Source organism: Monodelphis domestica, chromosome 1, assembly GCF_027887165.1.
Source record: "Monodelphis domestica isolate mMonDom1 chromosome 1, mMonDom1.pri, whole genome shotgun sequence".
In the NCBI taxonomy this organism is placed as follows: Eukaryota; Metazoa; Chordata; class Mammalia; order Didelphimorphia; family Didelphidae; genus Monodelphis; species Monodelphis domestica.
This window is the reverse complement of record NC_077227.1, coordinates 313,154,161-313,226,249: the sequence shown is the minus strand read 5'-3', so window position 1 is coordinate 313,226,249 and position 72,089 is coordinate 313,154,161. Positions and strand designations below refer to the sequence as shown.

Here is a 72,089-nt window from a genome sequence, read left to right as displayed (position 1 = left end):
GGCATCACACAGACTTCTGCTATGCACAGGGTTTGCATTTATTTAATAGGTTCAGTGAGTATATACATTTCTGGCACACAATCATTTCTATAGAACCTAACAACAGACACAAGGTCTAAGGAAATAGTCAATGAAACATTGTCGTTATAACAGAAATAAATGAATGACATAAACAGGGTGATCTGGAGGTTAGTTCCTCCTGACCTACTGGACGACCAGCTAGGAGAATCATTGTTGCTTTTGATCAGCTTTCATAATCAATCACATTTACTTAGGAGATGGGTAACAAAGCATTTCATAGCTAGGTATGGGGTAACTTAAAGCAGACCAGAATTGGAATTTTCCTCAATTTCCAAGTTGCATTTTTCTTGTGTTTGAGTCAAGCATCTGGCAAACTTGCCTGGTTATGGTAAACATAATGAATCAATGAAGGGTCTGTATGGGTGATGATCTATGGATTTTAATTCTGTGAATGTCATCTTTTTAGGGTAATAATCTGGGGGTATTGAAATGGGGCATATGTGTGTTAACCCATTTGCTCTTATATTATATTTCTACTGTACTGGGAAGAGAACAATAATCATAACAATTCCATTAGTAAGGGAATTTAGAAGGAGAAGTCACATAGAAGGGTGTTTAGTGGGTGCCTCATCTTTTCTGAAGGCTGTTTTGCAGTCTCCATTTCCCCAGAATGTGACTCTGTCAGACAGTGGGTGTAAGATGGCTTCCCACACACTGTATTCTCAAGTAAGAAAAAAATCAACGTTTTATTGATGATTTTTAAAAAATGAGTTACTATTATACCATCTAACAAACTGCAATCTGACTTATTTACCTTATTTTATTGAAATTACATCCTTCAGTACTTCAATAGCCTCATCTTTTCTAAGACACTATTGTTGAATATCCTCCTTCTTGACATTCTATCTTCCCTCAACTTTCCTGAAACTGTCCTCCAGGTTCCATTGTATCTTTGACCTTCTCTACATTCTTTTCTTCTTGGTCCTGAAATAGTCATGTTGTGCCTGCCTTTCCCAAATTGATCCTACTTACAATTAATTGACTTTGTCTTGAAATTCAGCTGGCCTATAATGAGTTTAGCAACCCATTTCTTTTCCAATCACTATCTATTCTTTTGTTAAGGAAATCTGTTACTTTTAAAGGAACTAGGTGGACACCAGGGAGTTTGGCCTAGTATCTTTATATCATCAAGGATGTTTAGTTTTTATTTAAAGAAGTGTACTCTGACCTTGCAGATGTAGATGGCCTCAAACAATAGACATTTTTCAGCCATAGGATGAGAGAGGGTTGTTGCTATAGCATCATCCCTAATTTCCATTCAATTTTATTTTCTCCTACCTAGAATGATAGCTTTCCCATTTTCTGTACTACCTAAAACTGTAAAAGAAAGCTGCCTCCCTCATTTAGGACCTTAGTTTTGTTGGTGAAGCTGAGATAATATTTATTGATAAAGTCATGTTTTACAGATAGATTGTGCTTTTAACTTTGTGTATCAACCTAACTTATTTTTTAACTGTAAAGTTCCTAATTATAATATTCTCCAAGGTGTAGTCCTTGGCTTTTTGGGGTTTTTTTTTTGTGTGTGTTTCTGTTTATTTTGTGCATATAACACACACACACTTATATAGATACTTTTTCTATATTACATATAATCATACACAGACACTTTTCCTTTGGTGAACTGATTCTGGCTTATGCCATCAAATGTTACTTTAATGTTAATGACTCAAATTTATATTTTTAACCCCTCTATCTTTATCAAATTCTAAGATTAGGTACCCCAGTCTTCAATTACCTGTCCATCTCCATATGGATGGATGTTCCACAAGTACCTTGAATGCAATATTTCCCAAATGGAATTCATTATCAACTTTTCTTTCCAATCTCTCTTCAAATGAGTCCAAATTATTCATTCATATTGCTAGTACCTCTCAATCAACAAAACTTAAAACTTTGAGTAAATCATTGACTCTTCTATTTCTTAAATACCTTATCAAATATCATGTCCTGCATCTGCATAATTTTAAAAATCTTTATCTTTAACATCCAGTAAGTCATTAATAAATATTTTTTGAATTGAATAGAATTCCTATAGGACTGTTAATTTTTTTTTTTTTTAACATCACTCATAGTTAAACTTAAAGGGTTTAAGTGAAATAGCGTTTCAAAGCTCTACCTTCTCCACAAGAAGTGACTAAATTTTAGATCAACTCCTTAAAAAATTTTCAGTTGACTTTCTAGGTACTATAAATTTTACTTACTTGGCATGTCATTGTCTTTTTCTTGAAGGTTTTCATTGGTCTCTTCCAGTTGAGGAAGATTTCTCTCTTCTAGGATTGTGACATCTATTAAGACAAAGTGTCTATAATGTTCATATTTCTTATGTCTGTTTTCCTTCCCAGAAATTGATTTCTGGTGTGCCACTTTGGTTTTTATCATTTCTGTGTTTGCATCATTTGTAACACATTGGAACTGATGAAGATGCTATTCTATTAAAAAAACAACAACAATCCTCCTAATTCCTGGATAAACACAGAAAAAAATTACTGAGATCTAAGTTTTATGTTCTATAATCTTATGGTATTTGAAAACTTAATTATACCCAATTTTTAAAACCTTCTCAAATTATAACATGTAGTTTGTTTTTCCTTGTTTATAATTCCTTTTATGTTAGTATCACTGATAAAAAAAATTGGTGAAAAAATAGAAAAAAATAGAAATCAGATCAATATTGGGGATAGGTTTGAATTGATGAAGCTTTAAAAAATTTTTTTAAGCTTGAGAAAATTGAAAAGGAAAAAAGTAGCTGAAAATTGGTGAGAAAGGCACAGTTGGCCACAAAGTTTTGGGTGATTATGGTTCAGGAAATGCTAAATGGGTTCACTGACAATTAAAAAAACAGTGGCAAAAAGAGTCTGTTTCCACATGTGGCATTTACATCCATTTAATGGTTTGGTTACACACTCTTCCAGATTAAATAGCTCTATTGCTCCTTCACCCTTCCCTTATATGACAGAATTGAAACATTCAAGCTTATTAATTTTAAGAGGTTTCTGACCAGGTAATTGAAGGCAAGGAGGGCCAAAACTTTTGCTTCTCTGGTTATAGACCTTGGGCTTCTGAGTTCAGTATCAAATGACTGGGAGAGGGATGGGGAGAGGAATTAAGTTGAATACTAAGAGAATTGTCATTGAAACTGTGATGAAACCAGTGTCAGAAAACAACTGAGCATCAGTTATATATACTGGGGACATGAAAGTTTTAACAAACTGTCTTTAAGGAAATTATACTCCATTTGGGAGAAAAAATGAATGTAAGCTTCATATTGTGGTGGCCCTAGAAAGCCTCATTCTTCCTTCCCATCAAGGAGATCCTATTTCACTCTGCATGACATATCCAGAGCTGACCTTCTGACATACTCGTTATAAGATGCAGAGTGAAAAACTTGGCAACTCACTGTCGCCTTTAAATGTTTTAAAACTATAATTCCTTATGATCCTGGGCAAGTCACTTAATTCCAAAAGCCTAGCCTTATAACTGATACTTAATGTTATTTCTAAGACAAAAGGTAAGAGTTTTAAAAACATAATTTCCAATTTTTATTTTTTTTGTTGGAGATAGCTTTAGCTAACCAACACTTTATACTACATATCACAGAATTTTCTCTATTAATAGAATCATCCATCTGCCTAAAAGGAGGCCTTGGGTTCAGCGTTAGCAATGCCTGGGATCTAATTCATTCCAGATCAGATGCTTAGTTTCTGTATGAAGATAGCTAAACTACTTTGCCCCAAAGGCTCAGCTTCCTTAACTGTGAAATGGAGATACCACCATCTGGTAGTTCTGATCTCCAAGAATTGTTGGGGACATTGAAATGAAATTACAGAATGAGTCTGAAATAGTTTCAGAGACTATTATAGTCCAACCACTGTCCCATTATATACTTAAGATAGCATTAAATACTAGTGATTTGTAGAGCAATTTCAGATTTACAAAATACTTTCTTCAACTATCCCAAGAACTAGGCACAGACTTATAAAAGAAGGTTTGAGAGGTGAAATAACAAGCTAGCTGCTAGACAAGAAAAATGCAACCGAACTTAGAAAAGCTTTTTAGAAATCCTCTTCTCAGTCAAGTTCAGTTCAAAAGAGCATTTCAGAAACATATGGGACTGACTATACAAGCTCTGTGATCATAATAAGTAGCAGATCTAAGGCACTTTCTAGTCACCTACATCATCTCTAAAAGAAAGACTCATCATTCCTTGCAAAGACATGAAAGGAAACCTTTTGAAAGAGAAAAAGCAGGGGGAAAAAGAGGAGGAAGAAATTAGAAAATTACTACCTTAAGTACCTGAAAGAAAAAGCTCCAAAAAACTTTCTTGAAAAGAAAAAAATCTTCCTTTCCCCTGTTGCTATCTCTTCAACTTAACAAATGCCCAAGAAATCCAGAACCTGCAAATCACCTACCCTAGGGTTCTCCCTGCTCTTATCTAACTGGGAAGGATGCTTTTAAAGGTTAGGAGTACAGATTACATAATAGAAACTTGTTTTCATCTTGTTTTCCACCTACCTTGCCATATAGCCCACCTTGGACCAGGATTAAGTTCCAGCAGGAAATATCTTGGGATCTTCTCCCTCTAAACATTAAGACCAACCAACAAACTTAACAACCAACAACAAAACCCCTCCTTCTCCTTTATTAATATAACCTGGTTGCAAGCAAGGGAGTTTGGGGAAAGAGAAAAGTAGTGTGAGAGTTGAGGCCCTACACCTGCAAAACTCTAGAGTGCAGCTGCACCAGATTAAAATATATTTGGGAAATGTTTAACAAAATAAATACAACACACAAATAAACATCATTCACCATGGAGAATGTCAATCCACAGGAAACCATTACTATTATATTTGCCATCACTGGTGGGAGTGATTGAACTTGCAGGGGATGTTTGTAAAGATTAAAATTTAGGAGAGACTGGGGAGACTGAGGCAGGTAGAAATTAGTTTCTCTCTGCAAGGAATATTATATTTTTTAGAGGTTTATTAAAGGTTAAAGTTCCACTTCAGAGTACACGCAGCTCTCCACCTAGCAGGCAAGATGTGAGTGGTTGTGAATAGACTGTCTGCCTAGACACGTGCTTTTCTTACTTGTGTTTTCTTTATATTTTAATATTCAATAAACTTCATAAAATATAATACTCCTTGCAGAGAGAACTAATTTCTACCTGCCCCAGTAGTTCCTAAATTTTAATCTTTACACCTTTGGGATTGTTCTGGAGCTTTGCATTATTACTATTAGAAAAGTCTGTTACATTTCATTGGGCCACAGTGTTTCAGTTTCTGTGTACAATGTTCTCCTGGTTCTGCTCATTTCACTCTGCATCAATTCCTAGAGGTCTTTCCAGTTTATATAAAAATCCTCCAATTCATCATTCCTTAAAACACAATAGTATTCCATCACCATCAGATACCATAAGTTATTCAGCCATTCCTCAATTGAGAGACACCCCCTCATTTTCTAATTTTTTGCCATTATAAAAAGTGCCTATAAATATTTTTGCACAAACATTTCCCCTTATTATCTATTTGGGGTACAAACCCAGCAGGTTTATTGCTAGATCAAAGGGCAGGCATTCTTTTTGAGCATAGTTCCAAATTCCCTTCCAGAAGGGTTGGATCAATTCACAACTCCACCAGCAATGCATTAGCATCCCAATTTTGCTACATCCCCTCCAACATTTACCATTTTCCTTTACTGCCACTTTGACCAATCTGCTAGGTGTGAGGTTGTGCCTCAGAGTTGTTTTGATTTGTATTTCTCTAATCAAGTGAGATTTTTCATGTCCTAGACAGTTGTGAGATGATACAATCCACCTAGGAATTCACCAGGGCCAGTAAAGCACAACCCCCATGGGCTTCTAAAAAACAAAGTTTATTTTGTATGGGGAATAAAGGAAACTGGTAGGTATGACCCTAACACTTTTACAACCAACTCCACCCAACTTCTAAGTCTCCTGCTTAAGAAGAGCTTTCTGTTTCTTCTCTGGGCTCTGCTTACAGCTACCTGCTCTACCTAAAACTCTTCCCCATGCTATCTGACTCTATCTTGATCTTCCTGCTAGTGATTAGCAAAAGAAATGGAAAGCCTAGGATTGGCTGTACTAAAAAAAACAAATTAACAGATGAAAATCTTTGGATTATCTTAGCCCAAGAGGATTTCTGGCAGATGGCCAATTGGGAGATGATCTTTGGACACAGGGAAAATAGTTTCCTCCAAATAAATTCTCTACCAAGAAGTCCAAAATTTCTCCATGAAATTTTGACTCTCTTGGGAAAATCAGGGCAAAACCATTTGGTTTCGTGGAAATTCAGGCAGAGCAAATTCAACCTTCTTCCAGCTCAGAGAAAATCCAAGAAGTAAGTTTAGTTATTTTCAGTTCAAAATCCTACAGTTCCTTTCTCCTTTCCAGAATCCTCTCCCAGGACTTATATCAAAATTCCCTTCTTTTAACGAATCTTTGAAGCCAGTCTATCCCTAACTTATACTCCTACAGATTTAGAACACTTTTTCATGTGATTGTTGATAGTTTTGATTCTTCATTTGAAAACTGCCTATTATTCCTGTTTACCTTTTTATGGTTCTCTTGAATTTCATATTTGTTATCAAATATTCCATTTAGTTCTGGTCTTTTCTTTAGGAATGCTTGGAAATCTTCTATTTTGTTAAATGTCCATACTCTCCCCTGAAAGTATATAGTCAGTTTTGATGGGTAGGTGATTCTTGGTTGTAGACTCAATTCTCTTGCCTTCCTGGATATCAAATTCCAAGCCTTCTTGTCCTTTAGGTCCTTTAGGCTGCCAAATCCCGTGTAATTCTGATTCAGGATCCTTGATATCAGAATTGTCTCATTCTGGCTGCTAGCAATATTTTCTCCTTGGCCTGGAAGCTCTTGATTTGGGGCATTTAATATAGGGGGTGATCTAGGGATTCTTTCAACATTTATTTTGCCTTCTTGTTTAAGAAAAGCAGGGCAGTTTTCTTGTATAATTTCTTGTAATATAATGTCAAGGTTTTTATTTTGTTCCAGGCTTTCTGTTAAACCAAGAATTCTCAAATTGTCTCTCCTGGATCTGTATTCCAGGTCAGTTGTCTTTTCAATGAGATATTTCATGTTTCCTTCTATTTTTTCCTTCTTCTGATTTTGCTTGATTATTGCTGTCTCATGAGATCATTAGCTTCTACTTGTCCAATTCTAGTCTTTAAAGACTGATTTTCAGTTATGATCTTTTGATTTTCCTTTTCAGTTTGGTCTATCCTGTTTTTCATGGCTTCTAGCAGGTCAATTCTGGTCTCCAATTTGAATATTACTTCATTTGAGTTCTGTGCCTCTTTTTCCATATGGGCAATTTTGCGTTTTAATCTGTTATTTTTTATTAATCTCATTTCTTTTTTCCACTGTTCTTCCCATTTTTTTCTATCATTCTTACTTCATTCTTGAACTCCCTTTTGAGTTCCTCAACAGCTTGCGACCAATTTCCATTTTGGGGGAAAAGTTTGGATGTATTTGCTTGTTTATCACTCTCCTCTATTGCTTCTATATTTTCTCCTTTTTTTTCCATAGAAATTATCCAGGGTCAGGAGGTATTTTTGCTGCTGCTTATTCTTTTTGACATCAGTAGATTGGGGTTCCTGCATGTTGTTTGCTATCTTAGCTTCTGACTTGCAGGGCTTTGCCTTGGTGGTATATTCCTTTCCCATTCAGAAGCCTGAGTGAGGGCAGATAATATGATGTTCTCTGTGTAGTGTGCTTTAAAGAAATTTGCCCTGAGGCTATCTTTCTAGTCCCTGCTGCCTAGGCTTAATCCAGCCTTATTTCTACTCATACTTTGCACTCTGCTGCCTAAGGTCCACACTCTTTAGTCTCAGATCTCAAGTCTAGGTGCCAAGGTTTTGCACTGCCCTCAGGGGTAAGTCTATGGTGTTTTCAGCCAGCCCCTGAGAATTGAGAAATTGCCCAACCCTTGCTGTGATTCTGGCTCTGATGGTATATGGTATGGGGGAGGTGTGATCAACTTATACTTTTATAAGTGCAGTTTTGCCCCCTTATAGCATGGGAATCTCCAAACACTGCCTACCTTTGAGGCTGCATCCCATGGGAGAGGCCCTTTGCTTGTCTGATTTTGATTTCTGTCCTTTTTTATTTAGTCAATTTAGAACATTATTCCTTGGTTACAAGAATCATATTCTATCCCTCCCTCCCCTACACCCACACTTCCCATAGCCACAATTCCACTGGGTATTATATGTGTCCTTGATAAGAACCTATTTCCACGTTGTTGATGTTTGCACTAGGATGTTGTGAATCTTAAAAATTCTCAGACCCTACTTCAGAACAGTTGGTTAAGACCATTCCCCATTTTAAACAATGAAGGGCCTTAGTCAGGAACGTGAGAACTCTACTCCACCCATACTTAAGCATACTTTAGGGGAAGATAAAGTTGTAAACTCTTTACTGAACAATGAAAAAAGTACTTAACTCATACTTATAGTGAAGCAAAAGTTTATTTTTTTATTTTATTTTTAGGAAGTTGCTAAGTACCAATGAAGGTCAGGCAACTTGCAAACTTATAAGGGACAAGACTTAACAAAAGAGGTGTGAGGTTTTAGTCTACTCAGGCATGAACTTACTCAGAAGTTTTAGTCTTCCCAGAGAAGTTGAGAACTAAAGAAGGTGTGAATTAAGAATGGTCTGTCCTTTGGAAAATGTCTACTGTGATTGGTAGATGTGAGAACTTAGGGGAGGTGACATAGGAGAAAATTCCTTTTAAAAGGAGAATCAGAAGGCCTCTGAGAGGAAATTCAGCCTTGGAAGCTGAAATGGAGCTCAGGAGCTGAACTGGTGGGTCTCTCTGAACACTAGAATCTTGCTTGGGACAAATCTTGTGGTGAGTTAATTAAAGACTGACTGATCTCTCCTTAGGGCTTGGGCCTAGGCTGTCCTGGGCTGGCCTAGCCTTTTTCTCATTGTTTCCTCTTATTCTCTCTCTTTCATTAATTCCTTATTTGTATTAATTAATATAGCAGTCCACCCCTATCTAGGGACAAGGGAAACAGAATGTACAGAGTGGCTTAGAAGAGAGCATGCTCAGTCTTGTGCATGGCTGGGAAAGCCTCTGACCCTTGACCCCAGCTTCCCCCAGGTTAGGCAGGAAAAAAGGTTTCTTTGTGCTCACCTGGCTAAGTGAAACCACACCTATACCTTGTCGTAATTTACTATTACCCAATGGCAATATACTATGTAAGTCATCAATATGTATTGTGCATACAAGCATATCAAAGACATTAAAAGCAAGGGCCACAGCAAGCTCTACCCTCTTCCTCTCTTGGATCTTAGCTCTCACTGATGTCTGTCCTTGCTGGAGCTTGGCCTCTGGCCAAGCTCTATCTTTAATTCCTTTCCTTATCTACCTCTCCCACCTGGGATCTGGCTTTTGGCCAGGCACTCTCTTTTCTCTATCATGTCTCCGACCTGTGTGGTATTAATTGTGGAACTCAGGATGGATCATGCCTCTGCAACATCCTAAGATTGGGGTTCTGCTGTGGCCCCATTATAATCAATAAGGCCTGGTTTCTGACTCATTTCTGCCACCTCATATCTATAACTTGGCTCCACCACGCTCCTCGGGATATCCGAAACTTCTATCCTTTTTCTATCTTTCTACCTTGTGGCTTCTCACTGGCCGAGAAAACCACAATTAAAATCTCTATAAAACCCAGCTGACCTGGAAATATTTAATATTTGGGAATTTTCCCCTGGTGACCACTTTATATTTGATTTAACTCATGACAATGTCTTGAAACTATATTTCCAGTCACAATTTAAGGCAACCACTCTTTTATCTGTAACAGTTTATGCCAAATACTACTTTAATTGTTACAATGTTCATTTAGAGTCTATATCCCAAATCATATCCCCCTTGTCCCATGTAGTCAAGCAGTTGTTTTTCTTCGGTATTCTTACTCCTACAGATTTTCCTCTGAATGTGGATAGTGTTCTTCCTCATAGATCCGTCTCAGTTGTTCAGGATCACTGGATTGCAACTAATGGAGAAGTCCATTACATTTGATTGTACCACAGAGTGTCAGTCTCTGTGTACAATGTTCGCCTGGTTCTGCTCTTTTCACTCTGCATCAATTCCTGGAGGTCATTCCAGTTCACATGGAATTCCTCCAGTTTATTATTTTATTGAGCACAATAGTACTCCATCACCAACATATACTACAATTTGTTCAGCCATTCCTCAATTGAAGGGCATTCCCTCATTTTCCAACTTTTTGCTACCACAAACAACGCAGCTATGAATATTCTTGTACAAGGTTTTTCCCTATGATCGCTTTGGGGTACAAACCCAGCAGTGCTATGGCTAGATCAAAGGGCAGTCTTTTAGCGCCCTTTGGGCATAGTTCCAAATTGCCTTCCAGAAAGGTTGGATCAATTCACAACTCCACCAGCAATGCATTACTGTCCCAATTTTGCCACACCCCCTCCAGCATTCATTACTTTCAATTGCTGTCATGTTAGCCAATCTGCTAGGTATGAGGTAGTACCTCAAAGTTGTTTTGATTTGCATCTTTCTGATTATAAGAGATTTAGAACACTTTTTCATGTGCTTATTAATAGTTTTGGTTTTGTAAACTGAAAATTGCCTATTCATGTCCCTTCCCCATTTATCAATTGGAAAATGGCTTGATTTTTTGTACAATTGATTTAGCTCTTTATAAATTTGAGTAATTAGACCTTTGTCAGAGGTTTTTGTTATGAAGATTGTTTCCCAATTTGTTATTTCACTTCTAATTTTGGTTGCATTGGTTTTGTTTGTACAAAACCTTTTTAATTTGATATAATCAAAATTATTTATATTACATTTGGTGATTTTTTTCTAGCTCTTGATTGTTTTAAAAATCTCTCCTTTCCCAAAGATCTGACATGTATACTATTCTGTGTTCACCTAATTTACTTATAATTTCCTTATGTTCAAGTCATTCACCTATTCTGAGTTTATCTTGGTGTAGGGTGTGAGATATTGATTCATATCTAATCTCTCCTATACTTTCTTTCAATTTTCCCAGCAGTTTTTATCAAATTGTGGATTTTGGTCCCCAGAATTGGGATCTTTGGGCTTATCATAGACTGTCTTACTGAGGTCACTTACCCCATGTCTATTTCACTGATCCCCCTTTCTGTCTCTTAGCCAGGACCATATTGCTTTGACAAACACTGCTTTACAGTATAGTTTAAGATCTGGTACTGCTGGCCCCCTTCCTTCACATTTTTTTTTCATAATTTCCCTGGATATCCTTGATCTTTTCTTCTTCCAAATGAACTCTGTTATGTTTTTTTTTTTCTAATTCAGTAAAAAAAGTTTTTTGGCAGTTTGATGGGTATGGCACTAAATAAGTAAATAAGTTTGGTAGGATGATAAATTTTATTATGTTATCTCATCCCACCCATGAGCAGTTAATGTTTTTCCAGTTGTTTAGATCTAGTTTTAATTGCATGGAGAGTGTTTTGTAGTTGTGTTCATACAGTTCCTGTGTTTGTTTCAGCAGATAGATTCACAAGTATTTTATAGTGTGATTTCAAATGGAATTTCTCTTTCTAATTCTTGCTGCTGCGATGTGTTGGAGATATATACAAATGCTGATGACTTATGTGGGTTTATTTTATATTCTGCAACATTGCTAAAGTTGTTGATTATTTCACCTAGCTTTTTAGTTGATTCTCTAGTATTCTTTAAGTAGACCATCATATCATCTGCAAAGAGTGATAGCTTGGTTTCCTCATTGCACAATTTTAATACCTTCAATTTTTTTTTCTTCTCTAATTGCTACTGCCAGTATTTCTAGTACAATGTTAAATAATAGCAGTAATAATGAGCATCCTTGTTTCACTCCTGATCTTATTGGGAAGGCTTCTTGTTTATTGCCATTGAAGATGATGTTTGCTGATGGTTATAGATAACTACTGTTTATTATTTTTAGGAATGACCCTTCTATTCCTATACTTTCTCATGTTTTCAATAGGAATGAGTGTTGTATTTTGTCAAAGGCTTTTTCTGCATCTATTGAGATAATCTGATTTTTGTTGGTTTCTTTGTTGATATGGTCAATTATGTGGATGGTTTTCATAATATTGAACCATCCTTGCATTCCTGGTATGAATCCTACTGGTCATAGTGAATAACCCTTGTGATGACTTGCTTGAGGCTTTTTGCTAGTATTCTAGTTAAGATTTTTCATCTATGTTCATTAAAGAGATTGGTCTATAGTTTTCTTCCTCTGTTCTTGACCTGCCTGGCTTTGGAATCAGTGCCATATTCGTGTCATAACAGGAATTTTGTAGAACTCATTCTTTGCTTATTATGTCAAATAGTTTGTATAATATTGGGATTAGTTGTTCTTTGAATGTTTGATAGAATTCACTTGTGAATCCATCAGGGCCTGGGGATTTTTTCTTAGGGAGTTCTTTGATGGTTTGTTCAATTTCTTTTTCTGAATTCTATTTCTTCTTCCTTTAATCTAGGCAATTTATATTTTCCTAAATATTCATCCATATCACCTAGATTGCCATATTTGTTGCCATATAATCGGGTAAAATAGTTTTTAATGAGTGCCTTAATTTCCTCTTCATTGGAGGTGAGGTCTCCCTTTTCATCTTTGATACTGTAAATTTGGTTTTCTTCTTTCCTTTTTTAAAAAATTTGATTGACCACTACTTTGTCTATTTTTTTTCAAAATACCACCTTCTAGTCTTATTTATTAGTTCAATAGTTCTTTCACTTTTAATTTTATTAATTTCTCCCTTAATTTTTTGGATCACTAGTTTAGTTTTCTTCTGGGGGGTTTTGATTTGTTCACTTTCAAAGTTTTTAATTTGTATGTCCAATTCATTGACCTCTGCCCTCCCTAATTTGTTAATATATGAACGCAGGGATATAAATTTCCCCCTGAGTACTGCTTTGGCTGTGTGATATTGAAATCACTTTAAAACACTGATATATATTAATTAAAGGTCTCCAAGGAATTTGCCTATGAAATTCTTAAAATGAAACACTCAAGTCAGAATGGAGTTTATGGTGGTTTAATCACAATGTGAGTATGAAAGGGAGAGGGAGAGAAGGAGATAGGAGGAAAAGGGAAAAAGGTTAACTCAACCTTCTGGCAGAGCCAGAGGGAGTTTAGGCCCGAAGGTCAAGGTAGAAAAGAGAACCAGTCCATGACTCACGTGACCGATCTGAAGGAAAGCTGTCTGCGGGCCTCCTCCCTGCTCATTCTCCTAGCATGAACTGTACTCTAGCCCTCCTCACAGGAAGTCCCAAGAACCCCAGAGACTGTCCTCTACCTCACTTCCTGCATCTCACATGTGCCAATGGTGGCTCTAGTTTGACCTAGGACCTCCCAGAGGTCTGTCCTTTTTTGCACATGTCTGTTGAGGGCCATATTCTCAAATAATTAAATCTTGAGTTTTGCTTCAGACCTTCCTAATCTTGTTACCCTGAGTAGGGTGGAGATTGTTGTTTCCAAGACCTGATTCTGTTATTGTTATTGATCAGGAAATAGCTAAATCCCATCTTCTAAAGAATGGTCTGAATAGGGTGGAGTAGTTTTGAAATTCACAGCTGCATCTCATAGATTTTGAAAGCTTGTCTCATCATTGTCATTTTCTTCAATGAAATTATTGTTTTTATGATTTGTTTTCTAACTAACAGATTTTGGAGAATTAAATTATTTAATTATCAATTAATTTTTGATTTGCCTCTCCATGTACCCTTACTGATCATTAATTTTATTGCATTATGATCTGAAAAGGTTGAATTTATTATTTCTGCTTTTCTGCATTTGTTTGCCATGTTTTTATGCCCTAGTACATGGTCAATCTTTGTGAATGTACCATGTGCTGCTGAAAAGGTGTATTCCTTTTTGTCCCTATTTATTTTTCTCCATATATATATTAACTCTAATTTTTCTAAGATTTCATTCACATATCTTACCTATTTTTTATTTTTTTATTTGATTTATTTAAATTTGATAGTGGTGAATTCAGATCCCCCACTAGTATAGTTTCACTATCTATTTCCTCCTTCAACTCCACTAGTTTCTCTTTTAGAAATTTGGATGTCCTACCATTTGGTGCATACATGTTGATTATTGATATTTCCTCATTGTCTATACTGCCTTTTATCAGGATGTAGTTACCTTCCCTATCCCTTTTAATCAGATGTATTTTTACTTTGGCTTTGTCAAATATCATGATTAAAACTCTTGCCTTCTTTCTATCAGTTGATGCCCAATAGGTTTTGCTGCAACCTTCAATTCTAACCTTGTGAGTGTCTACCCACCTCAAGTGTGTTTCTTGTAGACAACATATGGTAGGATTTTTATTTCTCCTATTTGTTTTCATTTTATGGATGAGTTCATCCCATTCATGTTCAAAGTTATTATTGCCACTTGTGTATTCCCTAGAATTTTGATATCCTCTCCTAGTTGTCTTTTTTCTTTTGCTATATCCTTTTAAACCAGTGGTTTGCTTTTAATTAGTCCCCCCTAAACCCCTCCCTTATTAAGCTTCCCTTTATGCCCCCTCCCTTTTTGTTCTCTTCTTAATTTTTCAGGGTCTATTAAGTTCCCTCTTCCCCTCTCTTTCCCTCCCTTTTTATACTCTTTTCCCCCGTACCACATTTAGTTTTCACTTCTTACTTTCCCTGTAGGGTAAGATAGAATCCAATACCCCAATTGATCTAGATGCTCTTCCCTCTCAGAATTGATTTCACTGAGAGTAAGATTTAAGTATTACCTATTAGTACTCTCTTCCTCTCCTTCTTATAAGAATGTTTTTTCCCTCCCCTTCCCATGTGTATCCTTGTGTGATCAAGAGTATCCAATTTATTTTATTTCTTCAAGTATCTCTTGGTTCCATCTTCTATTCCCACTTCCTTTTTTCTTTCTTTTTTTTTTGCATATCATCTTATAACACTTATTACCACAACCTCTTCCTGTGGATGATTCCTCTAATTACTATAATAGTGAATATATTTTTTGAGAGTTACAAATAACATTTTACCCATATACTAATATAAGTAATTTGATCTTATTGAAGCCCTTAAAGATGAAAGTTTGAATAAAAAACATTTTTCTCCTTTTCCCTCTCCTTATTTACCTTTTTATGTTTCTCTTAATCTTTGTGTTTGGATATCAAATTTCCATTTAGTTCTGGTCTTTTCTTTACAAATACTTGGAAATCTTCTATTTTGTTGAATGCCCATTCTTTCCCCTGGAAGTACATAGTCAGTTTTGATGGTTAGGTGATTCTTGGTTGAAGATCAAATTCTCTTGCTTTTCTGAATATCATATTTCAAGCCTTGTGGTCCTTTAGTGTGGGAGCTGCCAGATCTTGTGTAATCCTGATTGGTGCTCCTTGATATCTGAATTGTCTCTTTTTCGCTTCTTGTAAAATGTTCTCCTTAGCTTGGAAGCTCTTGAATTTGGCAATTATATTCCTGGGAGTTTTTCTTTTGAGGATTTAATGTTGAGGGTGTTCTATGAACTCTTTCAATGTCTATTTTGCCCCATTCTTCAAGAACATCAGGGCAGTTTTCTTGGATAATTGCTTGTAGTATGATGTCAAGATTTCTGTTCATTTTTGGATAGTCAGGTAAACCAATGATTCTCAAATTGTCTCTTTGTGGTCTGTTTTCCTGATTCATCATCTTGTCAGTGAGATATTTTCTGTTTTCTTCTATTTTGTCAGTCTTTTGACTTTGCTTTATTAATTCTTGCTGTTTTGCATGATCATTAATGTCCAATTCCCTAATTCTGGTCTTTAAGGACAGGTTTTCCTTTTTTATTTGGTCTATCCTGCTTTTAGTGGTTTCCAAATGTTTCTCCAATTGGGAGTTCTTGTCCATTAAACTGTTATTTTCCTTTTGAATTATTTCCCACTTTTCTTGCTAGAAAGCTTCCATGTTTTTGATAAGCTCCAATTTAAATTCTTCAAGAGCTTGTGGACAATTTCCATTTTTAGGGAAGATTTTGGTGCATTTATTTGTGTTTCCTCTTCTATTTCCTCTGTAGTCTGGATCTTTTCTCCATAAAAATTATCCAGGGTCAACCCCTTCTTCTTGTTTTTCTTGGTGTTGGGAAGTTGTTATTCCTGGGCACTGTTTGCCATTACTTTGGTGGTTTTTTCTTCCCTTTCCAGTTAGAAATCTGAGTGAGATGGGCAGGCTCTCTGTGTATGGAGCTAAGGAGCAAGGATTTTGGCTGAGTTCAACTCTCGAGTCTATGTACCTTCCACTGTTTGCTGCCCCCTCTCTGTGCTATCTCCATGCTGGTGCCCATGGTCTGTACTCCTCAGCCTGCTGGGCCTCAGGTCTAGCTGCTCTCAGAGGTAGGTCCTCGGTGATCTCCGTCAGCTGCCAAGGACCCAAAGGTGCCCTTCACTCACTCCATCGGTGCTGCTCGCTCACTCACTGATTCTAGCCCACACTGGCGCTGACTCTGGCTCCATAGGTCAGGTGGGGGAAGGTGGATCAGCTCGTGTTTTGGTGGAGGCTCTTTCACCCCTTATGGTGTGAAGATGCCCAAATCCCATATACCTTCAATGCTGCACCCTATTGTAGAGTCCCTTCGTACATATGAATTTGTTTTTTTGTTTGTTTTTTTTTTTTTTTGAGGTAGTCTGTATCGGTAGGTGGTGAGGAGAGGAAGAATCCTGTGTCTGGACTGCCACCATGTTTACCCAGAAGTTCTGATTTCTGACCTTTTGAGATACTTTGTAATGATCGGTTTGAAGGAGATACAGAAGGCTTCTGCTGGTACGTCACCATCTTAGTTCCGCCCCCAATCTGGACCACTCTTTTGATCCTCATCCCACCTTCCTACTTGTGCTTTTGGACTTTGCCATCATTCCCTGGAACCTCATCTTCCTGCAAAATAATATCAGCTCAATATACCTCATCTGTGCCCTATGCCTTTGAGGCTCCTCTGACTGGAGACAGGAGAACTCACCCATGAATTTCCATTGAGGGCCAAATGTGTTGTTCATTCAGCTGTGCCTGACTTTTATTCATTCCATAGCTCTGGAGGACTGTTCAAGTCCATGTTCATGGTCTTCAAGATACTATCTATCCATCTTAACCTTTGCTATTCCCTTCCCTTTTTACCTTCAATCTTTCCCAACATTAGGGTCTTTTCCAATGAGTCTTGTTTTCTCATTATGTGCCTAAAGTATTTAAGCTTCTTCTTTCCAATGACCTTCCAATGAATTGTCTGGCCAGTTATCTCTACATTTTTCACCTTGTCTTTTGCCCTTCCCTTTGCAGCTTCCTTTTCTCTGCCCATCTTTATAAGATTGTAAGCTCCTGTCTTTCTTTTTCTTACTTGTGTTCCTAGTGCTTAGCAAAATGCCTGGCACTGAATAGGCCTTAATATTTGTTTACTGACTGACTGATTTTGAGCAATGTTGGTTTAGGTTATGGCCATTCATTTGTGGACCTATATTAAACACATACATTTCCTATACAAAGTACTCTGTACTTTGGACATGAGCCAGTTTTGTGGTCTATCATAAATTCAGTCTATAGCTAGAGATCTAAAGTTAGAAGGGAAATGGAGGACCCTGTTGTTCAGATGGTACAGATGAAGAACCTGAGACCCAGAGAAATGAAATGACTTACCTCACATGGGTAGCATGAGGCAAAGGTTGTATTTGAACTTAGGTCCTATTTCTCCAAATCCATTTCTCTTTCCACTGTATCACACCAATTATTATTAAGTTCTTTAGCAATTTAGGTTCTTCATAAATATTGTGTCTTTACCCCCATTATTGACAGCCATAGGACATTAAGGGGAGAATATTGATATTCAAAGGATGGGTGTGTCAAGGATATCGTAGGTCCATGAAAAACACTTTCCAAATGAAATCTAGCCCACTCTCCTCCTGTTTGATTCTGGGCTAATTTACTTTGTATTTGCAGTGCTGGTCCAAGGTAAATGTACTGATAGGCTGGCCCATGAAATCAAAATCATATAATTTCAGAATAGGCATAAATCTGAGAGACTATCTGATTCCTTTAAATAGAAGGGCCATCTAGATGGAAGACATCCAGACAGTTGTGACTTACAGCACACATGCATAAAAGGGACCCTTGATCTGGATGCACTCAGACTGTATTCTTCCTAAGAGGCCTAATCCCTAACCAATGGAGGAGAGGTAGCCACATTTATCTCACTCTCTGGCTCATTGCTTCCATTCATGTCTTTGGGGAAATAGCTAAAACAAAACTCAGATATAGTTTATATTTATAATCTCTCCCAAAAGCAGGTAATAGGTATTTCAGACATTGACTGTCCTTCATACTGTGAATCTTAAAATTTCTCAGACTTGTGAATCTTAAAAATTCTCAGACTCTACCTTAGAACATTTTTGGTTAAGGTTGCTATCCCCTTATTTTTCAATGAAGGTACTTGATCAGGAATGTATTGAGAACTTTACATTACTCCACCCATACTTAGGCATACCTTAAGGGGAAGAAGATAAAGTTGTAAATTCCTTCCTGAACAATGAAAAAGTACTTAACTCATACTTTTAGAGAGGCAAAAAGCCCTTAAGCTAGGTCTATTTTTAGATCTAATACAAGAAGGTGCTAAGTACCTATGAAGGTCAAACTAATCACTAAAAGTTCAGGCAACTTGGAAACTTGCAAAGGGCAAGCTTAACAAAAGAGGGGTGAAGTTTTAGTCTATCCAGAGAAGTTGAGAACTAAAGAAGATGTGAATTAAGAATGGTCAGTCCTTTGGGAAACATCTACTGTGATTGGTAGACGTAAAAACTTAGGGGAGGTAACATAGGAGAAAATTCTCTTTAAAAGGAAGTCAGAAGGCCTCTGAAAATTAATTCAGCTTTGGAGCTGAATTGGAGGTCAGGAGTAAGTTTTGGTAGCTGAGTTGGAGCTCAGACTAGTTGGAGTAGCTGGGTCTCTCTGAACACTAGAATTTTGCTTGGGACAAATCTTGTGGTGAGTGGATTAAAGACTGACTGGTCTCTCTCTTAAGGCTCAGGCCTAGGCCATGTTGGCCCAGGCCCTTCATACTATACTTCTCTTATTCTCTCTCCTTTTTTCTTAATTCCTTCATTTGTATTAATTCAAATCTCCATAAGCCCTGATTACTTGGGTATTTTATATTTTGGGAATTTTCCCATGGCGACCACTTTATTTTTTTAATATAAAATCAAGACACTAAAATTATCTTTACAGTTTTAGCAATTCAAAGTCTTGGAACCATATTTTTGTGGTCACAGTTTAAGGCAACCACTCTTTTGTCTGTAACAATACCTTGAACCCTATAAGGCATTGGGCAGTGACTCATTATAGAACTTAGTTTAAATGCTAAATCTGTGTGCATTAACAAGAAATGTAAAACCATAAGCTATTAAACTCATCATTTTCTCCCAAGAGTTAAGGAAAACTTAGTAGGTTTGCTACCTAGATATTTAGGGTATTCACCTTCAACCTGGATAGACCAAGTCCCAAGATCTGTGGCCCCTTTGGACCCTGACCAGGCCAAATGTAGTTTGAGCTTTCATTGGTCTTTTTCACTACAGCATTCTCCTGGCAATTGTGTTCCTCTCTAAAATGAGTGATATAAAATGTCAGGGGATTAGATTTCTGCTTGGGCAATCAATAAGGGCTCCTTAACATCAATAGTTTAAAATTCTAGTTTGTCTAGTAAAAAAAATCATTATTAAATTGAAAAGTTTAAATTCCTTTTGAGAAGAATTTTAGGTAAAGAAAGATGCTACTTCCCTGAATCCAGAAAGTGAACTGTTGGAGAAAACACCATGAAGAAGACTCCAGACTACAAGCTGCACAAAAATGAACTTTGGATGTGGTTGATTGAACATTTATTTGTATGTATACTTTCATGCCAAAGGGGACTGCCCCCTAACTGGCTTTTTGTCAATGCGTCCAGCAGTTATTGGTTTTGTTCTTTTTTTCCCTCTAATCCTCAAATTGTTGTAATGTTTAAATTGATTATGTTTTTATGATCCTTTCGGGAAGGACGATCAAATGGGGATATGTAAAGATGGATTTGAACTCTGGACTTCAATCCCCAGAACCCCTTGCTCCACTTCCCCAGAATGCTTTGTAACCTCACCTGGGCCGAGAATGAGATGGGATATTTAACCTGATTGCAAAGGCTTTGGGGTCTCTTTACTTCCTGTCTCCACTGGCAAACAGACAGGTCTCATGACGTGAGTGAAAGTTGGGTGGGCCTCATGGCCCACCTAGCATGTCCTTTTCTTACTTGTATATTTTTAAATTCTCAACCTTTAATAAACCTCTAAAATATGATACTCCTTGCAGAGAGAAAGTAATTTCTACCTGCCTCAGTTTCCCTAAATTTTAATCTTTACACTAGGTAGCAGATGCAACTTCTTCTTTTTTTTTTTTTTAAACCCTTACCTTCCGTCTTGGAGTCAATGCTGTGTATTGGCTCCAAGGCAGAAGAGTGGTAAGGGCTAGGCAATAGGGGTCAAGTGACTTGCCCAGGGTCACACAGCTAGGAAGTGGCTGAGGCCAGATTTGCAGATGCAACTTCTAAGCGAGACTATTGGGTACATTTTCCTAAAATACAATCATGACATTATATATACATATATATATGTATATATACATATATGTATATATATAAATTTTTTTTATTGTCAAAACTATTCCATTAGTGGGAATGAGATAGCACCTCTTAATGAATGTTCATCTCTCTGTGAGCACCAATTCTTTTTTTTCTGGTGCAACAAACGGACACCCTGTTCTACTGTCAAAGAAGCTTTACAATGACTTGATCACTTATGTGTGTGCATAAACATGTGTATACTATCAACTATTGTGATGAGATTTTCCCTTGACGACTTTAACTGCCTGCATTGTACCTATGTGACTACATGACTCTTGCAGGTGTAATATTATTTCCCACCCTTGGCTCAGATGCTGGCTTAGATGTCTTGGGCTCTTTCATTAGGAAGACTATGGTTTTCTTATAACCAGAAGGAAGCCAAGTTCCTCAGTCTGATCATGCCGCAACCCCAAATATATAGTTTGTTTGGCCTGACACCAGTTTTTGATCACCTAATTCAAAGACTTGTCAAGTCTGTGAAAATCCTGGAAAAAGAAGGCAGACCTGGCTGCCACAGCTAAATGTTCTACTCACAACAATTTGATCTTTTCACTAATTGATGCCATTACTACCTCCATAATTTTTGGGTAGGAATGGAAAGAAATTCCAACTTTATTTCTTTAATTGTGTGGTTAATAAAAACTTGTACCCTACTTCTTAACTAATGAATTCTCCTCTACCTATCTAGGATCACTATTGAACTTATCATTCTATAAAGCTAGCACAAAGGTTCTAGCCAATGAGCTGGCAATCTTTATTGGGTTCTCTTGACTTTTAGATGTCAACAAAGTAACTAGAAATACCTGTTATCTTTGTGTTTTTTCTCTTTTCTAATTCTTTTCTCCATTATTTCTTACTTGGTCACTATGGTTCAGGTAACAGTGGCCTTAAATGGGACTAATTGGTGATTTTATCATTAGTAAGAGGATATTGGCCTGGGCTCCCCTCAGGATAATGTACATATTTGGAAGTTTGTTAGGGAAATGGCAAAGGACTAAAGAGGAAAATGTTTTGAACATCCTTATTGATTTAAGACCTCTTTCTTTACCATGATTGCTTTTGGGATCTTGTTGCTTGACATTTTCCCAAGAAATCTTGTGCTTGATCTGTTCTGGGCTGTCCATAATCACACACATAAAGGTGATGTTCTATTAAAATAAAGATTATGTTACCAAAGGAGGGCTGAGCTTCATGGAACCCCAAGTAAGACATTTGTTCTCAGAGTAATGCCCATGATAAGAGGGGTTTGGCTTTTCCTTCTCATCTTTCCATCCCTACTTATATTCACCTCTTTCCCCCTCAAAATCTCCATCGTCTCTAAGGTGATTTTTCTGAGTCTGAATATGAATCTTGTCCTGCTTTGGGGTATATGTGTTAGTATTCCAACAGATACCTTTTCACCTGGTTCTTCCCCTCTATAGTGGGTTTTCTTCTCTCATTTTACTGATCTTTTGAAAGGTGGTGATATTAGGGGAAAGGTAGTACTAACCTTTATTATTAGAGTATTAGGACAGCCTAAGTTGATAGATAGTTGTATAAACAAGGGGAGGGAAAGTGGAAATGGAAAGATCAGTTGAGATCAGTCTGAATTGGCAAGACTGGACAATGAAGGTGAAAACAGAAAGATATCTTAAGTTTTGATCCTCAGTGGAAAATGGAAGAAACAGAAAATTAATATCAATAAAGACATTAGAGTTCTGCAAAGGATATGTAGAATTGGAAATGCCTGGGCATAATCTAGGGGTGGATCTTGAGCAGTTACTTAAAAGGAAGCTTGAGAGGTCAGTGGACAGTATAGACGAGAAAGATGAACACAGAAATGTGAGGAATTGATTCTCATGTTTCAGGGGCTCAAAGAGTCCAAAAGGCGAATGAAGAAGAGAATAAGTGAATTGTTTTCAGAGGGAAGTTCTCCATGAGAGCTTAATTATTCATTTTTCTGTTAATTGGATGTTTATGGGAAGGGAAAGATTGGCCAGTTTTGCTTAAATATGGGGGCAAGGAGAGGTGGAAAACTTCACTTTGACAGAAATTTGTTCAAAGCAGAATTCTATGTTTTAGTGCTTCCCCAGTTCTTTGGCAAGGTACTCCATTGAACAGAAATCCTGACAGAGAATGATATAAATCTATTCTATTCATGATGTACTGGGGACTAGCTTTTGCTATTATTTTTGGTCTTCCCCCAGCCTAAAATACATTGCTGCTAGAGTGAGATACACTGGGTAAGATGAATGTGGGAGCTCATGTTGTCTTGACAGTCAATGGAGATTCCATTATCTACATGTACTGTTTGAGTCCCATAAATTATTGCTAATGTAATTTGCAGGGACTCCACTGAAGGTCAAGGTACAGAATCATGGACGTAAGTTCTTTCATAAATGGATTTATCCTAACTATATTGATAGAGGTGGTTTGAATGAGGATAGTATTAGGAGCGAGGACCAGGATAAATCTCATATAGAAGGAGGCACAAAAGCTCAATTAAGAGATTCTGCTAAGTAAAAGTGAAAACAAGCAGCATTCTAGGGGATATGGGACAGCCTTGTTTTGGGAGACTAGGACTTGAGTATGAACATATAGGATAGAATCCATCTATACCTAAGCCTAAGAAAAGATTCCAAATAATATCTCAAGGGGATGTAGAATCAGTAGCTGAAACTTGGCATAGTCTCCATACCTGGATTATTTTTTTCCCTATTTTGCTCTATACATTCTAAGTGATTAACATAAGTATAATAAGAGGTACTAACTAGGACACTGTTTTCTGCAGCAACCAAAGCTAGCACAGTGACTTCAGCCTGCAAATCTTTCAGGTCTTGAAAGATGCCATTCTCAGTCACTTCCATAATAGCAGAGAGATCCCAGAGTTCATCCCCAGATATGGTACAAACTATTAAGTACCACCATGTTTCTGAGTGTATTCTTCCTGCTAATGTCAGCCATGGTAGAAATCACCCACATTTCTGGTTTCCAAGTATTGATAATAATGTGTCATTTGTAAAGTGAGGTAGTCATATGAAAAATAGTATCAGCTAGACTTGTTTTAAGGAAGATGTTTATAGACTTTTTGTCCTCAGAGGAAGCACCACACATGACACAGAACTATGAAGCAAAAGTAATAGGATCTGAAATATGTTTGGATTTTCTAAGCCTTTTGGGGAAACTGTACCTTGGTTGCATTGAAGAGGAATGCTTCTTGGTAACATTATGCTTGATGGTAATGTTTTCTTTGGGGTGACAAGATCGTATAATAGAATGCCAGGCCTGGTAGGGCAAATCTGTCCTCAGACACCATCAGAGACCCTGGGCAAGTCACATTACCCTATTTGCTTCAGTTCCTAAAATCTCTAAAATGAGTTAGAGAAGGAAATGGCAAACCATTCCAGTATCTCAGCCAAGAAGACCCTAAAAGAGGTCATGAAGAGTTCAATAAGACTGAAACAAGTGAACAACAAACATGTTTTCTTTGGTATCATCAAGGTTGCATGACATGCTTACTGCACATACATTACTCCTAAAAAGGCATTACAGTGATCCCTCACCTATTGCAGAAGTTGCATTCCAGAGATCCCTGTGAGCTGAAAATCTGTGAAGTAACAGGAGAACAAACAGTCTGATGCTACAGTCACTGAGTCAATCAGCAACCAGGACACAGAACAGAGATCAGTATTCTCCTCCTTCCTTTAAAATACTCAAATAATAATCTGTAGTTTCCAATTCATGAGAGCTGCATTTTTTCAATTCTCAACTTTTCTAGCATATATTTAAAAATATTAATTGCAACATTCTAAATTGATTGCATTTAAGGACAATACAGAGGAATCTTGATCAACATATGCTTTAAAAGGTCAAAAACTTATTTTTGCAGTTTTTAAACACATTGTCTTGATAGTAACATGAAAATTAAGCTCAACAGCAATAATCTATATCTAATATTTCCCAGGGCCAATTTTATCTTAAGGTATATATTCCTGAAATCCTTCTTTCTACAATACCTATTCCACAAATATACTTACCTCTTCTTTTACAATTCTTAATAACAAGACTTTCTTTCAGACAGTGGTAACATCTAACCTGGGCCCTAGGCTAAGACTTTTCTTTTTTCTTTTTTTTTTAATCTTTTCCCTTATAGGCATGCTGGGCTATATCTTGTAACTCATCATTTCCTTTCTAATTCAATGGGCAATTCTTTAAGAAAAAAAGTTTCAGAGTCCAATTAAACATGGATTTATAATTTCTAATATTTAAAATAAATTTTACTTTACTATTTAAAAGTAAGTATTAATTTTACTTACCCACAAATTGCTTCCTACACAAATCTCTCCTTTCAGGGTCAAGCAGGAAGACAGTTCTTAAAATTCAAATTGGAAACTTGCTTTGAAATATAGCCCAAATTGACTTTTCTCTGTTTCTTCTTACCCTTATATTCATATAAGGTTCATATATTCATATAAGTTCCCTGATATACTTCTTTTGCTAATTAGGGCAAAAAACATAGAAATACCATCTGATGACTGGCAGAGATTGATTAACTAAAGTAAACCTGAGAGGGTTTTTTGGTAGCAAATGGTTCCATTGGATTTGGTCCTGTATACTACCTAGCATTTTTAGACAATGTATTATAAAAGATGTTACGGTGTCATTTTTAGAAATTGATAAATACCTCAAATTTGGGGCTGGACAGAAAAAGCAAGCATCAATTCTACAAAGCAATCCTTTGTAAAAATATTTCAGCATGTATAAAAAATAATATTCAAAACACTGTTTGGAAATTGACAGTAAAGTAAAATCTTTCTGAAGATTTACAAAACTTTCCAGAAAGGTTTCCATTATTTCCCCAGGAAGAAATTTTGAAGATGCAGATATATACAGGGAAGCATTTGCCAGAGAGATTTTTCCTTCTTATCTCCATGTTTATAGTTTTCTACACATACACAGAAGTACAGGGTTGAAGGACGTCAGGGGAGCATTCCACTGTGAATTCGTTATATTTTACAGCCAGCAAGTTGCTGTTCTCAATGTAGTCATTAGATGGCTCCAGAGACTGTACTATAACCAGAGGATCCCAAACAAAGACATGAAGCTCTTAAGGAAAAGAATTCTTTTAGGCTCAATTTTGGTTGCCTTTTTCCTCAACTGGGAAGAAGAGTTTCTACCCCTCAATAGGAAACATTTCTCTCAATTTAAGATCAAAAGCCCTCTTGAAGAAGGAATAATTCAAAGGTTTAAATTCCTTACAGGAATTGCCCAGGCTTTGTGTTCCCAATTATTGTCAAATTAACATGGGACAAAAATAGTACTCTAAAACATAGAACAAAAGCTGCAGACCTTCTCAATAAGATCCTTACCTTAATCTTGGAAGAAATTGAGGCCAGGAGTTTCCTGTTTGTACTCCTTCCCGAAAAAATGAGATTATATACAGCAATAGAATATTGTTTGAAGAATAACTTGTGAATCCACCTCCAGAGAAAGAATTGATAGATAGAAACAAGCAAGACATAGTTTATACATATATCTTTTTGTCCAATGATACCTTCTCTAGTGCAGGGATAGGAGGGAAGGAGAGAGAAAGGGAGATATCTGGGAACTTAAATGTAGCAAAATAATTAACAAAATAAAATTAATATTACAGTGACCTCATCTGAAAATTTATGTACAGTTCAGTGGCTAGAGCACTAGGCTTGGTATCAGGAAGTCCTGGTTTCAAATATGACTTCAGACATTGACTATCAATAAGTGTAAGGTGTTTTTTAACAAAGAAAGTTCATATAACATTGCATATGTATAACAAGGCTTGTTCCACTCCCACCACTCTCTTAACATCCATTTATTTTCTCTTCCTTCATCCCATTGAACGAAAAAAGAAAACTTCTCATAACATATGCATAGTCAAACACCACAAATTCTCCTGTGCCTTTAGGCCCTTAATCTTCCATTTCCTTTCTGTCTACTTCTCAAAAGAGGAGAGCCTGCCCTCATAATATAAGTAGCCTCATGAAAAACTTTTTTTTTTTTTTCAAACAGTCAAGATGGGAGATATAGATCACTTTTTCTGGAGTCTGGAATGAATAGTATGTTTCATTATCAGACTTTTGAACCGTGAATTGTCATTGCATTGATCATACAAAGTTCTTCGACAGTTTTTCTTTTGTTGTCATATAAATTGTTTTCCTGACTGCACCTTTCATTCATTAGTTTAATAAAAGTCCACAAAACTGTCCATTTTTATATGGTTATGATGGAAACGGGTCTTTTCACTTCATTCTGCATCAGTTCATGACCTTCACTTAAAAATATTTCCTTTCCCAGAGCGCTCATATTTCCCGCCTCCAGATCCTGATTGGTGGATTTCTATAGAGCGTCTCCCAGATTGGTTGGAAGTCGGAAACATCCCTGTCGCTCCTTTCAGCTGGGCCGCCAGGACTGGCACCGGAGCTGCTCAGAGGTCGAGAGACGTCCCTCTTTGTTTTCCTTGCTTGTGTAACCTTTTCTTTTGGTCCAGCCTACAAGAAAAAGACGCTGGGTGTGTCCTGTCACCCAGTTCACGCCCCGATAACGGCCTTGGGGGTGGGGCGGAAGGACTGCTTCCGTTCTTCTTTCCGGTTGGGCAGTTCTGAGCTGGAAATGTTTTTCTTCCCCTGGATGAAAGAAGGGTTAGGTCAGTCTCACTTTTTCGTCCTAGGACCCTGTCCCTCCGGCTGGATCCCAGAGCGAGTCTGGGTTGGTCTGAGCTGCTTGAGGAGGCGTCCGGTTCGTGTGGCTACGAGTTCTCTCTGTAGGAGGAACGAAGGCTAAGATGAGCGGGGCTTTCCGCGCTAGCCCTAGATGTCTTGAGTCCTTACCTCCTATTCACCTGCTTCTGTCATCGGTGTAATGACCTATCTGCCTGCCCATCTCGGAGAGTTGTTATGAGGGTCAAATGAGAGAACTTGGAGAATCGCTTATAGATCTTTTAAGTGTGATAGTAATATTTGCTATTAGATGTAGCAGTGGAAGTATGAGTAATATTTGCTATTAGATGTAGCAGTGGAAGTATGATGCAAACATTGTTTGCAGGATAAACAATTGATCCTGGCCCCTTAGTCTCAAATAGAAACTTTTCTGAGCAGTTTGTAAAACAAGATGATAAGCAGAAAGATACACATATACTTCTTCATTAATAAAATATTGAAAAAGCAATTTTGTCATTTAACAACAAATAAGAACATATGAACAAGGGTAATAAGGTATTGATCTATGATTTAATCGGTTGAGAGAACTCGAAAGTGCGGAAATCTTTTATTAACTTCTTAATGCTCTAGTCAGCTAAACACTAAGCTACCAGGAAGGCAAGTGACTTACCTAGGGGACTTACAGACAGGCATACATGTCAGAGGCAGAAATTTACTTCCGATTTTCTTGGTTGGAGGACAATTATCTATTTGGGCCAGGGACTGGATATGTGATTTCATTGTTAGAGGGAATTAACCTAGTGAGAGAAACTCCTCTACCCTGGGAAGTTCATACATCTCTGCCACTTATAATCTTAGTGAGAAAGCTCTGAGAGATACAGTGACTGGCCTAGAAGTCACATAGCTGGTGTGTGTGAGAAACGGCTTGAATCTAGTGCTTTCCATTGGGTCCAGCACTTAATGTTCTGTACATCTCTATCTTTAAATAGCCACTGTTGGAAAGATTGAAGAAAGTCAGACATGCTTATATTCTGTGGTTAATCTGCACATTGGTGTATATCTTCTGGAATACAGTTTAGAATTATGCAGTAAAAAAATTTACCCAATTTTCCTACCATTTAACCTAGTCAATCTCTTACCTAGAGAATGAAGTTAGAAAAAACCATTATCATATATGACTAATTAAAGCAGCACTTTTTATAGTAGCAAAAAACAAACATTGGTGTGTTACCTATCAAACTACCAAGAAATTCAATATAGAATTAGAAAAAAACTACAACAAAGTTCATCTGGAAGAACAAAAAGATCAAGAATATCAAGGGGAAATGTGAAGGATGGGGGCCTAGCAGTACCAGATCTTAAACTACTATAAAGCACTGTTCATCAAAACAATCTGGTGCTGGCTAAGAGACAGAAGTGTGGATCAATGGAATAGAGTAGGGGTAAATGACCTCAGCAAGCTAGTGTTCAATAAACCTAAGGATTTGGGATAAGAACTCATTATTTGACAAAAACTGCTGGGAAAATTGGAAAACAGTATGGGGAAAATTAGGTGTAGATCAACATCTCATACCCTATACCAAGATAAATTCAAAATGGGTAAATATTAAATATAAAGAGTGAAATCAAATAAATTAGGTGAACATAGAATAGTATACCTGTCAGATTTGTGGAAAAGGAAGGAATTTAAGACCAAGTAAGATATAGAGAACATTACAAAGTGTAAAATGAATGATTTTGATTATACTAAATTAAAAAGGATTTGTACAAACAAAACCAAAATGAGAAGGAAAGCAACAAACTGGGGGAAAAATTTATAACAGAATTCTCTGACAAAAGTTTAATTTCCCAAATATATAAGGAACTAAGTCAAATTTACAAAAAATCAAGTCATTCTCTAATTGATAAATGGTCAAGGGATATGAATAGGCAGTTTTCAGATGAAGAAATCAAAACTATCAACAATCACATGAAAAAGTATTCTAAATCCGTTTTGATTAGAGTAATACAAAACAACTCTGGTCTGACACTTTCTAGCTGTGTGACTCTGGGCAAGTTACATGACTCCCATAACCTAGCCCTACTACTCTTTTGCCTTGGAATCAATACACAGTATTAATTCTAAGATGGAAAATAAGGATTAAAAAAAAATCCAAACTCTGAGGTACTACCTCACACCTAGCAGATTGGCCAAAATAGCAGCAAAGGACAATGATAAATGTTGGAGGGGCTATAGCAAAATTGGGATGCTAATGCATTGCTGGTGGAGTTCTGAATTGATCCAACCATTCTGGAAGATAATTTGGAATTATGCCCAAAGGGCTTTAATAGAATGCCTGCCCTTTGATCTAGCAATAGCACTACTGGGTTTCTACCCCAAACAGATAATAAGGGAAAATATTTGTGCAAAAATATTTATAGGCACTTTTTATAATGGCAAAATATTGGAAAATGAGGGGGTGTCCCTCAATTGAGGAATGGCTGAATAAATTGTGGTATCTGGTGGTGATGTGTTTTAAGGAATGATGAATTGGAGGATTGTTATATGAACTGGAATGACCTCCAGGAATTGATGCAGAGTGAAATGAGCAGAACCAGGAGAACATTGTACACAGAAACTGAAACATTGTGGCACAATGAAATGTAACAGACTTTTCTACTAGTAATAATGCAATGCTCCAGGACAATCCCAAAGGTCTTATGAGAAAGAACACTATCCACATCCAGAGAAAGAACTGTGGGAGTAGAAACGCAGAAAAAACCCATGATTGATCACATGGTTCAATGGGATATGATTGGGGTTTTCGTGTTAAAAGATCACTCTATTGCAAATATGAATAATATGGAAATAGATTTTGAACAATGATATATATATAACCCAGTGGAATTGCTTGTCAGCTTCAGGAGTGGGGGAGGGAAGAGGGGTGGGAAAGATCATAAATCATGTAACCATGGAAAAACATTCTACATAAATAAATAAAGGGTGTAGATAAGCAAAAAATAAATAAATAAAAATAGAAGAATCCAAAATAGGTCATTGGAGATGAACTTTAGATAAATCACATTTCTTCCCCTGAGTTCCTTCCTCAAAAAAATTAGGGTATGGGATGATTCCAGTTCTAGATTCTCTTTCAATGAGACACTTCATATTCTATAGCTTAATGCCATATCTCTGGTTTCTAATGAGATGCCTGAGACAGTAGACCAGCCACAGAACCTTCCTAGACTGGTATTTCCTTAAGTATAAAGAGCATTGCACAAGATGATCTCTAAAACCTCCCCTACAAGCATTGATCCTCTGTTCTGACAAGCCTTGCTATCCGGGTTTCAAGCCTTGCTATCTGTGTTCAAAGTACAGTATATATTCTGTTTTAATACTTTTATATTTTCTGTTCTAGGTTATTCAATGAACACAACTGAATGGAATGTGTAGCAACAACCCTTCCACAGAGAACTAAAAACCCTTTGGTTTAACATCCCCTGCAAGTTCAGTCACTCCCACCAGTGATGGCAAATATAATAGTAATGGTTTCCTGTGGATTGACATTCTCCATGGTGAATGATGCTTATTTGTGTGTTGTATTTATTTTGTTAAACGTTTCCCAAATATATTTTAATCTGGTGCAGCTGCACTCTAGAGTTTTGCAGGTGTAGGGCCTCAACTCTCACACTACTTTTCTCTTCCCCAAACTCCCTTGCTTGCAACCAGGTTATATTAATAAAGGAGAAGGAGGGGTTTTGTTGTTGGTTGTTAAGTTTGTTGGTTGGTCTTAATGGTTGGAGGGAGAAGATCCCAAGATATTTCCTGCTGGAACTTAATCCTGGTCTAAGGTGGGCTATATGGCAAGGTTGGTGGAAAACAGGATGAAAACAAGTTTCTATTATGTAATCTGTACTCCTAACCTTTAAAAGCATCCTTCCCAGTTAGATAAGAGCAGGGAGAACCCTAGGGTAGGTGATTTGCAGGTTCTGGATTTCTTGGGCATCTGTTAAGTTGTAGAGATAGCAACAGGGGAAAGGAAGGTTTTTTTCTTTTCAAGAAAGTTTTTTGGAGCTTTTTCTTTCAGGTACTTAAGGTAGTAATTTTCTAATTTCTTCCTCCTCTTTTTTCCCCCTGCTTTTTCTCTTTCAAAAGGTTTCCTTTCATGTCTTTGCAAGGAATGGTGAGTCTTTCTTTTAGAGATGATGTAGGTGACTAGAAAGTGCCTTAGATCTGCTACTTATTATGATCACAGAGCTTGTATAGTCAGTCCCATATGTTTCTGAAATGCTCTTTTGAACTGAACTTGACTGAGAAGAGGATTTCTAAAAAGCTTTTCTAAGTTCTGTTGCATTTTTCTTGTCTAGCAGCTAGCTTGTTATTTCACCTCTCAAGCCTTCTTTTATAAGTCTGTGCCTAGTTCTTGGGATAGTTGAAGAAAGTATTTTGTAAATCTGAAATTGCTCTATAAATCACTAGTATTTAATGCTATCTTAAGTATAAAATGGGACAGTGGTTGGACTATAATAGTCTCTGAAACTATTTCAGACTCATTCTGTAATTTCATTTCAATGTCCCCAACAATTCTTGGAGATCAGAACTACCAGATGGTGGTATCTCCATTTCACAGTTAAGGAAGCTGAGCCTTTGGGGCAAAGTAGTTTAGCTATCTTCATACAGAAACTAAGCATCTGATCTGGAATGAATTAGATCCCAGGCATTGCTAACGCTGAACCCAAGGCCTCCTTTTAGGCAGATGGATGATTCTATTAATAGAGAAAATTCTGTGATATGTAGTATAAAGTGTTGGTTAGCTAAAGCTATCTCCAACAAAAAAAATTGGAAATTATGTTTTAAAAACTCTTACCTTTTGTCTTAGAAATAACATTAAGTATCAGTTATAAGGCTAGGCTTTTGGAATTAAGTGACTGGCCCAGGATCATAAGGAATTATAGTTTTAAAACATTTAAAGGAGACAGTGAGTTGCCAAGTTTTTCACTCTGCATCTTAGAACATGCAGAGTGAAATAAGATCTCCTTGATGTGAAGGAAGAATGAGGCTTTCTAGGGCCACCTCAATATGAAGCTTACATTCATTTTTTCTCCCAAACAATTTCCTTAAAGACAGTTTATTAAAACTTTCATGACCCTAGTATATATAACTGATGCTCAGTTGTTTTCTGACACTGGTTTCATCAGTTTCAATGACAATTCTCTTAGTATTCAACTTAATTCCTCTCCCAGTCATTTGATACTGAACTCAGAAGCCCAAGGTCTATAACCAGAGAAGCAAAACTTTTGGCCCTCCTTGCCTTCAATTACCTGGTCAGAAACCTCTTAAAATTAACAAGCTTGAATGTTTCAATTCTGTCATATAAGGGAAGGGTGAAGGAGCAATAGAGCTATTTAATCTGGAAGAGTGTTTAACCAAAGCATGAAATGAATGTAAAGGCCACATGTGGAAACAGACTCGTTCTGCCACTGTTTTTTGTTTGTTTTTTAATTGTCAGTGGTTTGCTACTACTCTGTATGGATAAGAGTAATTATTAATTCAGAGCTTGATAATCTTGGTAGGGTCACCAAAATTCTATAGAAGGATACTGGACCTTTTGGAAAAGCTCAAAAAAGACAATGACCATTTGCTAAAAGGGTTAATTTGGAGGTTACCTCCTTCAGGAAAGCTGGAACATGACTGGGGTGAATGGGTCAGGATGATGTCATTTAGCCTGAGGGTCATATTTTCTTATAAACACGGGATTTTCTGCAAGCTAGAGTTCTTTTTTGGGCCGTGTCTCTCTTTCTCTCTCTCTCTCTCTTTTAAATGAGGGGAGAGAGGAAGAAAAGTGTAGAAGGAAAGTGTCCTTGGATACTTCTTTATGTAATTCTACTTTAATTCTCCTGAAAGTTCCAGAGAACTGATAGACATATGAAGACTCATATTAATCTCATCTTTTTCTCTGGTCCAAAAGCCTCCGATACAAACAATTTTTGAAGTAATGCTATTGATTTCTTGGTGAAGCTAATTCTGTAATATCTAAGGAACATTGTATCCAAAAAGCTCTTCAACACAAATAGTATACATATCAAGATGAAATTCACAGAAGTACAATTAAATTATTGCTTTTATACAACCAACTTTCCTTTTGCCTCAGATGCTTGAGGTGCTCTCCAACTTAGTCAAAGAAGTCTTGGGCACTAAAATTGGAAGAGATTTAGTGCCAGGGAAAGCAGGACAAGGGATGTATGTGTGTGTAAAACTTTAAGGTGTTTTGTTTTTTAATTACCAGTGGTTTGTTACTACTCTGTATAGTTAGTAGTCTCTCAGTGTTGGAGAATAATTGTCTTTGTGCGTTTTCATCTACGGTGTACCCTCATATGGCTTTGGAGTCCAAAGACTGAGGCGCAAAGTTTGTGGCACCTGGGGCATGGGACGCCAGTTGTTACAGGAGGTGAGGTTGTGGCCTGGTGTCGGTGTTCACACGCAGCGGCAAGATGTCAACATCGTTCATCTTCAAAGTTGGAGGCGGCATGGTGAATGTGGGTTCGCCAGCTGCTTCTGTCAGAGGCAGAGAGTTCTAGTTGCTTTGGTGTAATGCCAGCCCACTTCAAGTTGGACTTTAGCTGATCCTTGAATCTTTTCTTTGGTCGGCCTTGTTTCCTGAGTCCAGCTGACAGTTCACCATAGAATACCTGTCTTGGTATTCGCTGTGGGTCCATGCGGATGACGTGTCCAGACCATCGTAGCTGGGTTTTGAGGACCATTACTTCAATGCTGGTGGAGTTGGCTCTGTCGAGGACTTCCTGATTGGTGATTCGGTCCTGCCATCGGATCCTCATGATTGACCGGAGAGAGCATTGGTGGAATTGCTCCAGCTGTTTCATGTGCTTCCGGTACAGTGTCCATGTCTCACAACTGTACAGGAGTGAGCTGAGGACCACTGTGTTATACACTTTGAGCTTCGTTGCAGTGCTTACACCTCTGTGCTGGAGGACTTTGGAGCGCAGCCGCCCAAGTGCCTGGCTGGTCTTTTGGATCCTGGCATTGATCTCATGGTCTAGGGACCCGTCGTTGGCGATGGTGCTGCCCAGGTACTTGAAAGTGTTGACGTTAGAAAGCTGCGTGCCGTCGATTGTAATGCACGGCTGGTTAGTTGGCCTCCCTGGTGCAGGTTGGAACAGCACCTCTGTTTTGCTGAGGCTGATAGTCAGGCCAAACAGTTTTGTTGCGGTGGAGAACCTGTCCACAATGGTTTGGAGATGATTTTCTTGGTGGGCCATGAGAGCACAGTCATCTGCAAAGAGAGCTTTCAGGATGAGTCTCTCTGTTGTCTTTGTTTTTGCAGTCAGGCGGCGAAGGTCGAATAGTGCGCCATCCAGTCGGTATTTGATGTAGACGCCCAGGTCTAGATCCATCACAGCATGTCGTAATACTTGGGTGAAAAATAGGTTGAATAGTACCGGAGCGAGGACACAGCCTTGTTTCACGCCATTGGAGATGCTGAAGAGGTCGGAAGTCTCTCCACCAGATAGGACTTCCCCTGTCATGTCGACATGGAAGAGCTGGATCAGTTTGATGAATTTTGCTGGGCAACCAAGCTTGCTAAGGATCACCCACAATGCGTCCCTGTTCACTGCATCGAACATCTTTGTCAGGTCTATGAAGACAATGTAGAGACTCAGGTTCTGCTCAAGGCATTTTTCCTGCATTTGCCTCACCGTGAAGACCATGTCGATGGTGCTGCGATCTGGTCAGAAGCCACATTGTGATTCAGGCAGGTTCTGCTCTGAAACAGATGACAGGAGTCTATTGAGTATAACACAGGCAAGGATCTTTCCAGCAGTGGAGAGTAGTGAGATGCTTTTGTAGTTGTCACAGGCTGCTCGTGCGCCTTTGTTCTTGTATAGGGCTACGATGGAGGCATCTCTGACTTCTGGGGGCATGTCTTCCTCTTCCCATATGCTGGTCAGCACTATGTGGAATGCCTGGAGCACCTTTCCATTTAAGGCCTTGTACACCTTGGTTGGGATCCCGTCTTTACCGGGTGCTTTGCCTGCACTCATTTGTTTAATGGCTTTTTGGACTTCCTCTATTGAAGGAGGGATGTCAAGTTGTTCAATGGTGAGGTTTTGGGGGATCTGGTCAAGGGTGCTTTGGTCGACTGAAGAGGGTTGGTTGAGAAGCTGACTGAAGTGTTCTTTCCATCTGTTGCTGATGCCTTTTTTATCTTTTATGAGAGTGTCACTGTCAGAGGATAGCAAGGGAGTGGTGGTGGGTTTTAATGGTCCATGGACAGTCTTGAGGGCACTGAAAAATTGTTTGTAGTTTTTCATATCAGCAAAGCGCTGGATTTCTTCTGCCTTTTTTTCCCACCATCAGTCTTGCATCTTCCTGATCTCATACTGCACCGTGGCTTAGAGAGACTTGAATCTGTCCTTTTTAGGAGCAGAGTTTGGGTTATTTTGCCACTCCATAAAGGCTTTGTTCTTTTTGATCAATAGGTCTTCAATAACAGTGTTGTTCTCGTCAAACCAGTCCTGGTGGTAGTGTTATTTGAGGCCTAGGACTGCCTTTGATGTTTTCTTCACTGCGTCTCTGAACTGGTTCCATTTCTCGGTTGAGTTTGCAGTGAGTGGTCCCTTGACAGACAGATTGTCGTCCAGGCAGGACTGGAATGTTTGCAAATAAGATGAATCTCTATGATGACTCACATTGTAAAATGCGTGAACTATCTGGGCGCGTTTTGGATGGTGAGGCGCAATATGCATTTGAAGAGTCGCTCTAACCAATCAGTGGTCTGTCCAGCATTCAGCCCCTCTCATGGCTCTGGTGATCTGTACATCCTGGATGTCTCGCCGGCATACAATGATGTAGTTAATAAGACGCCACTGTTTTGATCGTGGGTGCATCCATGTTGTTTTATATTTGTTTGCCATTCTGAACACAGTGTTAGTGATGTTGAGTTCGAACTCTGAGCATTTGCTGAGTAGCAGTAGGCCGTTGTTGTTCATTTTGCCCACGCCGTGTTTGCCGAGCACTCATTTCCATCTTTCATGGTCCTGGCCAATGCGGGTGTTGAAGTCTCCCAGTAGTATCAGCTTGTCATTTGTGGGCACTGAATGCAGGACAGCACTCAGGACAGAGTAGAACTGCTCGATGGTCTCCTCTGTGCTGGTCAGTGTTGGGGCATATGTGCTGATGATTGTGGCATACCGGTCTTTGCTGAAAGGCAAACGGATCTTCATGAGCCTCTCGCTGATGCCCACAGGCAAGTCTGGCAGCTGTTTGAGCAAACTGGTCTTGATGGCCAGGCCAACATCGTGGATTCTGTCTTCATTTGTGGCTCTACCTTTCCAGAAGAAGGTGTATCCAGTGGTGGGTTCACTGAGTGATCTCTCTTCTGGTAGGCGTGTTTCGCTTAAGGCTGTGATGTCGATGTTATATCGTGCCAGTTCTCTACCGATTAGAGCTATTCTTCTCTCAGGTCTTGGGGTATTCTCTCTGTCAAGTAATGTTCTGATGTTCCATGCTCCTAGTAGGAGTTTCTTTGTATTTTGTTTCCTTTGATTTCGACCGCTTAAAGGGATGACCCACCAGCCACAGTGTGCTGACCGGGTGTTTGTAGGGCAGGCAATGTTTGGGACACCTTTTCTAGTCCCCTCCCTTGATTAGGGTGAGCAGTGCTGTCCTAGAGAGGGCTGCTCAGTCGCCCAGGATGCTGCCGAACGTCCCTGCTGCCCACAGGGCCGAGCGACCACTGGTCTGTGGGCCTCCTACGTGCAGGATTGTGACTACAACTGCCAGTGGTCACCTCCACCTGTTGCATCGCCACTCCCCCATCGCCGCAGGTCTTGAAGAGGGTGGACGGGGTTAGGATAGATGAGTGTGCACAAAGATATCTGTGCATGAAAGATTTAAGTAGAAAATTCGATGCACAGAGACAGTCTCACTCTCTCGGCATTGGAAGCCTGGGTCCAGTGGCACAAAAAATTGTTATGCCTGGAGACTTCCTCAGCTGCATTAGATGACTGTGTTGTCCTTTGTGCTCCAACACACCCTAAGCACTCCACAGTGCTTTGCTGCATCGCCATCTCAGCCGTTGAACCTTCTTATTGGTTTCTTCCACCTGTTCCACAGAAACAGTCTTCACATGCTGGGTGAGCAAAGCCCTGGTTCAGCAGGGGTTGACGACCCGATGGCTACCCTCACAAGGTTTAGCCGGCCTGTCGAAGCCATTGCCCGGGGTGTGGCCGCTGTTGCATGCTAACAGCTACTGGGAGCCACAAGTGAGAGCTGGGTGTCAGGTAGGGATCAGAGTCTGGAGAGCTGCCCTAGGAGGGCAAGACAAGCCCTCCATACCAGAGATACTACCCCTCCCTGAACACCCCATACACCCCACTACTCTGTATAGATAAGAGTAATTGGTAATTCAAAACTTGATCATCTTGGTAGAGTCACCAAAATTCTATAGAAGGATACTGAACCTTTTGGAAAAGCTAAAAAAAAAAAGAAAAGAAAAAAACCCAGTGAACCCATTTAGTATTTCCTGAACCATAATCACCCAAAACTTTGTGGCCAACTGTGCCTTTCTCACCAATTTTCAGCTACTTTTTTCCTTTTCAATTTTCTCAAGCTTAAACAAAATTTTTAAAGTTTCATCAATTCAAAACTATTCCCAATATTGATCTGATTTCTATTTTTTCTATTTTTCTACCAATTTTTTTTATCAGTGATACTAACATAAAAGGAGTTGTAAACAAGGAAAAAGAAACCATAATGCTATAACTTGAGAAGCTTTTAAAAATTGGGTTTAATTAAGTTTTCAATTACCATAAGATTACAGAACACAAAACTTAGATCTCCTTAATTTTTTTCTGTGTTTATCCAGGAATTAGGAGGATTGTTGTTATTTTTTTTAATAGAATATCATCTTCATCAATTCCAATGTGCTACAAAATGGATGCAAGTACAGAAATGATAAAAATTAAAGTGGCACACCAGAAATCAGTTTCTTGGAAGGAAAACAGACATAAGAAATATGAACATTTTAGACACTTTCCCTTAATAGATGACAATGCCACAATCCTAGAAAGGAGAAATCTTACTCAACTGGAAGAGACCAATGAAAACCTTCAAGAAAAAGACAATGACAGGCCACGTAAGTAAAATTTATAGTACCTAGAAAGTCAACTGAAAATTTCTTAAGGAATTGATCTAAAGCTTAGTCACCTCTTGTGGAGAAGGTAGAGCTTTGAAACACTATTTCACTTAAACCCTTTAAGTGAAAGGTTTTTAACTATGAGTGATGTTAAAAAAAAAATATAACAGCCACTAACTGTCTTATAGGAATTTTTTTCAATTCAAAAAATATTTTTAACCACTTACTGGATGCAACACACTGTATTAGATGCTAAAGATAAAGATTTTTAAAATTATGCAGATGGCATGATGCTTGATAAGGTATTCAAGAAATAGAAGAGTCAATGATTTACTCAAAGTTTTAAGTTTTGGTGATTGAGAGGTACTAGCAATATGAATGAATAATTTGGACTCATTTGAAGAGAGATTGGAAAGAAAAGTTGATAATGAATTCCATTTGGGAAATATTGCATTCAAGGTACTTGTGGAACATCCATCCATATGGAGATGGACAGGTAATTGAAGACTAGGGTACCTAATCTTAGAATTTGATAAAGATAGAGGTGTTGCAAATATAAATTTGAGTCATTGACATTAACATTAAACATTAACATTTGATGTCATAAGCCAGAATCAATTCACCAAAGGAAAAGTATCTATGTATGATTATATGTAATATAGAAAAAGTATCTATATAAGTGTGTGTGTTTATTGGCACAAAATAAATACAGAAACACATAAAGAAAACAAAAAAACAAGGACTACAGCTTGGAGAATATTATAATTAGGAACTTTACAGTTAAAAAATAAGTTAGGTTGATACACAAAGTTCAAAGCACAATCTATCAGTATAACATGACTTCATCAATGAATAGAATCTCAGCTTCACCAACAAACCTAGGTCCTAAATGAGGGAGGCAGCTTTCTTTTACAGTTTTAGGTAGTACAGAAAATGGGAAAGCTATCATTCTAGGTAGGAGAAAATAAGATTGAATGGAAATTAGGGATGATGCTATAGCAACAACCCTCTCTCATCCTATGGCTGAAAAATGTCTATTGTTTGAGGCCATCTACATCTGCAAGGTCAGAGTACACTTCTTTAAATAAAAACTAAACATCCTTGATGATATAAAAATACTAGGCCAAACTCCCTGGTGTCCACCTAGTTCCTTTAAAAGTAACAGATTTCTTTTTCAATCACTATCTATTCTTTTGTTAAGGAAATGGGTTGCTAAACTCATTATAGGCCAGCTGAATTTCAAGACAAAGTCAATTAATTGTAAGTAGGATCAATTTGGAAAAGGCAGGCACAACATGACTATTTCAGGACCAAGAAGAAAAGAATGTAGAGAAAGTCAAAGATCCAATGGAATCTGGAGGACAGTTTCAGGAAAGTTGAGGGAAGAGAGAATGTCAAGAAGGAGGATATTCAACAATAGGGTCTTAGAAAAGATGAGGCTATTGAGGTATTGAAGGATGTAATTTCAATAAAATAAGGTAAATACGTCAGATTGCAGTTTGTTAGATGGTAAAAAAATCATCAATAAAACATTGATTTTTTTCTTACTTGAGATACAGTATTTGGGAAGCCATCTTACCCCCACTGTCTGACAGAGTCACATTCTGGGGAAATGGAGACTGCAAAACAGCCTTCAGAAAAAATGAGGCACCCACTGAACCCCCTTCCATGTGACTTCTCCCTCTAAATTCCCTTACTAATAGAATTGTTATGATTATTGTTCTCTTCCCAGTACGGGAGAAATAATATAAGAGCAAATGAGTTAACACACATATGCCCACATATGCCCCACTTCAATCCCTCCAGATTATTACCCTAAAGAGTTGACATTCACAGAATTAAAACCCAAAGATCATCACCCATTACCCCTCCCTTTTCCCTCTTAGTAGAGGAACATTCAGAGGCCCCACACCCATTGCAGACCAAGCATGACAGATACATCAATCATTCCTCTGAAACAAAAGTTACAGACACACTTCGTTGATTCATTATGTTTACCATAACCAGTAACTTTGCCAGATGCTTGAATCAAACACAAGAAAAATACAACTAGAAAATTGAAGAAAATTCCAATTCTGGTCTCCTTTAAGTTACCCCATACCTAGCTACAAAATGCTTTATTACCCATCTCCTAAGTAAATGTGATTGATTATGAAAGCTGATCAAAAGCTACAATGATTCTCCTAGCTGGTCATCCCATACATAGGTCAGGGAGAACTAACCTCCAGATCACCCTGTTTATGTCATTCATCTATTTCTGTTATAACCACAATGTTTCATTGACTATCTCCTTAGACCTTGCATCTGTTGTTAGGTTCTATAGAAATGATTGTGTGCCAGAAATGAATGTACTCACTAAATGCAAACCCTGTGTATGGCAGAACTCTGTGTGATACCTAAACAGAGGATTGAGCATATAGACTCTCACCACTTAATTTGACTGACCACCACACCTAGACAGAGGACCCTGAATCTTGACAGACTGCAGGCTCGGCTCTCTAAGACAGTGGAATTTGGACAGAATGTAAAAAAGTTTGAAATAGCCTTTCTAAAATGGTACAGGGAGAGATGACTTAAAGTGCAAAGCTGTACAAACCAATCTTATATCAAGTTATGGTGTCTGATTTCAAAGGGGCTGGACAATCTTTTTAGTATCTCACATTTTTTAATTCCTTTTTTGCCTTAAGAGTCAACTTCTAGTAGTCAACACCAACTGCTGAGTCAGCGAAAGGAGATGCTTCAGCGGTATAAAAAGCAAAAGCAGCTTCAAAAAATGAAAGAGCGGCGAGAGAGAGCCAAACGAGGGATATTTAAAGTGGGGCTTTACAGACCTGATCCACCAAAATTTCTTAGTTCTCTTCCAGAACAGAAGATGGGGAAACCTGAAGCAAAGAAGGTAAACTGACATCTTAGCTGAACAAAATAGGCTAATTGGCATTCTTGTAAAAACTTAAATAATAAGAATGCCTAAAATTTATTATAGCACCTTAAGGCTTGAAAAACACTTTGCAAATATCATCTCATTGGATCCTCACAGCAATCCTGGGAGCTAGGGACTGTTATTATGTCCATTTTATAGATGAGAAAATTGAAGCAAATGGAGTTTAAGTAACTTGCCCAGGGTAACACAGCTATTAAGTATCTAATGGCTGGCTTTCAACTCTGATTTTGCTAACTCTGGTTTCTGTGCTCTATCCAGTGACAACAAACTACCTCTTCTTAATGGTGATAAATAATATGTACATACTCACTTAATGAATTAAGGGGCTGATTGGAAGCTTCTGTCTTAATAGAATTCTATTTCTACAATAAATATTATGTTGGAAACATAAAAAATGGTAAGAGGAACAGGAAGAGTCCGGATTTACACTTAAAGTCTAGAATGTAACTAGAGATAAAGAATTAGCTGACAAAGAATGTTAAATGTGCTGTAGGAGAGTTTGTGGATAAGATTGGAATCCATTTTAAATTTTAATGAAGTATTCAAGACTTTCAAAAAGCCTCAATACATTTCTTTGCGGAAAAAACTATTATTATTTATTTCTCTGAATTGGCATGTAAGTTTGTGTCTGGGGAAATGTCAAAATAGCTGATTTGGGGGTAAGAAATACCTGACAGATGCATAGGCCTTTTACTGCTGAGTGAGAGTTAATGAATTCTCTTTGCATGTTCTTTTCTTCATCAAAAAGGAATCTTAAATGAGACTATACAATTAAATATCTGTTTTCAGAAGATACCAAGCTCTGCTAGATGTTGAAATACCAATCTTCGGGGCATAAACCACAAGAAGACTTCACAAAGCTATGAAAAGGGCAGAAAAATATCAGATTAGCTTTTGTATTGTGTAATTAGAATTTGTTCCTTGGAACTCTCTTACCCAGCATCCCATTTATGTGCTCACACTGAATGTGAAAACTGTATGTGTAGGTAGGGAAGATATACTTTGATGTAACCCCACCTCTTGTTCTCTTCTTCCCAGAATGTGGCTGTGGAGGCTGGAGGGAGAGGAAAGTTTACTCATATGGTCATACTTAAGCTTTGTACGTCTATTTTTTATTTCTTCTACTTGAAGTGATCACTAATAAATCTTATAAAATATAAAACTTGGAGTAATTGGGCATTAATTTAAATTTGATAGTATATAAAAGCTAACATTTTTAGAGACTAGTCCTTCTAAACTCATGAGCTATGTTCTTGAAGTCATTGTGGACTGTTTTGTGAAGACCTCAATCCTATTTCCTGAATCCCAAAAGACCAGAATAGTGGGCATCATTAGGAAGGATTTTGAAAGCAAAAAAAAAAGGGGGGGGTAGCTCTATTCTATAATGAAATATCATGTGTAGAGAAGAATCAAAGATAAAATGGAATCTTTGTATACTCATGTAATTCATATCTCTGCGCCTAAAGAATGAACAGAACCAGAAGAGATCCAAAGAAGGGCAGTTAAAATAATTAATTTGATAGGCATGTCAAGAGAATAGACACTTCTCTTCCTTCTCCCCTTCATGTGTGGAAAGACGAAACTAAGTTAACATATATAATGTTTTATAAAAGTAATAGGAATGGATGGTATGACTCTGGGCATATAGATAAGTACAGAACTAGTAGCAATAAGTGGGAAATTTCCAATGGTAAATTTAGGGTTGATTTAGGGGCAGCAGAGCACATGCAGCCCTTGGTGGAGGGGGGCATGGTACAGGGTCTGTTGGGGAGGGGCACGGCATGTGGTCTGGGGAGTAGGGTGAGGGTGGGGCCTAGCACTCCATCTCTAAGAGGTTCACCATCACTCACCTAGACCTAGGGAAGTCGTTACTTGTCCAAAGACATATGAGTTGCAGAGCAGGGATCTGGATAAACTGGGTCCTCAGACACCAAAGCTAGTGCTCTTTCTACCAACCACACTGTTTTTAGAACAAACCATTCCTGATTTATTTATATGATTTGTGTGTGTTCTACTCTATTAGTAGAATAGATCTGGTCAATTTGTAAAATGTTGTTACATATGGTATATACCAGTAATGGAGAACCTTTTAGAGATGGAGTGCCAGACCCTACCCCAGACTGACTGCCATGCCCCTCCCCACCATTGAGTGTTGGGTGAACCCTGCCCCGACCCTTACCCCACACAGGGGAAGGAAGAAACACTTCCATTAGGCTGCTAGGTGGAAGAAGTGTGGAATTACTTAGTGTAGAGAGGGGTAGGGGAGGGGCCCCCAAGCTCCCTGCCCCCCTCCAGCTCTGCCACCTGTTAGCTACCCACCTCACCCTCCTGTGTACTTCCATTGGGCTGCTGGAGATGGGGGATATAAAAAAAATGTCATCAGGCTCAGTGAAGAAGAAGAGGGGAGCAGCTCTGCGCAAGTCCCTCTGCCTTTCTAGTAACACTCTATGGGGGAGAGCGACTGCCAACTGCATAGAGAGGGCTCTGCTTGCCATCTTCGATACCCATTCCATAGGTTCACCATCACTGGACTAGACAATCTAGGTTAAGTAACTTGCCCAGGGTCATATAGCTAGAAAGTCTCTTAAGGTCACATTTGATCCCAGGTCCTCCCAACTACAAGCCTAGCACTTTATCCATCTACTGTGCCTCACTGCCTCTTCATTAGTTCTTACTGCTTTTTCTCTTTCTTTAACCTGTAACCTGAGGGCTCAATTTCTTGTCTAGGGCCTCTTGAGGGCTCCCAGAGTTGGGAAGAAAAGGTGATGTATTAGAAGGGGGTAGATGATCTAGAATCATGATGCCTCCTGAAGATGTTCCTCTTGACCTCTCCCTGGTTTACTCTCAAGTGTCCTGAGATCAAGATCATGAGAGCTCTGATTTTTAAAAATGTCCTCCTATGTCTCTCTTCCTCAGAATCCCCCTGTTTATCCTCAAAGCCTCTCCTGCTGCTCCTGTTCTCCTGTTGTTGCTGGTCCATAGAGATTTCTGCTCCACTGTTGGCTCAGGTTTCTTGTACCCAGGAAGTACTAGTGAGACTGTGAGGGCAAGTTCTGGGTCCAACCATCTGCCAACTGGATACAACTAGCATGGGGCATTGTACCCCCAAATTATAGAAGTATTTTAGGCCAAACTGTAAGCAGGAAAATTCCTTTGCTCCTTTATATCTTTGTTAAGACTAACCCTAAACATCTGATAAGACCCTGAGAGAGGATTTGTCCTTTAGGTTTTGAGATGGACATAGTTCAGGTTATGCCTTGATACCATCAGGTTGTATCTAGGACCTCCATCTGTCCTCCAAACTATGAGGGCCACCTCTATGCCTTCAGGCAAACCTACCCCCACTCTGTGCTTCAGTGCTTACCACTCTAGAGTCCATCTTCACTGTTGTGAAGAGTATAAAGACCTCAGAATTGATGACCTCTAGGGGACAGCTTTCCATCCATGCTAGTTCCCCACCCCACCCCCACCCCCAAGGAACAGCTTTCCATGTATTTGATATCAAGACATAGCCTGGAGAGGTATATCTCTCTGTCCATCTGAAGTCCAAAGGGGGATCTAAGGAGGATAATCCTTTCAGGGTCAGATGTTTTGGGTGAGGAGTCAGGAAGATGTAAGGGAGCAAAGGAATTTCCCTGCTTACAGTTTGCCTGGGTTTTGGGAGTAAGGTGCCCATTCCAGTGTCAGTAAGTAATCTGGAGAACTCTACTATATATGCTCTGAATTGTAGTACTTTTTCTTGTATCTGGCACCAATGATCTTTTTTCAATAAGCCCATTCTTGAAAATATAATTGTGCTATCTGAATCCCAACTTCAGTTTTATCCCCAACACAGCTCTCTCCCTCTCACTCAGCTAGTTTCTTGCATCTGTGGGAACAAGCCTCTGTTTATATTGCCATATAGTGTGTGTGTGTGTTTCCTTTTGTCTGTTTACTGTGCCACATAATAAAGTTCTTGTTTTATGTTTCCCGAGTTCCAATTTCCTGGAAATTCCCCAAACCAAATCTTGGGTTTGACTTATGTCCAAATAAAGCACCTTTATATTGAGATTTCCAGGAATACCATACATCTTTAGTGTAGTCATGATACAATCAGCCAGCCTTGGAAGATGCCATGAAAGGCTATTGTTGCTCTTTTAATAGCTACACCTGGGGGTAGCTAGGTAGACAGTCAGGCCTAGAGATAAGAGGTTCTGGGTTCATATCAGATGTGTGGCCCTGGGCAAATTACTTAACCCCAATTGCCTAGTCCTTACTTCTCCTTTGCTTTGGAACAGATACTTAGTACAGATTTGGTCAATTAGAAATCTGAAGACCCCAATTCTGCCCCTGTTCCTTGAGAACTCACTCCAAGGGAATTCCCAGACTCATCCATTTCAGACTGAACTATAGACTTTAAAGTACCTGATGATCCCAGCTTAGGTGGGGCTAGCCCACCTAATCAAATGTTAAGTACTTTTAGTCTTAGAAGTTTCCCCCATTGTAACAGATATTTTCAGAAGACCAACACCTGCTTTCTAAGATAACAATCTTTACAAAGAATATAATTAAGAAATGAGATTTTGGAGATATAAATATGGGTGAGGCACAGGAGGAGTCAGCATTTACAAATAAAAAGGCAAGTAGAAGTAAAGAATTAATCAAAAACAATATGGAATTAGCTATTGTAGAGTTGGTTGGTAAAATTTGAATAAGACTTCTGAAAACAAAAATAAATTCTAAATTTTTTCTTAAACTTTTACCTTCCATCTTAGAATCTGTGTATTGCTTTCAAAGCAGAAGAACAATAATGGCAATGGCTACGCAATGAGGATCAAGTAATTTGCCCATGGTCACATAGCTAGAAAAGGTCTGAGGACAGATTTGAATCCAGGACTTCCCATCTCTAGGCCTAACTCTCAAACCACTGAGCCACCTAGATACCCCCTTCCCCCAACTGTCAATTTTAATTAACTATTTCAGGACTTGAAAAAAGCATTGCTATGTTTTTTTTTTGTTTTTTTTTTTGCCTATCAATATCTATGTCTGTGAATCAACATGCAGTTTGTGTCTGGAAATCTTCTATAATAGCTGATACTGGGCAGAAAATATCTGATACAGATACATAGGCCTTTTACCACAGAATGGAGAATTAATGAGTTCTTTTTGCATATTCTCTTCTCATTGAAAAGGATTTGGAAATGAGAACATAAAATTAAATATCTGTTTTCAGATGATACCAAGCTCTTGTAGGTATTGAATTGCCAAACTTATGATTTAATTCATGATTCAAGTAAGTCAAAGCTATGCCAATTTGTAAATTTAATTTACCCTCTTAAAGTTAATAATGATATCAAAGTACTTAAATCATTTACTACTTTTAAATATGTTAAAATTGGTGTAAAAGTTGTGAAATTATTCAATACATTGTCTAAGTCAGTGTGCACTAAAATGTACAGTTTTATATTCATAATTGAAATAGAACTCCGCCAATATCGATCAACATCTCAAGGGGGAAGCTGGGTGGCTCAGTGGATTGAAAGCCAGGCCTATAGATAGGAAGTCCTAGGTTCAAATCTGGCCTCAGACACTTCCCAGCTGGGGAAAGTGACCCTGGGCAAAGTCACTTAACCCCCATTGCCTAGCTCTTACCACTCTCCTGCCTTGGAACTAATATATAGTATTGATTCCAAGACAGAAGGTAAGGGTTTTAAAAAAATAAAAAATAAACATCTTAAGTCTTGCCTATCCTTATCTCACATCTCCTACATTGACATAAGTGTTATCAGAGGTTCTAAGTAATGAAGACTTGGGAATTTAAAGAGTGAAAGTGTATGGGGTGGACTTCAGAGGGAAAGAGTTATAGAGGTGTTTGAGGCCAATAATTACTTTAGGTTGTCTTGAGGACATCTTCCCATCTGCCTGTACTTGAACTGTGGCAAGACCTTCTGCCAGAGCACTCACTTAGGCCAAGGCAGCCAATATAGACTGGGTTGACCCAGGATTGGGAACTGCTCTGTGAGGACAGGAGATAAATAGAAATAGCAGGGAACCTAGAACAAGGAGAGCTTAACTGTGATGAGAAAAAGATCTAGTTACTGAACTAACACCAAAGATAGGAGAGACTTTCTGATTCTGAGTGTCATGAACAGTTAGACCATACCTTAGAATTATTTCTTTAACAAATATTTGTGGACCTACATTGAAAATCTTTGTTTTTAAAACCCTACAGATAAGCAGAACACTGCAGGTAAGCTGTTCAATTTATAGAGAATTTATTCCTTATTAAGAAAAGCAAGAACCTAAGTAGATGGGAAGAATCTCTTTGGCTCTATATTTCATTGAACATTTGATTTAAAAAAAGAAAAGAAAGAAGAGCCTAGAAACACATCTCTTACCGTTAAACTTTAAATTATTTAATTTACTTGTGGATGTTTCTAGGCTATTCAGACCTCTGAATGGATCACAAGGTCAAAGGTCAAGGACAAAATGGAGCAGCAACCAAAGGTATTTTAATCAGTTTATAAGGTTTCTTTGTTGTCTTCTCAAAGAATCCATAGTAAATGTTCTGGTTTTTACATACTTCTGGATTTTTAGTACCTATAAAACAATGTTAATTTTGTGGAATTTTTAAATCAATGAGACTTTCAAGTTCCTTAATAAAAGACATTTGGAGTATTGCATATTGCTATAATAGAGACATGTATTTAAAAAAAGATCACCATGAAAATAATTACAACTTTTATACCAACATTGGTTGACAAGGATGAAGTACTAATTGTTTCCTTGAGGACATCTTCAATCCCCTTCCAATCTTTTAAGCAAATAAAAGCAAACAACCAAAGGAAAAATTGCTTAATTAGCAGTAGTTTTTCACTGGAATCTGAAAGGGAAATACTTCCTGAAAGTGTTTGGGCCAAAGTAGTTAGGAATCATTATAACAATACTTAGTTTTCAGGGACAGAGTTCAGTGGGGTTGGGAGCAAGGGGAGGGGAATTTAAGGGTTTTTTTTGCTGCTCTGGCAGATAGAATAATACCAGTTTTGTATTTGCCTGAAATGAATACTTGATCCATGCAAGCGATATAGAATTTATCAAACTTATGTTTGCTTTTAACATTCTTACAATTACATAGTGATTGTTTCTCATCTTTTGAGTGATAACTTACCCAAGGTTCAAACTAAAATTCTATTACAGGATTAAGGGAAATCATGGAGGTTAAAACAGTTACACTAACTACTTTTCCCCAAATGGAGTATTTGAAGAACTGACTCAGGGAAGCAGGATTAATAGTCATGTTCTACTTGATCTGAAGGGACAATAATTTGAAGTTGAGCAATAATTTGAAGTTGCCAATAGGTGAATTTAGAATTGACTTGAGGAAAGAATGAACAATTAGAAGTGTTCAAGATAGTTGAATGGGCTACCTCAAAAGATAGTGGGTTTCTCTACCCTCCCATCCCCACCTTCCTGGACTTCTTTAGGCTAAAGTTAGTCAGCCATCCCATAGAAAAGATTCTTGTTCGGTTAGAATTCATTAGATTAGAGAGCTTCTGAGGTCCCTTCCAACTCTGCAGTTCTCTGATTTGAGTGATAATACCAGTTAGATCATGCATTAGAATTATTTGAAATAATTCATTCATCAACAAACTTTTTAAGAAATAAGATAAAATTTATGTGAATTTATAGGAAATTTATTCCTTATTAAGAAAAACAAGGACCTAAGTGCATCTCTTGCTCCCAGTTTCACAGAACAGTGTTAAAAAGATGGAGCATTTAATTTAGAAAGAAAGAAAGCCTAGAAGTACATTCTTTGACCTCTAAAACTTTTTTCTAAATTCTTTTATTCACTTTATGGGTGTTTAGGTTTTTCAGACCTCTGTACGGATCACAAGATCAAAGGTGAAGGACAAACTAGAGCAACCAAAGGTATTTTAATCAATTTATGAAGTCTTTGCTGTCTTTTCAAAGAACCTATAGTAAATTTTCTGGTTTTTAAACACTTATATTTTTAGCATCTCTGAAGCAATATTAATTCTGTGGAAATTTTAAGCCAGTTAGGTTTTCAAGTGCTCTAATAAATGACATTTGATCATAGTATATTGCCCTATTAGGGACGAATATTTGCAAAGAAAAAAAATTTTTAAAAAGGTTACCATAAAAATTATTGCAGCTTTTACACTAACATTAGTTAACAAGGATGCAGTGGTAGAAAAATTCTTCAAAGCACTCCGTAAGACCTCTCAAATCAACATATACTCTGATACTTAGTGACTTAAATGCAAAGATGGGGAAAAGTAAGGTTATGAAGAAATCTTTGGGAAAATATGGTTCTGAAGGAAGAAATGAAAGAGGTTAAAGACTTATCTATATTGAAACTTCATGAACACTTTAAAAAATTTTATTCTAGACATATTGAGCACCTAAGTATAATAAAAGATAAAATTGGCTAAATTTTAACTGACTTGTTATTAATATGGGAATTATCCTGGAGCTAGATGTTTTTATATGTAGTCTAATCGTCAACTTCTCAGAGCTGATAAGAATTGATTTTAAAAAAATGAGGAAAAATGAATGAATGGAAAGACTCTTACTATTCATAAAGCTCTGTGCAGAGCAAAGAGATTACTAAGAGAAAAGCAACACTGAATTTGCTTTTTAACATTGGATCTCAGTCAACTGAAAGATATGGAAAACATAAAATTTCATTGTGCTTATTGTTGATTTCAAAAAAAGCATTGAATTCCATAGAACAAAACTGCTCTACAAACACTCATAGCAAGATTTCTTTTATCTCTACATCAAAATTATTCAGAATTCCTTGGAAGTCATAATAGAAATCATCCTATTCAATGACACAAGGTTATTCATAAAGCAAGGAAGATGTGATCCAGACAGAGATCAGATCAAGAAGACATTCCCTTTGACTTAATATGAAAGAAAATGTTATCCACTCCAGAGAGAAAGCTGATGAACTCTGAGTACAAATTGAAGTATAATTTTCTTCATTTTTCTTACTTTTTTTCTGTTTTAGAAAATTGGCTAATATGAAGTGATTTCACATGTATGATGGATATGTTGCTTAACTTCTTAAGGGGGTGAGAGGAGAGAAAATTTGGAACTCAGAATTATTTTTAAAACATTGATAAGAATAAATAAATAATAAAGTTTTTTTAAAAGAAAGAAAAAAAAATGACGTTCCCTCAAGGTCATCCAGGTTCTTCTGTTCAAACATGGCATTGAGATTGCTTCAAGTCCCAGGACACAGAAGAACCTGCCTTGATTTATAATAACTCTTGAGGAATTTGGTCTATCCATTCTCACAGAAGGGGCCAAGTAGACTTAAGAATATTTATCGAGCAGATTTTAACAATCCCTTTGATAGATGCCCCATAGACCTCAGCAGTAGGTGTATCTGAAACAGACAGTACAGCCTGACAATAAGCTGTGCTCAGAGTTTAAAAGGAGGCAAACCAAGCAGATCACTTTAAGGAAATTACAAAACATTTTCATTTACCTAAAATTTCCTGTGAAAGCAAAGGCCCATTTTTTTTTTATGTTCAAGTTTTACTGATGCTTCTATGTGACAGAACCAGAGATGAATATTATTCAAAGGACAATGGGGACAAACAGTGGGCGTTAGCAGCCTGCAAGATATAGCCAATGAGGAACTGAAGAAGAATAAAAGATGTCATGATGAAATTGTTTGATGGGAAGAAAAGATGGTCACAAGGCAAGAGTGAGTGACAAGACAGCCATAGTGTCCACTAGTGCCATCATTATGATGGAAAAAGTAAGGAAGGCCTCCTGAATGATGAGCCTCTGTAATAAACTGTTGGAACAACATATACCGAGTCTCATTGGATGTGTTACAATTTTGCAACATTGGAGATCAATAAGATGACAGCTCCATTTGAATATTTCTCCTATTGTATCATTTGATGCACAAAAACAGCTCTGTTAGGAAGAATAGCTGATGATACTTTTATAGATGAGGAAACTAGGGCTTCAGAGTAAAGTGACTGCTGGTAAGTAGAGGTGAGACTAGAACTGGATCTTCTGATTTCTGGCCTAGTGTTCTTTCTACTATATCATGAGATGTGGATAATCTGAGCTATAAATAAACAATCAACCTACAAGAAATTAACAGGATCTGGTCCTTCATCTTCATTTAACATTAGTTAAATGCATTGGGGTAGTGCTATGTGCTGTAGGGGAGATTTAAAAAATACATTTACTTTGCTAACTGCCCTTAAGGAACTTACCATCTAAAAGGGGACATGAAGTATGTATTCAGTACTGGAAATAGTAGAAACTGATTATTGAAGGAAGAACAGGTCACTTCTACCTGAAGTTAGTATGTGAGCTAAGCCTTGAAGGATGAGTAGACTTTTGGCAGTTATAGATGGAATGGGAAAATAGCTTATTCTAAGGAGATGGAAGAACATGTCTAATGACATGGAGGTGGAAAATGGAAGACATTTCCAGGATGTGTCAAAATCCAGATTAACTGATGCTTAGAATATATGTGGATACATATATGGGAATAGTGGGAGATAGAGCTTGAAAGTTACTCCATATACCTGGTATTAGTAGTGACAAGCCAAATTCTGAAGGCACCAGTCATGACAGGACTAATGGTGTTAACGCTAAACAACTGGTCCCTCCCCATCCAATGTCTTTCTAATTTTTATTCTCTGCCCCCTTTATCCCATTGATTTGGAATTGGTGATTCCTTTCCCTTACTATCTCTCTCTCTCTCAACTTTGTAGATTTAGGTTCATTATAAAGAAAGGCTTTTTAAAAACTAGATCAAAAAAGAAAGTAGATGTCTTGGGAGAGAATGGGTTCTTCCCTTATTAGAGGTATTCAAGCAAATCACTTGTCAGGTATATTGTTCTTAGTTGTTTGTTTTTTAAAACCCTTACCTTCAGTCTTAGTCAATACTAAGTATCAGTTCCAAAGGCCAGAAAGCAGTAAGGGCTAGGCAGTTGGGGTTAAGGGATTTACCCAGGGTCTTATAACTGGGCTAGAGTTGAACCCAGGATCTCTCTCCAGGACTGAGCCAGCTAGCTACACCCCTTGTCAGGTATATTGTTGAAGGGATTCTTGTTTAGGTATCACTTGAGCTAATGGGTTTGTTTCGGCCTGTGATCTCGTCCAACTCTGGATTCTTCCCCTTATTATCTGTGTCACTGTGGCCTTTGTTGTCATTTGTGTTTTGTATGTTCCTGTCATCTGAGCCTATGCCACTTTTTGTTGAAGAGCTCAGTTTAGCCCCTAATAATTTTTAAAAGATCTATGTTGACCAGGTCAATAATGGGCACAATATGGAAGCAGTCCAAGCTGGCCAGAAGCCAACTTCTGAACACCAGTCTAGCAAAGAAAGGAAAGGTATGAAGATTTTGGAACTATAATGTATTAATGCCTTCATAATACCAGCTTACTGTATTCTAAGTAGGATTTGATTTCAGTAAAATGAACTTTTTTTTCACAGTTGTAAAACCTGATATGAGAGTAACCAGATCAGCTACCATAGCAGCAAAACAGATCCCTAAACCAACTTCATCTGTTGCAATGAGAAGGCCTATACCAAAACTTATCAGTGGTAAGTAAAATATTGATCATAAATTTATTACATAAGCTGAAGTGTTCTCATCACTGAAGGTTTCATGGTTACTATTTCAAACAAAATTGTGTGTGTTTGTGTGTCTGTTTTATTCTTTAATTATGGAACAGGGGAAGAAATAGGTTGAAAGAAATCTTGAAAAAGTATATTAGTTTACTGAAAAGGGGATTTTTTTCTCATTTCTCCCATCCCCATTTTATAGTAAACTGTATAGTGATAAATCATTCCCAAATATACATTTTTATGATTTTCTTTTATCTCAAATAATTGTATGTTTTCATAGGTATAACATCTTTAATAAAATGAAATTTAATATTTTCATTTCATTTTTCAGAAAACCAACTGGAAAGAAAAGCATCAACTGAAGAAAGACCTCCTCCAAAGACTGAAGTTAAAGCTGACAAAGGAAAGGTATGAATTTAATCCATTTGATGAGTGAATTAAATAACCTTGAATAAGTTCATCCTTAAGTAGAAGGTATGGATGCTTTTCTTCACTGTATGTCTTTAAACAAAGATTGTATGAGTAGTCCTAGAGCTGATTCTTTTTCAGAAGTGTTTAGGATTATTTAGCTAACAAAACCTCTTAAGGTGATAAAGGCCTGAGATTCTATGATACTGTTGCATTTTACTTAACTAGGCTCTTATTATAAGCTCATTGTTATTCTTTCCCCAAAATTTTGGAACCAAGATGATTATTATCATCTTGAGGTCCTTGAACCATTTTCCTGTCCCCAAATCCCAGAAGATTGTAAGTTCCTTGAAGGAAGGGACAATATAGAAATCAATTTGTTTTGTTTCTTTTTTGTTTTGGGGTTTGTGTTCCCAGTGTGTTCCTGGAACATAGTAGGAAATGAATAAATAATTATTGAATGGGTGTGTGAGGCATTGTAGAGCTTAAGGTTTTCTAAATGACTTTGGAAATTTCAAATATCTAAAATAACTGAAATAAAAAAGCAAAAATTGAGAATACAGTACCTGTTTGATTAACTGTTATGTTCCCAGGCTTTCCCTTAAACATAAAGCCTTATGGCTGTTTCATGAACAAGCCACCCTATCTCTTGACTCCAGGCATTCTTTCTGGCTCTCTTCCCCCTGACCCCCAGTGGCCCAGGAATAGTCTCCTTTCTTTGCTCTGACTTCTTTTAAGTCTCAACTAAAACCCCATTTTCTTTAGGAAGCCTTCATGTAGTACCTTCTCTATATTAATTACTTCCTACTTAATTTTATGTAACTTGATTTGTATATATTCATTTTCTATGTTGTCTCCCCCATTAGATTGTGAGCTATTTGAGCTCTCTTCCCAGTGTTTACTGCAGTGCCTGGCACATAATGGATGCTTGATAAATATTTATTGATTAGCACTTTTAGGTAACGTCTAAATTAAACAAGCATACTTAATGTGTCGAGCCAGGAAGACCTGAGCTCAAGTCTTGTCTCTCATACAAGATATGTTATCCTCACCGTTCTCTAAGACTCTTAAATTGCTGAGGTGTCAGCCTGCACTGGTGGATTCTTCTCCTATGAATTCCCTAGGTCCATGAAATTAGAGGTCCAGTCCCCCTTCTCATCAACAGTGCTTTTGTAATAAAGGAAGACTGGTAAGAGCCCAAAAGTAGTATGACTATAGAAGAAGGCTGCTGTGACAGTGACACATAGTTATGAATAAGAAACTAGGTCTATTTAATGCTCTGTAACCTATCCCATAGTTCCAATAGCCCAGACTTTGACAATTTTTGGAGATTCAAGTTTTGTGTTTGTATGTGTTTGGGTGGCCACAAGGGAAAAGGAAGAGAATACTGATCATGTCAATAATTGGTTGTGCAATATTATAAATCTACAATTCTGTGGTGCCTTGACTTCTGACTAGGGACAAAATTCTTCTGCCACTGGAATTGCCATTTACCTTTTGGAATCATTTTATTAGTACTAAGATGGCCAGGAAACTTTTGAAATGAATGTCCCACTGCTGATTAATTTTCACAAACCATAGAGTGGTGTGTGGAAGTGGCAATCAACTTGAAGGACTACTGAATAAGACTTTCAAAGACCTGCTAGTAGATGACAGTCTACTCATTTGGAACAATTATACTTTAGTCTTCAATTTTTTTATGACCAATATGTTTCTTTGATGCCTTTAGAAAACATACCACCTTGGAGTCAAGGTACACATATTTTGGATATGGCGAATGTGGGAATTTATTTTACCTTTGAATATTCCTTTCAAGAGTTTTGTTTTACATTTCCAATATTTAACACAATTTTCCTAAAAAAGAAAAAATACATTACCTGAATCAGTGTTCAGTATTTTCAAGGAAATCATTCTCCTTTTCTTTCCCTACTTTCCTATTTATTCAATGGTCATTTTAAAAAATCAGTTTCATTTTCCATAGCCTCCATTTAAATCTAGGTTAAAGTATAAAATGAGCTTTCAGAGCTCAACTTAATATATTTAAATTATCTTGAGACTTATCCCTTGGTGAACCTTCTAGTTCATGTATTTAGGAAATTAAGTGTGGTGGAAAAAGCCCAGTCTCATGGCTTTTATTTTTGCCTAGAGTACTTGGTGGTTATGTGACTTGGGCAGACCATTCATCCTCTCTGAGCTGCAATTTCAACACCTCTAAACGTGGATAACTAGTTCTTGTCATTACCAAGGTCTAGGCAGTGTGCAGACAATTGAGATTGTAATCCACATACTTTGGCTCAAATCCTAGCCCTACCAATAAATAAATATATATGTGACTGTGAGGAAGTAAGTTCTCTCTGAGCATCCATTTCCTCATCTGTAAAGAAAGAGATGGAATCTGGCATTGTTGCCTATTACAGACCCTTTCAGCCCTAAATCTGAGATTCTACTGGAGAACACACTTTTAAAAAAGGCAGCATAAAATGTCAAAAAGCACTGCATTTGGAAGCAAGATCTGAGTTCTAATCCTAAATTGGCTGCATACTTTTACTGCTACATTTTTTTGGTCATGTCACTTAAGCCCTCTCTCCTTCCATTTCTTTATCTCTGAAATGAGAATTTTGCACAAGATAATCTCTTAAATGTCCCTTTTAACTCTTAAGTTCTTGACCTGGTGAAGTTAACATTATACAGGCTTATGGGAAAGTCATTTCTCAGTGCCCTATGAATCCCTCCAAGTACAGAGAAGTTCCTGATATTCATTGTTATGAAGTATTTCCAAGCTTGGAGTTCTTCCTAATGAAATCATAGATCCAAAGTACGTGGGTGGAGGGGAGATACCTTTTTTAGAAAGGTAAGGCAAATTGATTTAACTGCTCTTCTTTCGTGTCTGTACCTCAGAAAAGTTTTCTGAAAATAAAACTTGAATTCCTGATTTAAAAAAAAAAATTGGCTCCTATTCCAGTCATTTTTTAGTATAATGGACATTTTAAAATGTACCTAACATCTTCAGCATTTTGAATGAATCAATGAAGAAAAGCATTAATTAAGCACTTACTATGTACATGGCCACAAAATTTTAAGTCCCTGACCTTGAGGACTTACTTTCTATTAGGAATAGATAACCCAGGGTAGTGATGACTTCAGTCATATCTTATAGATCATCAAAATTCTATAGAACATACCTTTAAGAAATTTTGATATATAAGAAAAGACCTAGGGTTGACCTTGGGACAGTGTAACAAAAGGGAATGCTAAATGAATTTGTCTTATAGAAGGAAGAAGTGTAACCATTTGAATAAGGGCAAGCTGATCACCGGCTTGGACACAGATGGATATTATGACTACTCCTCTCAGTGGGAAAATGCCCTCCCAGTGGAAGCAGCACAGCTAAACAAGTAGACATGAATATAGTTTCACACTGAAGTACATGCCCAGGCTATAGATGCAGAAACTCCTTGAGTCAACTTATAGGAAAAGTTAGGCTTTGATAGAGAGGTATCTCCTACTATAGCTCCTCCAGGACTGGAAACCAAACTTCATTTTAAAAGTCCAGTAAGCCATCGCAACGGAGCTTGTTTTGAGATGTTACTATGTGGTCACTGATATTCCCTGCAGCAAGCTGCTTGTTCTACCATCTTGAATTTTGCCCCATCTATGATCCTACCTTGTTCAAAGTAGAAGGAACCTTAGATCATGAAGATAAAAATTCCCCCTCATTTTACATGGGAGGGAACTGACTGCCTCCCCCACAGACAGGCAGTGACTTGCATAAGGCAATAGCCAATAAGTAGCAGAGCCTGGGCTGAATCTCAGGTCTACTATCTCTAAAGTTCAGGGCTTTTCCCAGAGAACCATGCTGAGCTTCTGTCCATATCTGAAGAACAGGTTGATTCCTGATTTCTTTGCCTAGGGAATTCCACATTTCATTCTGCCCTAAAGTAATTCAAGGCTTAGTTTGAGTGTCACCCCCTTTACAGGGCTTTTCCTGATTTCAAGCACCTTCCTAGTTGTTAGTGATATATCCCACCTCCACTGAAGTTATTTTATAAATGTTTCATACTTATTTATCAGTTTGTAGTGTTATGTGAAGAGGGAGAGGCCTTGATATTCTCCCAATAAAATAGGAGTTCTGAAGCAGGGACCGTTTTCATTTTTGCCTTTTTATCTCTAATATCCATTCCTTGTAGAAAACAGTTCATGGATACTTATCAAGTTGAATTATTTTGAGTTAGTCCTCTGACATCACATCATTTTATGAGTTCAGTATTATCGATATCATCAGTATTATCCTAACATCTTAGTTTTGATCATTATGATTTTTTAAAAATCAGTGAAATATGACAGATCTTACTTTTCTGAATATTTCCAAAGTTGTTCCAACCTAGGTTTCAGCGGTCATGGTATCAATGTGTTTTTTGCTCCTGATATTCAAAATATCTGTTGGGATTTCTTGGTTCTTATAAATTCTAAGCAATATTCTTTTTCCCCCCACTTTAGCCATCAGTGCATCTAAAGAAGCTGTACATAGTAAATCAGATGATCCAGCTGAATACAAAACACCTGGGAATAAGAAAAGAAATCTTATTGAAGGAAACTGGACCAAGCTATGTTCTCCCTCATATCAGTAATGTAAAAAAAGCTACAACAAACCCTGAGTGAACACTGTCAAAGCCTTTCATTAATATTTTGTAAGCCGCTGTTTTCAGAGGATTACAGGTTGGCTAAGAAAACCTTTGTCTGAAGTTGACACTGATCGGCCTGGAAATGTTACTTAAGTACATTAACAGAAAGATTTCATTGATCATTGAAATTGGATCTTTATTTTTATTGTTGTTCTTTTTCATGTTAGAGTGATTGTATGTGGTAAGATATTTTCACAAATAGTATTAAAGGGTGAAACTACTTCTATTCATGCTTTGAATTTTTGTGCATATGTATGTTGTGTTAAATTCAACATTGAATACAACATTTTTATTTGGAATAAAGATAGCAGTAACGATAGCTTACAGTTATATAACATTATAAAGTTTGCTAAATGCTTCATTGTATTCTCATTTAATCCTCACAACAACCTATGAGTTTTGGGTGTCATTTTTCTTCATTTTACAGATAAGGAAACCGAGGTTCTGAAAGATCCAGTGACTTATACAGGATCACAGAGGTATTCAGGTGTTACTTTCTCCAAGTCCTATACTCTCCCTTAGAATAAATAAGTGCTTATAAATATGTCCTCAGCAGATTAATAGTAAATTAGCGGGGAAGGTTTATTATAAGGAGTGGTTTTGTTCATCAGAAAATTGTTTTCTATAACAGCAAGAAAGTGTCTCAGACTTTTTTTTAATGTTAGTATGTAACTACAAATGGTGATGTCCATTTTCTACTTAAGGAACTCAGTCCACAAATCAAACCACTTGTTAAAAAAATTGGTTTAGACATTGAAACCCAGAAAACTCCTTAGGTTAGTAATGCTTGTACCCTTTTCAGTGTTTTCTCTATAATTTTTTCAAATAGGAATTTTCAAATTTAGCATTTTAAAGTGATCTGGTTTAGTTGCAACTTTCTGAGATTATTGTGTATCATGATTTTATCTGTGATGTGAAGAATTCAATCTTTAAAATTATCATCCTCACTTTTTTCAGTACTCCATTTATTATGAAATATTTGCAAATGAAAACAACACCCAAGAAATCCCCACATTACAATGTCATTTTTACCTCAACTCAACATTCAGGAACCAATAACTTCTTATTGAGTATTTGTAGAACAAACAGAATTAGTTTCATTTCTTTTTGAGGGAAACTATAGCAACTTTGAAATCATCAATGAAGTGGCTTTAAGAAAATAGGCATTGTGGCAGCTAGATGGCATAGCGGATTGAGAGTCAGAAGGATCTGGTTTCAAATGTTACTCTAAATATGGCCTAGATGTCTGACGCTGGGGCAGTCACTTAACTCCATTTGTTATTAAGGCAAAAAGTAAAGATTAAAAAGAATGAGAATCATTAAGAGCATAAAGGTCTCCCATACAAAAGGTTCACAGTTGTTTCACTTCATACTGCAAGTTGTTCAAAAGTCTTAGTGCAGTTTTAAGTTGGAAACACCCTCTATCTTATGCTAATGTAAATTTATTTTGTATAGATGAGAGCACATTTCTAAGTACTTTAGGGTCTGTGATGTTAGTGCCCCAAGTGTGGTAGTTCCTCTATCCCCAATTTCTTGATGGATCTTTAAAAAAATCTTTTAAGTATCATCGATACCATAATGGAATTGAGTATATACTATAACTGAACTGAATCAATTAGGACATTAGTAGCAAACAAGCATTTTTTTTAATGTAGCAGATACAAGATCCCATTGTGCTTATCAATTACAAAAAAATTTTTTTTGATTCCATAGAACAAAACGCCATTCTACAGGGAGACCCAATCAAGGTGTATCCCGTCTAGACATCAAGATCATTCACTATCGATATAACACAAATAGCCCTATTTGGTGAATGATAATAAATATCAAGTGAGGCATAAAATAAGGAGACCTACACTGGCCAGTGGGATAAAGAAATCTAGCACAGAGCAAAGTACAAGAAAAGAATTCCCTGTGGATGAGGTCTTTCAGATGGTCCTGGTTTCAGATAATATCATGCTAATTGCATCAATCTCCAAAGGTCTCTTATTGCTATAATTGCTCAAAAGGACTTAACCTGTCTACCAGCTCTGCAAAGACCAAGTGAGGAAAAGCATGTTACCCAGATTTCAACATGTATGTGGATGGATAGTCCATAGGCTTTGTTCAACAGAATATCTGGAACAGGCTGCTCAGATAGTGAACTTGTGAGGAGGAGTCAAGATGGCGGCAAAGAAAAGGCAAAAGTTCAGACCAGTGAAAACCCTTCCTTATCAATCAGAAACTGAATGCTCCTAGGGGACTGAAAATCAAACCTAACAAGACAGAACCAAGGAACCCTCCTGCTGGACTCAATTCAAAAGGTACTCCTCCCTCCCCCCCAAAGCCCGAATCCAAGAACACTTGGGTTTAAGGGGAAGGCAAAAGGAAGGCCCCAGGATCCCTTCCCTCCCCCACCTAGAATGCTCAGTCTCCAGTAGCAGTGGGAACCTCTGGGTGGGCAAAGGAGCTGGTCTGGAGGGTGTATTTGAGGGCAGGGTTATGCCAGGCTCAGCACATCAGACACAGGTGGTGGGGAAGGAGCTGGAGAGGGAGCGCAGAATGGGCAGCCTGGTCACATTGGCTGAGAACCTCAATATTGCTCTAGACTTCTAGGAGGTTTTGGCCTCAGCATATCCAGCCCAACCCAGCTGAACTTAATGCCATCAAAAGTCTTTAGAAGTCAAGGAAGCCCAAGCTCCAACATTCCTCCCTCACAGTCTGCTGGATTTAATCCAATCAAAAGCCTCCAGAGCACAGGGAAGCTCACATTCCAACACCCCTCCCCCACAGACTGCACGGATAGATCTGACAAAGCTCCAAGAGGGGAGACTGACAGAAAACCCCAAACCCTCTCCCCCCAAAATGATAGGAGCAAGAGCACAGACAAATACGGGGAATAAAGAAGGGGTTAATATGAGCAAACAACACAAAAAGAAGAAAGAAATTACAATAGACAGCTTCTGTACAGGCAACGAACAAAGAGCAAACAAAACAGAGGAGGAGGCAAGCAATAAAACAGAAATCCCAGTGAATTGGATACAGGCTTTGGAAGAATTCAAAATGCAATTCAAAACACAAGAAAAGCTGAAGACAATTGGGAAAATAATTTTAAAACTAAGATAAGTCATCTGGAAACAGAAAATAGTGTATTGAAAACCAAAATCAACCAGCTGGAAAATTAGGCAAAGGAGATGAAAGATGAAGCAAAGAAGATGAAAGATGAGGCAAAGGATAGGAGAGATGAGGTAAAGAGAATGAAAGATGACCTCCAAAGAAAATCAGACCAGAAGGAGAAGGATGACCAAAAAGCCAGTGATGAAGTCCAGTCTTTAAGAACCAGAATACAACTACTAGAATTAAGTGACCTCACAAGGCAGCAGGGCAGTATAAAACAAAACCAAAAGAATGAAAAAATTGAGGAAAATGTGAAGCATCTCATTTACAAAACAGAGGATTTAGAAAATCATTAGAGGAGAGACAATTTAAGATAGTGAACTCGTAAAGGAGGAAAATGGGCCCAACTGCTTTCAGGAAACCACAAAGATTGTTTACTGACCATCCACCCCACAAGTCTCTGGTGAAAGCAAATAACCATACTTTCAATACTAATACTTTACTGGTGCTGTTAGCACAAATACCTAAGATGAGTAGTATAGCAGAGAATTCAGTGGTGAGGAGAGGCACATAGTGGTTGTGAGCAGGCTCCAACATGACCAAGGACTTCTGAATAACAGTAGGAAAGGATGTCATGGTGGAGTTGTCTAAGGAAAAGGAATGGGCCTCTCACATAGCAAGAGTAGGGATGACAGATGGATAGCAACTGTGCTCTAATATAGTCTTCAATTAAGTTTATAGAAAGTGAGGAAAGTCTCCAAGAGTCAGTGGACTTCTATCCAACCCTAATGAAATTTTATGACAATGTGGACAAGTCCCTGAATCTGCAAGCCAAAATGGATTGTGATCTACATCATTGGCAGAAGCTCTCAAATCTGTGACATCATAGAGCATTAGAGTATTCAAAAGTAATGAAAATTTGTAATATAGCATTTTAATGCATTTGTTATATTTTTGAATATGTTCATTTCTTTAAATGTCTTCATTAATAAGTGGTTGCTGCACTTAATAAATGTCAACATTGTGTCAAAAAAGTATTATTTTAAAACTGGGTGGTGCTACCAAAACCTCTTTTTTTCCTATAGGCCTAAAAGTAATGATCCCAATTTGAGGAAGACATTGAAGTCATTATAATGAGTAATTCCTCAACAACCTTTAATTTAGACTGAGTAAATATCATTTTTTAAAAATTTGCAATATTAAATGAGGATTAAATTAAATCATACTAGTTGCCATCATACATATCAGAGTAGATTTATTTCTTCAAAATAGATGAATAAAATAAGTGATTTATTCTATTTGGTGTATCACAAGTAATAAAATTTCACAAGCTGGCCAAATTGAATTGTAATGGATAATTTTAGCGTTTTGACCTAACTATATTAATTATTGGTCACCATGGATATCCCAAATTAAAAAAAAACAACAAGTCAGCTGGAAACTTATGGTGACTTAATCTAGTGAAAAGAAATTAAGAAGAAGGAAGAAGGAAAGGGTGTAGGATGGATTTCTCCTGCCTGGTTTGTGCCAGGAGGAAGACCAGAGGCTCTAGGAAGGTAAGGTTTTGGAGAGTAAAAGAGGAAGGAATCAGCCTGAACTCTAAGAGGGCTCAACCAAGATGCCTGAACCTGAATGAGCTCAAGGGCAAACTCACCGCCAAAATCCAGACAAATAACTGCCACCATGCCAAGATGTTGGAACGCTTAGCACGCTGCCAGCCAGAGCCGCCTCTGCCGGGAAAGATGATGAAGAGAGGAAGAGCAAGAGTTCCCAAGACCTGATTCTGTCAGACCAAGTATCTCCATTGTTACAAATCAGGAAATAGCTAAATCAAATCTAAAGTACAGTCTGAGTAGGGTGGAATAATTTTGAAATTCACAGAATACAGAGTAGATATATAGAAAGTATATTTGTAAACACTATATCTGACTTATTCTAAGGGCAGTGTGGTATGGTAGAAAGCACTCAGTTATATTGGTCTTTGAGGACTTTGGTTCAAATCATGGCTGTGCAACTTAATACTTGGGTGCCTTTGGAAATGTAACAGTTATCCTGGGCCTGGGTTTTTTTTTTTAGTTATAAAATGGATGGTGTACTAGAAGCAATATTCAAAGGCCCTATGAGTATAGGCTAGTTCCTTCTGAAAGGGTATTGAAGTCCTCCTGGATTCTTAATGGCTGGCCTAGGAGCCTAAGGCTTGAGCCATTGACGTGGCTTCTTGGTGACCAGTCATCATTGAACCAGTCAGCAAGCACCTCTTTCTTCAAGCATCATCTGCATAGGCGGGGCTGTTACACCCAACTGAGCCAATGCTCTCCTCTTGCTCAGTATGCCTACTCTGCTATAGCTAGTAAGCCTTTTGTTAACTATAACAAAATTAAGACTCATTTCTTTTACAATCTCAAGCATAAATTGCCAGCCTGCCCTGAGTGAGGTCTGACCTGCTCCAAGGGGATTGGAATAGGTCACTTCTGACTCAATCCATGATCTCTGTAGATTCTTGACTCCCCTCTGAAATGTCATAAGTTTTTTAAATTAGACATAGAAGATTACAGTTGCTTCTAGGCTTGAGTCACTAAACTATCATTTGTCAGTTTTAAATAATAAAAGTGCAAGAAGATCTATTGTTAATTAGACATACTATTAACTGTAGACAAGCCATTTCCTCAGAACTTGATTAGGGAAGTTCCTGAAACAATATTAAGAGATTATTTAGTCCAATTTTCCTCATTTTACAAATGAGGTAACAGGTTTGGTGGAATTTTTTTAAAGTTTTTTTTTTTCAGTTATCAAAAATCTACCTTACCCTCCTACCACAACTAATCCCTCCCTCGCCACCCCAAATGAGAACAACAACAGATAATCTGTTATAAATACACATATAGTCAAGCAAAACAAATTTCCACATTAGCCAGGTTGGAAAAAAATATTTTTTCTCCAAGTCCTTCACTTCTCAGTCCTCTGGATTCATGTTTGATCATTACACTAATAAATATTCATAATTCTTCCAAAGTTGTTGGTCTTTACAATATTGTTATTGTTTAAACTGTTCACTTCACTGCATCAATTCATAAGATCTTCCAGGTTTCTATGAAACCATATTCTTAATGATTTCTAATTTTCTAATCACCATCATATTTACATACCATAATTTGTCCTTACCTTTGTATGTTTTGTATCAGGCTATTAATCCCCTTAACAATTTTTCTTCCATAGCTCTCATTTCTTTTCAGATTATAACTCTCATTTTATTGACAAAAAGAATTTTAAACTTTTTTTTTTGCTCTACTTCATCTCTTCCAAGAATTCTAGTTCAAGTCATGCCCAAGTTGTATTTTCCTTTGAGGCTTTTCTAGGAAATATTCTGGAGTCATTATCTTCTGTGTGTTTGCTTTTTGAGTATCCTTGTCATCCTTGTAATTTTTTTTTTGGTGAGATTCTTTTTTTGATTTTCATTCTGAGATATGTACACTTCTTGACTTAGGATTTGATGTTAGGCCTGGGTACTGACATACTTCTGGAGGGGGTTAGGCTGAACCATTCTTGATGCAGCTTTCTTGGAGTATTGACTAGTATTATTACTAGATCTGAGAGACAACTCGATCTGGACCAGATTGTTAACCTTTCAGTGCTCCTCGAGTGCTCTGATCCAAGGCGAAGTCTGATTATTGTCCCATAGTCTGAACCAGGGATCCAGCCCACAGGCCATATGTGGCCTTCTGAGGCCATTTATCCAGCCCCCACCACACTTCTGGAAAGTGTGCATTAACCAAGAGATAGAAAAATGTAACCATTCTTATCCAATAGCCATACACTGCCTCATCCACCAACAAGCACTGCTATGTAGTAAATCACTGAAGTGGGACTCTGTTATGATCTTGTATTAACTTAATTAGAACTAATGTACTAAACCACAGACAATTTCAGGAATTTCTGTCTGAGCTAAATGTTCCTTATGAAGAGACATTTCTATGACTTACTTCCACAGATTATAGCTTTTATGCTCTCAAAAAACAAAGAAGTACCAGAGTTCAATGATGCAGAATGGAAATGGCATCTCGCCTTTCTGACTGATGTAACAGAGCTACTCAACAGTTATAATGTGCAACTTCAAGGAAAAGGGAAGCTCATCTTTGATATGCAATCACATGTGAAAGCATTTGAAGTAAAATTAGGCCTCCTTATCAAACAATTGAAGGAGGAAAATTTCTGCCATCTCCCCTTAATTCAAAATCTGTTAGCGGAAAAACCCTTGATTGCATTTCCAAAAGAGACATGTGTGGATTCGCTGGAATAGTTGCAAAAGGAGTTCCAATGCAAATTTAAAGAGCTTCATCTCCATGAACAGAACATGCGGCTTTTCTGTAACCCATGTTCTGTTGACATTGAAAATGTGGATACAGTTTTCCAAATGGAACTGCCTGAACTGTAGAATTGTGACTGAAAGACCCATTCAAGTCAAGCAACTTACCTAATTTCCATGCATCTCTTCCCTCTGAGACATATCCTAATCTCAGGAACCATGCACTCAAAATGGCAACCATCTTTGGCAGCATTTATGTCTGTGAACAGACTTTTTCCAGAATGAAACATGAAATCTCCAACCAGATCTAGACTAACTGATGCACATTTGCATCACTTGTTATGACTAGTAGTGACAAATATGGAACCGGACATTGACCATGTCATTAGCCAAAAGCAGGCCCATAGTTCCCATTGAAATACTGGTCAGTTTGTTGATTTAAATTTACTTGTTCTTTATTTTAAATATTGTATTTGTTCCCATTTTGTTTTTTACTTTAAAATAAGATATGTGCAGTTTGCTTAGGGATTTGTTCATAGTTTGTTTTTTGTAGTCCAGCCCTCCAACAGTCTGTGTATAAAGTTTGGGGACAGAGACTCTGACCTGTGCAACTGTCTAATCGGAATTTGGAGCTTAACTTTCAACCACCTGAGAAACTCAGTTAGTTCCAAATGATAGAACTGCAAGCTTCCCTTTGCTCTGGAATTTCTGACATTATTTTTCTGTAGGTTTCAGACTAGGTTAGAAGCTGGAACCTCGAGACCCATTCTATTCCCAGAGTCCAAGCCACCACACTGCTGCTTCCTTCTGAATTTGCTCCTCTCTCAATGTATTAGTGCCTATGGTCATTCTTTGCTCTGGAAATGTCATCCATAGGAAGAAGTCCCCTTCTCAGTCCACCTTAGATCTGTGGCCTAAAACTGATTAGTGAACAACAAAGGTGCAGGTTGGGATTTGTCCCTGTATTCTGCATGAGGTCAACCTCTTCTTGCCAAGGTACACAGCATCTCCCTGTTCTAGAGTGCTTCCTGCAGAGCACTGACCAGACTTCTTCCTCTCATCTGCATATCTCTCTCTCTGTGCTGACCTGAGTTAGAAAAACCACTCACTGACTTTTTATCGGATTCCCCAATCAGGATCTGGGCCAGTAGGTTTTCTGGATCTGTTTGGAGGATTTGGAGTAGGGAGTTTAGTATACAAGTCCCTTTCTGCTCTAATCTCCCAACAAAGAGCAACATCTTGAGAATCTGACTTTTTAGAGCTGCCATGAGTCTCAGGAGATATTGGGTCCAGTCCCAAAGGAATCCTCATTTTAAAATAGACCTAACAAATGGTCATCTATCTTTGAGGAGAAGTGGAAGAGTGATCTTGAAGACCTGCATTAAGAAGATCCCTGTCATCTCCCAAGTCAGTCCATTTCATTTTGGCATAGCTCTATTCAGGAATTTCCGCCTATATTTGCTTCTTTGCAACCTACACATTCACACACATTTTCCAGGTTCTGCCCTTTAGGAGCAAACATCAAATCTAATCTTCAGCATACAAGTCTCTCAGGTACTTAAATTTCTACTTGCTTAACCCCCTAGTCTCTTCCAGGTAAATGTCCCTATTTCTTTCAGTGATCATATGGCATGGACTCAAGATTCTTCAGTGTACTAGATGTTTTCCTCTCCATGCTTTCCACCCGGTCAGTGTCCTTTTTATTTTGTGTTATTTAGCTATTTTTTAATCATTTGTGATTCTCCATAACCTCAAATGAGCTTTTCTTGCAAAGATACTACAGTGCTTTGCCATTTCTTTCTCCAGCTCATTTTATACATAAGGAAACTAAGGCAAACTGGGTTAAGTGACTTGCCCAAGGTCACACGGCTACTAAGAGTCAGCACAGATTTGAACTCAGGAAGATGAATCTAACTTCAGGCCCCATACATTATCCACTGCACCACATAGATGCCCCGTGATTTTATATAGACACACACATATCATATGTCTCTATAGAGCTATAATTTTTTATCTGAATCTATGATTGCCCTGGGGTAGGGATTTTTTGCTGAAGAAATAACTTTTTATTTTTTTAAACCCTTACCTTCTGTCTTGGAGTCAATATTGTGTATTGGCTCCAAGGCAGAAGAGTGGTAAGGGCTAGGCAATGGGGGTTAAGTGACTTGCCCAGGGTCATACAGCTGGGAAGTGTCTGAGGCCAGATTTGAACCTAGGACCTCCCGTCTCTAGGCCTGACTCTCAATCCACTGAGCCACCCAGCTGCCCCTGAAGAAATAACTTCTACCAACGTAAGCCTGTAGCCATTGCTCAATCTCTGTTCTTAGAGTGCTGCCAGCAGCACCAAGAAATTAAATGGTATAATTAGTGGACAGCCAACTGCTTAATACATAACCACATAATGTCAAAAAATCTCTAGATACAAGTCCCCAATATGTGGGGCAGGCTTCCATGATGAATTGATGGATGAGTTACAGAGAATGGTTTGGGGTAGATAAGTTGCAATTGGTAGCTTTGTCCCTAGTCAGCTTGTAGAGTTAAAACCTTGGCAATAGACCCCCACCCCCACCTCCATCTTCTTTATGCCTCAGTGGCTCAGATGTTGTGAATCAGAGCCATCCCCAGGTTTGGGATGAAGATGGCAACTGTAGAAGATGCTGGAAGCCAGACATACTGGACTTGTTCAAATGCTATTTAGTTCAGTGCAGGAGGCAACGGGATTCAAATGAAAGGTGAAGAGGCCCAGAGAGCAGAGACTTTTTGGAGTCTCCTCACCCTTTCCCTGTGTATGGCACCCGAATTTGTTTCTCTTTTTCCCTGGATTCCTATCTCTCCCTGCTCCCCATATACTAGTTTAAAATATGTGTGTGTGTGTGTGTGTTTGTGTGTATGTGTTTATAAGTTTCCTTTGGTTTCTCTCTTTTACCAGAAGATTTTACCCCGTCTGTTAGAGGACTTGTGCCTAAGCATCTGACCACCCCCAGAAAAAAGCCTAGGGGTGAAAGAAAATTGGTGGTCATGGGAAAGAGGGGCACATAACTATGGAACTCATTAGAGCTATTGGCTACAACAGTTATCTATAAAGCAGATAGATTGGAAGGAAGCAGGAAGATGGTTCATCAGAGTGAGAAAACAATAATAGAACTTTAACTTGTACTTAAAAACAAAGAAATTAAACTCTACTACTATTTAATATAGATTGGCACTGGTGCTCTATTTCCATGTGTCGGAGCTTCAACTTCATATATCATATGAGAGGAAGAAGTGGTTGTTCTACATACAACACAGAGGGGTTGACAATAGCATAATAAGCTATTCATTTGCAGGCTATTGTGACATGTTACAGTTTATGTGTGCTTCTGCGGATTTCTAAATAATCTAGCTTAAACCTAATCTTCATAAAATAGACTCAAAAAGATCCCCTCAAAAACTTCATTGTTTGAAGGTAATTATAATAAGCACAAAAAGCAAATGGCAAAGATTTAGATCATTTTGGAAGGCCTTTTGGAGGCCTTTGATTAAACCCACTCATTTTCCAGATAAGGAAACGAAGGCACAGAGAAATTAAGAGACTTGGTGAGGGTCACACAGTATCTTATTGGAAAGACAAATACCCTTGCACTATGCTGCCTTCTTCTTCTAATTCAGCCACATTGCCACATTAAAAATAGTCAGATCTGACAAGCATTCAGCCAAAATAAATCTAAATTGTCAAGAATATTATTTGAAATAGGAATTTTCATCCAATCTTATTTTTTAAACCATTACCTTCTGCCTTAGAATCAATTCTGTGTCTTTGCTCCACAGCAGAAGAGTGGTAAAGATTAGGCATTGGGGGTTAAGTGACTTGCCCAGGGAAACACAGCTAGAAAGTATTCTATGTCCTCTTCCTGTCTTTTCTTTATTTTTTCTTTATTTTCTTTTATTTTCCTGATTGCTCACAGAAACAATTTTTAATGTTGGTTTTCTGACATTTTGTGATCCATATTCTCTCTCTTCCTCTTTCCTCTCTCCTGTAATAAAAAGATAATCTGTGGAACTATTTCTGATTGTGGTAACTGGAATATACTCTGGCTGCTAGAGAGCTGCTAGGGGAACCTGTGAGTGCCTAATTATAATGGAGATAGAGATACTTCTAGGAGATAGAGAGATGTTGCTATAGGGGTTACTCTCTGACTAATAGATCAAGATATTTCCTACCCTCCTCCTCCCTTCACCTCCCTTAACCACCTTCTTCTTGAAGCCCTTTTGGCTTCGCCCCTCCTCCCTGAGTGGACTTTGATATTTAGGTCAATATTGCCGTTTTTTATGCTCTCTGTATACAAGGGAACTATGTGGATTTTATATAGAGAATTATTAGAATGTGTATATTCAGCATTGTAATGATGTATATGTATATATTAGTTTATGTGCATATATTATAATGATTTGTTAATTTAATAAATGTTATGTATACGTCTCATCTCTAATTTATTGCTAATTTATCCTAATGATTGAAAAAAAGTATGGAAACATTCATAATAAAAATGAGCTGTATTTTGTGTCCCTGGGAAAGAGAAAAAAAATGAGGAAAAACTCCTTTCTTTTCCTTTCTTAAAGTAAAGGGGGTTTATTGAGAACAACAGGAATGGGATTGAGGTGAGAGAGAGAGGTGAGAGTTGTCCCTAATCTATAAGGAGGATTGGAAGGATGTTGGGAAATGTCAGTCCTGTCACAGCTGTGACTCAGAGACATTCAGAGAGATGGAAGACAACTGTTAAATCTTCTTTTTTCTTCCAATTACACAAAGCCACCAACAAAAGTTAATTTCTTCTCAGCTAAACTCCAGAAGCCCCTCAAGGGTTCTTCAGCCTGGGACAGAAGCTAACAGGGATCAGTTCTCAGCTTCTTCCCCCTTCAGCCTGGCTTGACTCTCCCTTGGTCAGAAAACCCCAGAGCAGAAATCTCAGTTCATCTCCTCTGGCCAGCTCCAACTGCCTTTCCTGGGAACATTCTGTTTTGGAATCTTCACCTTGATTGACAGATCAGATCCCCAGCTTTCTTTTGTGAGCATGAAGTTCTCTCTTTCTTCATGCCTTTTCCACCCTCCCTTCCCCAAGGCAGCAAGCAAGTTATATATATATATATATATATATATATATATATATATATATATATATATATATATATATATATACTCTCATCCAATACATATTTCCATATTCATCCTCTTCCTGCTTTTTCTACAATAATAGCTTAAGAGATTTTTATCAAATGCTGAGATAAAAATCTAGATAAACTAGGTTTACAGTTTTCCCTTGACTTTTCAATTTAGTAATCTTGTCCAAAAGAGAAATCAAGTGGCCTCTTGATGAAGCATCATTTACTTTTGATGATCCCTGATTACTTTTCTAGACATATTTTAATTATCCTTTTCACATTTATTCTAGAATTTTGCCAAAAATTGAAGTAAAATCTATTATAGTTTTCTTCTCTTCCATATTTTGAAAAACCAATATAACATTTGCCCTGCCTGAAACCTTTTCTTCCTCTTGCTGTCTACTGCTAAAGACTTTGAACTTAAGAAAGCTAGCATAGATTAGCATATACAGGAATAAAAGAAATCCTCCACCAGCCTATGGTCTCAGCTCAAACCTGGTCTCAGCTCAAAAGCTGAGAGAGTCTCAAACCCAATCTGGGGAAAAGTCTAGGGAATCCCTCTTCCCTCTACCCTGATACTTTCCCGATCCAAACTTGTTATTAAATTCCACTTGAGTTAAATAACCCACAGTCAGATAAGAGGACTATCATTTCAAGGGAACATAGAGGGAGCAGAACCTAAGGACCGCCACTCAACCCTAAATGGTGACCTTGGTGGGTGGAGGAGGGGAGGCTTGGCCCTCAGGAGGGTCTGTGCTTACCTGTCCTGGGCTATCTTCAACATCAACAGCCTTTCAGCAGGGGCTATCTCTCTCCTTTTACCTCACCAGCATCCATATTCTCTCTATCCCTTCAACTCCTCCATTCCCTGTTATAAAACCTTCCTTATCCCCTGTACCTTTTCCATCCTCTACAATTCATTTGACTATCACAGTGTGTGTATCTATCTCTATCTCTATCTTTATTTCTATATCTAAGCCACTAGGTGGCATCATGGATAAAGCACTGGTCTTGGAGTCAGGAGATGTTCAAATCCAGCCTCATAATTTACTAGCTATATGGCCTTGGGCAAGGCAATTAAACCTCTATTTGCCTCAATGTCCTTGACTGCAAAATGGGAATAATAATAATAACACCTATCCATCAGGGTTTTCATGAGGACAAAATGTAAAAGTATGCCTGGACCCTACTAGGAACTATATAAATGTTAGCTAATATAATTATTGTTATATTTAGATTGCCTGTCTCTTTTTTTTTTCAATTCTTTTAAACCCTTGCCTTAGTCTTGGAATTAATACTCAGTATTGATTCCAAAGCAGAATAATGACAAGGACTAGGCAATTGGG

At 37.8% G+C, this 72,089-nt stretch overlaps 1 protein-coding gene and 1 long non-coding RNA gene across 3 annotated transcripts in view; one reads left to right on the top strand and one right to left on the bottom strand.

Moving 5' to 3' along the window:
* The window catches only part of LOC130459044 (uncharacterized), a 6,406-nt gene extending 1,671 nt beyond the window's left edge, over positions 1 to 4,735 (bottom strand). Inside the window, exons 1-2 of one of the 2 annotated variants that reach the window (XR_008918321.1) lie at positions 4,594 to 4,735; positions 2,283 to 2,366 (exon numbers count right to left, since the gene is read on the bottom strand). This is a non-coding gene — a long non-coding RNA (uncharacterized LOC130459044). The remainder of the gene's footprint in view (positions 1 to 2,282; positions 2,367 to 4,593) is intronic. The other variant, XR_008918322.1, reaches the window with a different exon arrangement.
* A 26,454-nt stretch (positions 4,736 to 31,189) lies between these two features.
* LOC103099959 (disks large-associated protein 5-like) lies at positions 31,190 to 58,508 on the top strand. Its single transcript, XM_056811148.1, has 9 exons — positions 31,190 to 31,276; positions 38,294 to 38,563; positions 41,251 to 41,459; positions 47,925 to 47,990; positions 49,350 to 49,412; positions 52,781 to 52,877; positions 52,981 to 53,091; positions 53,447 to 53,523; positions 58,021 to 58,508. Exons 2-9 carry the CDS (start codon positions 38,350 to 38,352, stop codon positions 58,180 to 58,182), a joined length of 999 nt encoding a protein of 332 aa, XP_056667126.1. The 5' UTR covers positions 31,190 to 31,276; positions 38,294 to 38,349; the 3' UTR covers positions 58,183 to 58,508.
* Positions 58,509 to 72,089: the final 13,581 nt, after the last annotated feature.

Coding starts and splice junctions, on each gene's coding strand:
- LOC103099959 (XM_056811148.1), top strand. CDS start 38,350: ATGTGCTACAAAATGGATGCAAGTACAGAAATGATAAAAATTAAAGTG. Junction 52,878..52,980: donor GTCTAGCAAAGAAAGGAAAG/GTATGAAGATTT, acceptor TTTTTTTCACAG/TTGTAAAACCTGATATGAGA. Junction 53,092..53,446: donor TATACCAAAACTTATCAGTG/GTAAGTAAAATA, acceptor TTCATTTTTCAG/AAAACCAACTGGAAAGAAAA.